This window comes from Monodelphis domestica, chromosome 7, assembly GCF_027887165.1.
Source record: "Monodelphis domestica isolate mMonDom1 chromosome 7, mMonDom1.pri, whole genome shotgun sequence".
Taxonomy (NCBI): Eukaryota; Metazoa; Chordata; class Mammalia; order Didelphimorphia; family Didelphidae; genus Monodelphis; species Monodelphis domestica.
This window is the reverse complement of record NC_077233.1, coordinates 182,750,609-182,822,697: the sequence shown is the minus strand read 5'-3', so window position 1 is coordinate 182,822,697 and position 72,089 is coordinate 182,750,609. Positions and strand designations below refer to the sequence as shown.

Sequence of the window (72,089 nt, the reverse complement as noted above, 5' to 3'; positions counted from 1 at the left end):
CACGCAGCTTTCTAACGTCAACACTTTCAGTACCTGGGCAGCACCATCGCCAATGATGGGTCCCTAGACCACGAGATCAATGCCAGGATCCAAAAGGCCAGCCAGGCACTCGGGTGGCTGTGCTACAAAGTCCTCCAACACAGCGGTGTAAGCACTGCAACGAAGCTCAAAGTGTATAACGCAGTGGTCCTCAGCTCACTCCTGTACGGTTGCGAGACATGGACACTGTACCGGAAGCACATGAAGCAGTTGGAGCAATTCCAAAATCTCTCCGGTCAATCATGAGGATCCGATGGCAGGACCAAATCACCAATAAGGAAGTCCTCGACAGAGCCAACTCCACCAGCATCGAAGTCATGGTCCTCAAAACCCAGCTACGATGGTCTGGACACGTCATCCGCATGGACCCACAGTGAATACCAAGACAGGTATTCTATGGCGAACTGTCAGCTGGACTCAGGAAACAAGGCCGACCAAAGAAAAGATTCAAGGATCAAATGAAGTCAAACTTGAAGTGGGCTGGCATCACATCAAAGCAACTGGAACTTGCTGCCTCTGTCAGAAGCAGCTGGCAAACCCACATTCACCATGCCGCCACCACCTTTGAAGATGAGCGACGTCGACGTCTTGCCGCTGCGCGTGAACGCCGACACCAGGCCACAACCGCACCTCCTGTAACAACTGGTGTCCCATGCCCCATGTGCCACAAAATGTGCTCCTCAGTCTTTGGACTTCAAAGCCACATGAGGGTATATCAATAGATAATAATGCACAAAGACAATAGTCATTCTCGGTCACCGAGAAACTACCACTACCCTGGGCAAGTCATTTAATGCCTATTGCCTAATTCTTACCACTCTTCTGCCTTAGAACCAATACCCAGCATTAATTCTTAGATGAAAGCTAAGGGTTTAAAAATGGTTGGTTCACAAATCCATCAACAGTACATTAGTTGTCCCAATTTTCCCACATCACCTTCAACATTTGTCATTATCTTTATCTATCAGACTAGCCAATCTGAAAGGTATGAGATGGTACCTCAGTTGTTTTATTTTGCATCTCTCTAATCAATAATGATAGAGCATTTTTTTTTCATGTAACTATAGATAGCCTTGATTTCTTTATCTGAAAACTGCCTGTTTATATCTTTTGGCCATTTATCAATTGGGGAATGACTCATCTATTAAATAGATTTAGTTCTCCAAATATTTGAGAGATAAGACCTTTATCAGAAGAACTTATCATAAACTTTTTCCTTTTCTAGTTTTTTGCTGTCCTTCTAAATGTGGCTGTATTGGTTTCATTTGTATGGTACTTTTAAATTTTAACATAATCAAAATTACACATCTTATACCCCATAGTTTTCTCTATCTTTTGTTAAATAATAAATTCTTCCCTTAGATAGTATAGGTAAATGATTCTGAGTTCCTCTAATTTGCTTATGGTATCATCATTTATGTCTAAATTATGTGTCCATTTTGACCTTATCTTGGTATATGGTATAGGATGTTGGTCAATGCCGAATTTCTACCTTATTGCTTTTCAGTTTTCCTAGAAATTTTTGTCAAATACTGAATCCTAATTTGCATCTTTGCATTTTTCAAACTCAAGGTTACTATGCTTGTTTCCTACTTTGGGTTGTGTACCTAATCTATTCCACTGATCCACTGCTCTATTTGTTAGCCAGTACCAGATTATTTTGATGATTGCTGCTTTGTAATACAGTTTGAGATCTAATATAGATAGATCTTCCTGCCCCCCCCCTTGATATTCTTGGTTTTTTGTTTTTCCAGATAAATTTTGCAATTCATTATCTAGCTTTATAAAATACTATTTTGGTAGTTTGATTGATATATCACTGAATAAGTGAATAAATTTAGGTAAAAACTTCATTTTTATTATAATAGCTCAATTTAACCTTAAGCAATGAATATTTTTACAATTGTTTAGATCTGACTTTGGATGAAAAGTATTTTGTAATTGTGTTCACATAGCTCCTGGATTTATCTTGGCAGGTAGACTCCCAAGTATTTTGCCCTGTTTGCAGTTATTTTAAATGGAATTTCTTTTTCTTTCTCTTGTTGCTGAACTTTTGTTAGTAGTATTTGGAAATAGTAATGGCTTGTCTGATCTTATTTTATATCCTATAACTGCTAATGTTATTAATTATTTCAACTAGTTTTTAATGGGTAGTTTTGTTTTCTCATTGCCTATTCTAATTTCTTCAATTTCTTTTTTTCCTCTTATTGCTATACCTAGCATTTCTAGAACAATGTTGAATAATACTGGTGATAATGAGCATTCACCCTTGATCTTATTGGGAAGGCTCTTAGCTTACTGATGCTACAGATAAATTTGCTGTTGATTTTAGATAAATACTACTTATCATTTTAAGGAAAGTTCACTTTATTCCTATGCTTTCTGGAGTTTTAAATAAGAATGAGTGTTATATTTTATCAAAAAGCTTTTTCTGCATCTATTGAGATAATTATATGACTTTTATTGGTTTTGTTATGGATGTGGCCAATTATGCTGATGCTTTTCCTAATATTGAACCAGTCCTGCATTCCTGGTATAAATTCCAATTGGTCAGAGTGTATAATCTTTGTAATACATTGCTGTAATCTCCTTGCTAGTATTTTATTTGAAATGATTGCATTATAAAGTAAAATAAAAATTTCACATCAATGATCTTTAGGGAAATGATGTCTATAGTTTTCTTTTTCTGTTTTTACCCTTACTGATTTAAGTACCAGCACCTTATTTGTGCTATAAAAGGAATTTGGGGAGATTCTTTGCCTATTTTTCTAAATAATTTGTATGATATTGGAATTTTTTTAAACCCTTACCTTCCATCTTAGAATTAATACTGTGTATTGGTTCCAAGGCAGAAGATTAGTAAGGGCTAGGCAATGGAAGTTAAGTGATTTGCCAGGGGTGGGGAGGTGGGGATGGGGTTGTGTCACATAGCTAGGAAGTATCTGAGATCAGATTTGAACCCAGGATCTCCCATCTCCAGGCCTGGCTCTCTATCCCCATTTTACCGGTTCTTTAAATGTTCAGTAGAATTCACCTGTGAATCCCTCTGGTCCTAGGGAATTCATAATGTTATTCTGAATTTTCATATAATAGGTTCCGGTTTCTCTGTGGATAGGAAGAGTCCAACAAGACTAGAAAGGAAGACTGAGTCATTCAATTCCAATTCAATTCACACACTCAGAAGTCACCACTTGTCTCTTCTGGCTGATGAAATAGCAGAAGGAAAGGAAGAAGAAAAAAGGATATGGAAGGAAAGAGAAATGAATAAGGAGGAAGAGAATAAAGAAGAAAAAAGGAAATAAAAAGGAAAAAAAGACTAGAATTATAAAATTTTAGGCTAGAAAGGGCCCTGGTTGCAACTCTTTCTGTTGCTTTTCCCTATTAGAATAGAAACTCCTTGAGGACAGGTATTAACTTGGTTTTATTTTTCATCCCTACTACTTAATGTGGAACCTAGTACATCATAAGAATTTAACAAATATTTTATCTATCAGCTGACCAATTGGCAGCTTTTTCTGACGTCCTCCTTTCCTAGTTATAGTTACCTATCTCCTTCCCTTCCTAAGACCACAAAAAAACAGAGACCAGAGAAGCTTAATCACCAAAGCCCAAGATGTTGCCTAGTCAGATAACCTCTCACAGTAGTAGCTCCTTTTTTCCCTTCTCTACTTGCCACTTTCCCCCACCCCAGCTCCAGGCTTTGCCATGTCTGAGGCAAGAGACCCTGTCAGTGACCCACACCTGAACCTTAGCAAGGCTCACATGGAGAAGCATCTCTTGAGAAGGAAAGAAGCTTCCAAGCTTGACTCCCAAGCCTGCCCCACTTTGACTCCTCGTCTGGAAGATTCATTTAAGATTTTTCCACCCAGACTTTTTTCCAGAATCCAGCAGCCTATCTATCCCAGGCAAGTTCTGCTGTGGTCTTCCAATGACTGAGGCCTTTCTTGTACAGGGTCCAAACCACAGGGGTGAGGATATCACTGAGGTGGATTTCTGAATTTTATGGATAGCTCCTCCCCCCATATACTTGGATTTTACTAGTTTAGCCATCCCTTTGGGCATTTGCACTGTTAATCATGTGTATTTTTATGGGCCCTGCATCCCTGCACATCTGGATGGTGACATGCCTAATTGCTTCTTTGTCCCTCCCCTTCAATGAGAACAAGGAGCTGCTCACTTTTGTCATTGTTTCCTAAGTACCTGGCAAATAGTAGGTGCTTAATAAATGCTTGATTGATTAGTGATTGTACAGTTCCCTATAAGCCCAGCTATGGTTTTTTTTTTCCCTTGCTCATCTGCAGGCATTCTTTTTTTCACCTGATCTGTGTATGATTTGAGAGGGAGCCGAGAACTAGAATGTTTAAATATGTTTAAAGCACCTGGATAGGAATCCTTGGCCCTTTTCACAAGACTGAACTGAATCATAGATTGTAAATCTAGAGCTGGAAAGGATTTCAGAGGCCATGTGTAGTGCGACTCTCCTCATCTGACAGATAAGAGGTTTAGTGAGTTGGCCACAAATCACACAGGAAATAGAGCTAGGATTTGAACCTGGATCTTCTGACTCCAGAACCAGTGATCTTTCCTTACCTTAGAAAGGAGAATAAAGAAGAGAGTCTTTTCTAGCATATCTTGGCCCATGAAAACTCCTTCATCATTCCATGTTTTGGGACACGTTCCATATTGAAGATTCATAACCTTTTTAGGAACATGAACCACTTTGGCAGTCTGGTAAAGCCTATGGATCCTTCTCAGAATGATGTTTTAAATGTATAAAACCAAATACATAGGAGTACAAAGAAAGCTAATTTTATTGAAATGTAGCTACTAAAACTTTTTTGTAAGTACATAGAAGTGGGACAGCTAGATGGGTCAATGGATAGAGTGCCAGTCCTGGAGATGGGAGGTCCTGGGTCAAAATGTAGCTATGTGACCCTAGAAAAGTCACTTAACTGCAATTACCTTGCCCTTATCATTGTTCTGTCTTAGAATTGATACTAAGATAGAAAATAAGGGTTTAAAAATTTAATAAATAAAGTACATGGATCCCAAGTTCTGTATAGGGAAGATGTGTGCTGTGTGAATAAGGTGCTTTGGCTCTAGAATATTTCCTCAGCAAAAAATAAATAAATAAATAAAGATTCTGCCATCCCTCTCATAAGCATGTTTCTTATAGGAGAGGATGACTCAGTGACCTCCATCTGTCACCAAATTAATGAATAAGAGGTCAGATATGAGAAAGAACTGACAATGTCAACGCGGTTGATGAGTGAGATGTCTCTCAGAGGGAAGAAATCCACAGGTTAGGAGCTTCATCTTCCAGATGTTGTCTCTGCAGAAAAAGGGAGGTGGAGAACTTTTCAAGTCAGTGTTGCTGCTGATCTCTATGTGCAGACCCACCTGTCTGTGCAGTCATAAGTAGATGTGTTTCCCACCAAAAAGGGGAAGAGCTGGAAGACAGCTCACATGGTATTTGTGGGTCTTTCCTGAAACTTGACAACGGGGTACGTCCTGGGCAGGACAGAGTTCACCAAAGTGTCTCCTCCCTTTCCCATTTGCTCATTGACTCATGCTCAAGGAGGGAGTATCCTGGGGTCAGAAGAAGGTGTGTATATGTATGGGGTGGGGGGGGGGCAGGAAAGCACTCTTCAGATGATCCAGGTCCTACCCTTGGGGAGATGATTGTTAAGTGGTAGAAACAAGAAAGAATAGATGCCCAAAGCCCTTAATAAGAAATACAAAAATGTGTTTAGATGAGGGTAACTAAGAGGCAGCTGAATAACTCAATGGATTGAGAACCAGGTCTAGAGAAGGAGGTTTTAGATTCAAATGTGGCCTCAGATAGTTCCCAGCTGTGTGACCCTGGGCAAGTCACTTAACCCCAATTGCCTAGTGCTTGCTTCCCTTCTGCCTTGGAACCAATACACAGTATTGATTATAAGATGGAAAGTAAGGATTAAAAAAAAAAAAGATGAGGGTGACTAAGTATTGTGAGCTTGCTACAAGAGTGAAATTGAGGAATCAGGGAAGGCTCTCTAAAGAAAAGGTTATCTTTTCTTCTCTTTTCTTTTAAAGTTTTGAAGACAGAGTGAAACTACATCTGGAAACCTCTTTTTACAGCATCTCATACCTTACCATGAACAAGTCTGGGCTTAATATTAAGACTTCTGGGAAATTATGTTGATGATGAAATAGGACACACTCTTCACTCTTTTCTACTAATCTTTAAGGGAAAATCCACATCTGGGACAGCTTTGAGACTATTTACACAATGCCAAATCTCCTGATGAAAAGTAGAAAATTCCAACATACAGATGCTTTGGATAAAAATAATAACAACCCTTTATACTCACATAGTGATTTATGGTTCACAAAACCTTTTGTATCTGTTATCTTATCTGAGCCTCATAATAGCCTGTAATGTGTAGGATTAAAGTCTATTATTCTCCTGTTCAACAGATAGGCAAGATGAAACTTTGGGCAATTAAGTGATTTGCCCAAAGACATTTGGCCAGTTATAAGTTATAAGTGGTGGTCAGGACTTGCACTCCAACTTCAAGTTCAATATTCTTTCTACCATCCCATGATGCCTCAGCATTTCAGGAGAGATCAGCTGGATATTAGACCTTTAATAATAGTAGTTTATATCTATATAGTGCCATATTATTTTTTTAATTCTTTCTTTCTTAGAACTAATACTAAGTATCATTTCCAAGATCAATAAGAGCTAGGCAGTTGGGGTTAAGTGACTTATTTGCCCAAGGTCACACAGTTAGGAAGTGTCTGAGGTCAGGTTTGAACCCAGGACCTCCCATTTCCAGGTCTGGCTTTCTATCCATAGAACCACCTAGCTGCCCCTGCTTTATTAGTTTAATTTTTTTTTCTTTTTCATTATTAATTTGGCCATCAACAAACATTTCAATATACCAAGAACAACAACAACAACAAATCACACATGAAACTGAACTTCCATTATGTATAGTTTTGTTGTTTTTTTTTAAATAGTGGTAACATTGCTCTATTTCTGACTCTTCAGGACTTCTTTTCTGTTTATTTTCATCTATATAATTTAAAAATTTTTTGATGCTTTTCTTTTTTTTTTACACATTTATCAATACCTACTAATTCATCTCCCCCCACCAAGGAAGCTCTCCCTTGTTCTTTTTTTTTAACATTATTTTATTTGGTCATTTCCAAACATTATTCATTGGAGAGAAAGATCATTTTTCTTTTCCCTTGTTCTTATTACCTTCATCCCCATGATTATAACTGGCATGACTGTGTTTAGAAAAAACTTAAATCACATTAAATATCAAGGTAGTAGTAGTATTATTATTATTATTCATGGGATTAATTCATAGAATCCAGACCATATTGCTACAAGTTGGAACCTTTGTAATCACCTTAACTTATGTTATAGTTGAGGAAACATGAGGTTGGTAAAGTCATTTGCCCAAAGTCACCCAGGTAAATGGCAGGGCTAGAATTCAAATCCAATTCCTTTGACCCCAAATCCAGTTTTTCCCACTACACATATGATCCTCATAATTGTCACCATTATTATCTGGAGACTTTCTAAATAAGCAACTATTTACTTGGTCTAAATTTTGAGGATTTACATGCATCAATATCTTGAAGAAGGCATGGGGATGGGGAAGTGCAGAGAGGAGATAATTTTCAATGGATCATTGTTGAACACTGATAAAATCTTGCAGAATATAATTATAATGATTTAAATCCCTGTGCTAAGATATTCATTATTATTATTATTATTGGTTGCAGGCCTGATGTGGCTGTGTCACCCAATCAGAACCAAGAAAGAGGAGGAAAACTTAAGCCCTAGAATCTATGTATAGTACAATGGAAAGAGTCCTAATTTGGCAAGTGTGGATTTAGAGTCAGAGGACCTGTCTTTCAAACCCAGATCTTTCACTTACTAGCTTTATGTCTGGCTAATTTCTTGGCTTCTCTGGGCCTTGGTTTCCTAATTTGTAAAAAGAGGGGGTTGTATCATGTAGAAGTCATCTATCTCTTCTCTTTCTAAATCTCAGATCCTGTAATCCTCTGAAATGATCCCTAATAGGAAGTGGTCAACTTCAGATTTTAGGCACCACACAGTCTGACATCAAACTCCATTTTCCTCCCTTGAAAATCATTCTCACTTGTCAAATTTGTGGAGGTAGGGGAAAGAGGGAAAGAACAATGTGGAAAATATCTCAAAGAGGCCGTTGGGATCTGGGTTTGCAGATTTTTCTTGGCCCCTCCACACAGGACTGGCTGGGTTTTTCCAAGTTTACACTTTTACAGCTGTGGTAGCATGCTGAGCAGTAGCTAGAAGGGATGGGAAGCAGAAGTTAAAGTGGACACTATTCCTTGAATCTTAAAAAAAAAGAAAAAACGCTATGGATGACTTGTTTTTTACATCACCTTCATTTCTGAATATACGTGTCCCCCTGACCCTCCACATGTTCCATGATTCATTCCTTGGAACAAAAAACAAAAATGAAAGAGAAAAAAAAGCAGTTCAACAAAACCAACCAAAATACAACGACTATATCTGGTAATGTATTCTGTCTCCTTTATTTAAACACAAGATTTTCTGTTTCCCTCACCTGCTTACGACACCCTGGTGATTTTCAAAAGGGGCTTGTTTTCTTAATGTGTGTGCCTGGGAACAAGTTTTACTTTTAATTTGTTTTCTGGAGAGGTTAATTAAGCCTCTAAACTCTGCCAGTGTCAGGATGACCCACAAAGTAAAGGGGGGAGGGGCAGTTTCAGAGAATTGCAGATTTAGAGCTAGAAGGAATCTTAGGAACCATCTAGTTCAAATGCATCAATATAAAGATGAGGAAACTGGCTCAGGGGGATCAAGTTACCTTCCCAGAGTAATAGGACTGATAAGTATCAAAAGCAGGATTTGAAATCAATTCTTTATACACTAGACCACGTTGTCCTTCTCTCTCTCTCTCTCTCTCTCTCTCTCTCTCTCTCTCTCTCTCTCTCTCTCTCTCTCTCTCTCTCTCTCAACATTTACCTTTTGTTTTAGAATGGATATTGGTTGCAAGGTAGAAGAGCAGTAAGGGCTAGGCAACTGGGGTTAAGTGACTTGCCCAGGGTCACACAGCTAGGAAGTGTCTGCGGTCATATTTGGATCCAGGACCTCCCATCTCTAGCCCTGGCACTCAATTTACTGAGCCACCCAGATGTCCCACATATTGCCTCTTTTTAAAAATGTCTGGAGTGGGAGAAGGGAGACACTATTTCAATTCTTTTCTTGCTGATCTTTTTTAAATGATCATCTAAAAGGGATGATGCTAGAGAAATATGTTATGAGTTGTCTGAACTAATGCAGAGTGAAGTGAACAGAACTAGAAGAACAACTTATATAGCAATACTGTAATTGTAATTTCAAAATATTAAAGAATTCTGATCAATGCAATGAGTACCATGATTCCAGAGGAACCATTATGAAGCATATTAAACAATCCCTAAAGAGAGTTAGTGTACTCAGAGTGCTGAGACATACTTTTTTGTCTTGGCTAGTGTGGAAATTTGTTTTGCCAGATTATTCATATTTGTCACAGGGGTTTTGTTTTTCTTTCTTTTTTAATACAGGAAAAAGAAGTGGATTTTCATTTATTAAAGATAATTTTTTCCTCCAAAAAAGAATCATCTAGTTTTCTTTCAGGAGAGAAGAGGAATCCTATCCTTTGAGAAACCTGAAGGGCTCTTACAGGTGAGGAAATAGAAAGAGGGAATGGAATGGGAATGGAACCCAGGGTTCCTAAGTACTGTTCTCATGCCATGTAGCCACTTTTCAACATCTGGACCCTTTGTCATAGACTGAATGAATTGGAGAAAAGTTTATCTTCAAGAGTCCCTGGAGGGGTTGATAATGCACATACCGGCACGGCAATTTCTTGCAGCTCCAATAGCCTTCCCTACCTTTCTGCATTTTCTCCCTCTGATCTCTTATCTTTCCCCACATTTCTTTTCGAAGTCTCAATTTTATCATAATTATCCATATTAAGGAATATGAATATTTTACATACAAAAAGGTATGACACTGTTCCAGCTTAAAGTTCTGTTAAGAAATGCAATATAGACCTCTCCTTACCTCCAAATGGCTAACAATAAAAGGTGGCATATCCTCTGAAGCCCAACATGTGAAGGTTGCTAAGATAGTATGTAGTAAGAGCACAGCAACAAGGGCTGCTGGAGTTCAGAGGGGAAGGAAGATATCACTGCGAAGGAGGTGGAACTGTTATTTTCATCTCCCCAAAAGTCATGGACTAGAGGCCAGAATAGGGCAGTCAGGAAAACCCAAGTGATCCTAAGCAAGTCACTTAATCCTGTTTACCTCAGTTTCCTCGTCTGTAAAATGAACAGGAGAAGTAAATGGCAAACCGCTTTTGTCAAGAAAATTCAAAATGGGGTCACAAAGCGTCAGATAGGGCTGAACAAGAGCTCGGATCACTTAAATATCTCTGGGCCTCAGTTTCCTCATCTATAAAAGATAGGAGGAAGTTGTACTAGAAAATTGCTTTTTTAGGTCTGTACAACCTGCTTCAGTTCTCAGTTGCACTCTGGGGGCTTTTCTTTTCCCTCAGGGTTTCGTCTACAGGCCGGTGGTTGAATGCAGGCACAGGGCAGTGAGAGACAGCTGCACTGGCGCCTGATGTTCGGCACATCTGGTCCTTGCTCGCAGCTGGGTTGCTTTCCCGATCTCTGTTCTCGAATATTTCCACACTCCCCTCCTCTTTGGTTTCCGGAGCTTAGTCTGTACCCATAGGCACCACCATTAGACTCCCCTTTTCAGCCTCACTTAAAAAAAAAGAGTAGAAACAAAGATGGTCAAAGTTGGAAGCGAGATATGCGGGATCCCCACCTCACATATCTCTAATGTTACAAAGGAAGAAACTGAGGCCCGACGAAATAAAGCGACTTGAGAAAACTCATATTGCAAGTCTGCAAGTGGCAGAATCTGAGGAAATTGTGCGAATTACTCCCTGTCAAATCCTTGTCTCTCATCCCCATCTACAGCCAGACGGAAGACCGAGGGCGGGGACAGGGTATGGGAGTTGGGAGAAGATGCAGATGGGGCCAGGGATCTGCTCCCAGGGTGACCCGAAATTAAAAACAACACTCTCCTTTGTTGCAGTTTTCCCTTCCTTCCTTACCTGACTTAGGCTATCGCCTTAATACTCCCCCCCCCCACCCCAGTTATCTGAAGACCCCAAATTCAGCGAAGAAGCTGGGGAGGTGACGGGATAAGAAAACCCCTTAGGATGGAGAAGGACTGTGAAACAGCCCAGGAAAGCTCGCTGGCCAGCCTCAAAGCGCTCGGGGCCTAGCCACCCCCGCTACCAATTTAGTTCCTAACTTTGACAGTCTAGGTGGGCCGAAGAGAAGGGAGGAGGGTCATCCTGTGGCGGAGTGCTCGCGGCCCCTTCCCCATCTGCTTCTGTGGGTGTTTCCTTCCCTGCTCTCTCCCACACACCCAGTCTCCCGCTCTTGACATCACCGCCCCGGGAGGCGGGATTGGGGACAGGAGGAGGGGAGGGAAGGGGTGGGGTTGGGTGGGATGGGGGAGGAGGCTCCTCACCACCCCAGGAGGAGGAGGTGGAGGAGGAGGAGGGAGGGAGGGAAGGAGGAGAGAGTCCCAACCCCAGAGCTTCAAAACAGTCCGGCGGCCTCGCCTCCAGTTCCAGCCCGTCCCGGCCCATCCCGCTGCCAGCCCCGCCGACCCCTCAGTGAGTAGTGCCCCGGGACAAGGGTGGGGAGGTGGGGCGGCGCATTGAGGATGAGGATTCTGGGGGCTGGGGGAGCCCAGAGAGAGAAAAGTGAAGAAACCGAGAGGGGATGCACGAAGCCCCCCACCCAGCAGTTAGAGGGACCAACTGAGCCTGGGGAGGGAGGTTTCTTGGATTGGGGAGTTGGGGTGGGGGCGGCATAGCAGTTTAGGTCTCAGTTCTTCTTGTAGACCCGCTTCTCTACTCGCTGCGCTCTGGAGCCATTCTGTCCCCCGCCCCTTACTCCAGCAGTGTCAGGTTTCTCCAGCTACGCTCCGGACCTCTTACACGTCGGTCCGGAACCTTTGATCCCCACCCCTAATGACCCCCTCCTTCCCCGGGCGCCGTAGTCTCCAGCGCAGATGTGGGCGGGAAAAGTTTGGGAAGGAAAGAGCCGGGACAGCTCCTGTTGCTCTGCCAGCCCGGTTGCCGGTTGCTTCCCCACCTTCCCCCTCGTCGCGGATGTGCGGGCTAGAGGATCAGGCCTTCTCCCGCTATGCCCTGTCCTAGAAGAATACCGGCCGCGAGAGGGCAACTAGGTGGGCTACACGCCCTCGACAGCCAGGCTCCCCTATACATTTAGGTCTGACAGCGCTGCCCGAGCCCACCCGGGTCAGAATTACGGCCCGGGAGCGCCCCCCAGCGGGGTGATTGGCCTGGGTGGGGGGTGAGGGCCTGGCGGCGTGCAGCCCTGCCCCTTCTGGCTTGGAGCCTAGAAGGAAGAGGGGCTGGGAAGGAACTTAAAGGGGTAGGGGGGGAATGTATCAATAGGAGTCTGGACTTGGGGTAAGGGCATTCCCTGAAATCGGCTTCTTCTCACCCATCTTGGTAGGATCTGACTTACACTTACTTGTAAGTACGTTGTACCACGGTGCTACTCAATGGACGTTTATTAAATTTAATTCTGTAGAGAATGCCAGTGCTCCGATTCAGGCGCTGCTGAGAAAGGACAGGAGAACCTAGAGCTCTAGCCTTCCCTTCCTTACACCCTGTGATCGGAGCCCTGGACATAAACCCCGTAAAGTGGGTGCAAAAAGGAGTGGGGCTAAGAAGGTAACTAAGCTCCCAAAGTCAGCACTCTACACCAAAGGCTCTGTTTTGACGGTAACTGAATTGAACACAGGTCTGTTGGCAATTGCTTTCTCCAGCAGCAGAGCAGTGGAATCTTTAAAGTGGGTGGCTAATCTGAAGCTTTGCTCTCCCTCTCTGCTGTGTGGGTTTGGGGAGGAGTCTGGGAAAGGGGGGACTCCACTTAGCACCTTCCCCCCTGGGGCTGAGGCAGCGAGCACTGTCTGTGCCCTAGCTTTTAGTTCCGAGGGAGGAATAACGCCCTGCTGCTCCCCTGACCTGTTAAGTGGGTGATCTTGTAAATGGGACTGGCAGAGAGCAAGGGATCCTAGTTGCTTCTTTATTCCTCCCAACCAACCGAGTCTGGGTAGTGAACTTTGGAGGGCCTCTTGGAAGCTCCGGCATGGTTGAGAGGTCTGGAGAAGGAGTGGAGAATATGGAATCCTGAGTGGTTAGTGGAAAAAGGAGTTAGGCTGGTCCTTTTCTCCTAGGGTTTTGGCCTCCAAGTGAGAAAACAAAATGGAGCTCAGGAAGGGACAAAACCCCGTTTTCCGGAGAGATTGGGAGGGCTGACCTGGTTGTGGAGAGTCAGGGCAAGATTGGGGGCTGATAGCGGGGTAGGGTCCTCTGAGAGTTGGGGAGCAGTATGGGTCTGTCTGGGGGACTGTGGGGCCAGACGCCCTTTGGGTTGGAGCTGGGACTGTGAAGGAAGGCGGGTGAAGTGGCAGCCAGATGAGAGTAGGAAGACTTGATGCAGTTCGCCCTATTCTGCCTTGGCTGGCTGACAGCCCCACCCCACCCCGAAGGAGGAGGGCGGGAGGAGACCTGGACCTGGTCAAGAAGATACCCTATGAAGGAAAGAAGCCTGGGGTTTGTTTGAAAACTCATGCCATGGCTATTATGCTGTAGTCATTGGAGACTTTTTCTGGGGCGGAGTAAGGGAGAGGCTAGAGGGAAAAGGGCAGGCTAAGAAATGGAAATGGAAGAGGTCAGGTTTCGGGCAAATGCTGGCTTAGTCCAGAGAGGGAGAGACCCTTCATCTGTCCAGGTAATTTGAATTTGCTACATTTCTTAAACCTGTCCTGAGTTGATCCTTCCCTGGAGGGCTACCCCATGCCCCAACACAGAGGATAATTTCTGGTTATAGAGAGCTTCTTTTAAAAAAACCTTGCCTTTTATCTTAATAACATCCCTAAGACAAATGGACAAAGGCTAGGGAAAGGGGGTTAAGTGACTTGCCCAGAGTCTGAGGGTCAAATTTGAACCTAAGTCTTCCAGACTCTGGGCCTGGCACTTTATCCTCCCTAGTTGCCCCTACAGAAAGCTTCTGCAGCACCTGCTACAAACTCAAGTTGCCTCCCTCTAGTATGTAATAATAACAGTAAATAAAAACAGTAGCCAATGAACATTTATATTGGAAGGAAATGTTTCACTTATTTATTATCTCCCTCATATAGGAATAGAATGTTAAATGTTTAGTTGGGTCTATAAAGGAAAATGAACATATTATACTTTTTTTTTTTAATAACCCTTACCTTCCACCTTAGAATCAATACTACATATTGGTTCCAAGGCAGAAGATGGGTAAGGGCTAGGCAATGGGGGTTAAGTGACTTGCCCAGGGTCACACAACTAGGAAATGTCTGAGGGCTCTCCATCCACTAAGCCACTCAGCTGACCCCTACATACTATACTTTTTTTTTTTTAAACCCTTACCTTCCATCTTGGAGTCAATGCTATGTATTGGCTCCAAGGCAGAAGAGTGGTAAGGGCTAGGCAATGGGGGTCAAGTGACTTGCCCAGGGTCACACAGCTGGGAAGTGTCTGAGGCCAGATTTGAACCCAGGACCTCCCTGGCTCTCAATCCACTGAGCTATCCAACTGCCCCCATACTATACTTTTAAAAGTTGCATTACTAACAATTTTTCCAACACTTGCTTAGGTCTGTACACTTGACAAAACAGCAATTTAAGCAATAATTTATAGCCTTTGTCAAATTCTAGTCACAGTGAAAATTTAGCAATTAGCTATCCCAAGTTAGTTTGAGCAGACGTCAGCATGTACATATATACACACATAATATACATACATGTGCATATATACATGTAAACACATGCTTGTAGATGATATAGATTACATAAGAGATAGATGGAAGGTCTATTCTACCCAGAAAAACTTGGATTCAAGGTCTGCCTCTGAAGAGTACTTTCTGTGTGAGTTTGGGCAAGTTATTTAACCTTTCACTGATCTGGGCAACTCACTAAGACTAGTTGGTTGTCGGGTTATTGACTTACACTGGTAGAGGGAGTTGTCTCACATGGAGTTCTCTATACTAGGGAATCTCAAAGTATAGTCCTGAAATCTCTGGGGGTCCTCAAGACTCTTTCAGATGTTTTACAAAGTAAAATACTCATATCAAGGCATTTTAATAAATTGTAACAATGCAAAGGGGTTTTGAAACTAAAAAAGTTTGAGAACTCCTGGCCTCGCCCAGTGAAATCACAGGTGTGGACCAAAAAGCAAGCTTACAAACCCCCTATATATGTACACTTGGATGTATGTATTCACTCCGATACAAGTAGACACCGAAATGTATATGCTTCTGACAGTGAATCCTCAATTATCTCCTGGTAGATATTTAATTTGTAGATCACTCAGAACTAGTTTTTCATCCTCGACAGGCTACCCCTTCTCCATCCTCAAAGCTATCCTGCTTGCTTCATCCTCCTTCGAGTTATGTTGCTGTAAACATAGAGAAGACTTCTCAGTTTCCCATTAAACCAAGCTAGACATGACTAAGGAGGGAAGTTGGCCAGGACAAACTACATTAAAGCCAGCTAGAAAAGACTTAGATTTCTGCTTCCTTTGGGAATCTTGTTTTGAGAGTCAATGGGACACTTTTTACTCCCTCTTCCCAGACCTCAGCAACCGAGTAATCAGTTGTATTTATGTCTATTTTCTTTCTGTGTTTGCCAGAATACAGCTTGTGGATGTGCCCTGGTTCAACCTCCCCACCTCCCAAGCAGGCTATGAAGAGACTAGCCATAGTTTTACGTTCAATTTGGGGATAGGATTTCAGAGACACATTAGCAGCCATAGAGAATAACAGGGCGGCGGCAGCAGATGATGGGGAGCCAGGGATCTGAGGTCCAGGAGCCAGCAACTAGGGTTGAGGGCATATCTATAGGGGGTGGGAGTTCAGGGCTTACAGATGGAGTTATTAAACTTTTTTGTGTCATGAATCCTCTGGCAGTCAGGTGAAACCTATGGACCCATTCTCTAAATAATGTTGTGAAATGCATAAAATAAAATACACAAGATCACAAAGGAAAGCAGTTAGGTTGAAATAAAGGTGTCATTATGCTCCCCCCCCATGTTCATGGATGCCTAAAATCTAACCACAGAATATTTAGGGGTCCATCTGCTCCCCAAGTTAAGAACACCTTTGATTTAAAGGGGGCATAGACATTGGCAGTAGCCTCTGGATTGGAGCAGCATGCATCTGGCAATGGTGATGGAGCTGGAGGCCCATTTAAGGATGTGGTTCCAGCTCCTACAAAGCAAGAGGGGAACAGGGGAGGGGAGCCCTGGGGCGGGGGGGGGGTGCAGATGTATGGGGGGGCAGCTGGCTCCCCTCAAGACTTATCTAAACACCACTCTTGAGCCCAGGCTGTGCAATTAGGCAGGACTGGGGAGGGAAATGTTAAAGGCAATGAGAAGAGGAGGAGGCATCTGGCACTCGTTAGGAGTGTGTGTGTGTGTGTGTGTGTGTGTGTGTGTGTGTGTGTGTGTGTGTGTGTGTGTGTGTTGGGGGGTGAGGGCAGTCTAAAAATATGTCAGGCTGAGTTACCACCCAGAGAGTATTATGGTTGGTAATCTGATATCTGTGGGGTGGAGGGCATGCATGTGTGTAACCAAGGTATTGTTGGTCCATTTGGGGGGCTTTCTTGATTTCTTTTGCAGCTGGAGGCCTTTCTCCTTTTCTTTGCTTTCTCAAGGAAAGCAGAGAGAATCTCTTTGCCTTTGGGGTATCCACTTCTGATGTTTCTCCCAGCCCTCCTACTCTACCTTCAACACCAGGTACTCAATGATTGGGAATATATAATTATTTCAGTATAATCGATTTTCTTTGTAACTCTGCATTTTTTGTTTCATGCATTTAAAAGCAGTATTATGATAAGGGATCTATAGGTTTCGCCAGACTTCCAATGGGGTCCATGGCATAAACAAGATTAAGAACCCTTGCTATAGAAGAGTTCTAGATTTGAAACCAGAAAAACATATATGCAAATTCTGCTTTGGACACTAGATGTGTTTACTGGCAAGTCACTTAAGATCTTTGTGCCTCTGTATCCCCATCTGTAAAATGAGGGAGTTGGACTAAATGGCTTCTAAAGTCCATTCCCACTCTAAATCTCTCATCATATCAGTATATTTGATATGTGCCTCTATGCTTACAGATTGTATTTCCCTATTAAATGTAAGTCTCTTGAAGGCAGGGGACAAATTCCTATTACTAAAGGCAGCTAGATGGTACAGTGGATAGGGTACCAGCCTGAAGTCAGGAAGACTCAATTTTATGACATCTATTCTAGCCTCAGACACTTATTAGCTGTGTAAACTTGGGCAAGTCACAACCCTATTTGCCTCAGTTCCTCATCTGTAAAATAAGTCAGAGAAGGAAATGACAAACCACTTCACCATCTCTGCCAAAGTGAACCCCAAATGGGGTCAGGAGATCTGGACATCACTGAAAAACAACTTAACAACAACATACTCATTGTCTTGCATAAGGCTTGGCATATCGTAGGTGCTATGTAAATGGTCATTTGATTGATTGATTGCTTGATTGGGACCTCATGGAATCCTTGCTGTTTCAGATGTTTTGGGGTACACTCTCTCCCTACCACAATCAAGCCTGAAGAAATTGGGGAAAAGAAAGGAGAATGGGATCCCAGACAATGGCAGTGGTTATCCTCCTAATCCTAATAGGCCGGGCAAGTCAGAGATATAGGGGCAGCAGGTGGGGGCAGAGGGAATTCCCCAATTAGGCAGTGAGGATGTGTGCCAGAGGTGGCCTAGGAGGAATGGAAAGCTGCTCTCTTTTTCCCTCTTCCAGGATGGGAGGGCAGGGAAAAACAGCAGCAGTGCACTTGGTCCTTGTATACACACTCTAGGGATGGGCCTGGTCATTTCTGAATGATGATCATAAATAACTCATATTTCTATAGCACTCAAGAGCTTCAAAACTCTTGTGGTCCACAGCACCTCTGTGAAAATTACTGGTAAAAGTATTATAATGTCCATTTTACAGATAAAAAAACTGAGGCCCAAGGGCAATTGAATGATAAAGTCACATTGGCACTATCAAAGGTAACAGTTGAACCCAGATCCTTTGAAAGAACCAATGCTCTTTCTACTATATTATATTGCCTTCCTTCTTCCTTAATTAAGGAGGCAATCTTGGCAAGGACATCGCTTCCTCCTTCTTCCATGCCAAGTCCTCCCTGGCCAGCATTCCTACAACTATCTGAGGAGGCTCTGTCTGGTTGATCTTTCAGGGAAAAGTGGGGGAGGCAGCTAATGGCAGAAAAGTTGAGATGTCAATCATTTAGAAGCCCAGATGGCTCCAGAGTTGGAAAGACCAGAAGAATGAGGAGGAACTTTTGTCTTCCTAACTTCTAGAAATATAGATTCAAGGGTCAATAACCCTAGTTATAAAGCTTCAGTCAGGGGCAGCTAGATGGTCCAATGGATAGAGCCACCCCTGGAGTTGAGAGGACCTGAGTTCACATATGACTTGAGAAGCTTCCTAGCTGTGTGACCCTGAGCAAGTCACTTAATCCCAATTTCTTAGCCCTTGACATTCTTCTTTCTTAGAACTGAAACTTTATATCACTTCTAAGACAGAAGGTAAAGGTTTAAAAGAAAACAAGGCTGAAGATAAGAACATCAAAATCTTATTGTAGTATGTGCTGGAGGGGACCTATTGCATAGCCTTGAATATATGTGTTAATATATTTGTGAGCCAAATTTCTTCTCTGGTTTTCTTGAAAATGTGTTTGAAAAGAGAAACATTTTTTTCTGTGCTCCTAAGATGAGACCGAGAGGGATCAATGTGGAGCATAAAACAAAAACAAAACCAAAAACATAAATGTTTGTCTTTAGCCTTGTACATGGTTAAAACCACCCTGGTTGGGGGACCGATAATCTTGGTCAAGTCTGGCAAATAAGCTGCATGGCATGTAGGAGAACAGATGGATGAGCAGACCCTCAGAAAGAGAAAGTGGGCCAGTATTCCCTGTTTGAGCACAAACCACAGAGGGGAGAGCCTGACCTGGTAAGGTTGCCCCTAGAGGACTCTGATGTGAGGTTTGAGGCCTTGAGAAAAAACTTAGATGAAGGGTTGGAAATAGCTTTGGATCTGGTTGCGAGTGAGTTTTGTTCAGAAATTGGCTTTTCTACTTGGAAAGCAATGAATTAAACAGGAGATGATCTGAAACTGTGACTTAAAGGACTTAGGTTAGATACAAAGAAGAACTTGGTAGAGATAAGATAGCTAAGACAAGCTATGGAATGCTTGCTAGAGGATAGGAAAAGGGAGATGTAAGAATTCGAGAGATTTGGGCAAATAAATGAATTTGCCGCTGACATGAATAATGGTGTGTTCATACCTTAAGAAAGGGAGATACATCTGAATCATATGATTTCTCAAAAGTCAGAATGGTGGGACTTGAGGACACTAAATCTTCATTCTCATGCCCCTTGGAAACATTCATTTCCAATGACTGAGGTTTGGAGGAAGTATCTTTTTCTATGATTAAAAGTAGAGGCAAGGTAAGAGATTTCTTCAGCCAATAATGGAGTGCTACCACTGTGCCCATTAAGCCTGGGCTTGATTTGACTAGCATGGAAAGGCCAACTGTGTATTATTACTCTTTCCTCAGGCTCTAACTATTATTCCAAAAAGCTTCTTGGAGAGACACCCTTTTCTTTTTTTACAATATTTTTTCCTGAGTTACACATGTACTTTCCTGCAAAACAAATTTCTGTATTATTTGTTTTTGTGAGCAATATTACAAAACCAATTTCCCAAAACATAAACCCAAATAAACAAGTGAGAAATTGTATGCTCTGATCTGCATTCCATCTCCAACAGTTCTTTCTCTGAAGGTGGATAACATTCTTTGTCATAAGTCCTTTAGAATTATCCTGGATCATTGTATTACTGAAAGTAGCTAAGTCTAACATAGCTGATCATCCTACAATATTGCTGTTACTGTGTACAATGTTCTCCTGGTTCTGATAATTTCACTCTGCATCTGTTCATGAAGGTCTTCCAGTTCTTTCTGAAATCATTCCTTACAGTACAATAGTTTTTCATCACCAACATACATTACAATTTGTTCAGCCATTCCCCAGGTATGATAGACATCCCTTCAATTTCCATTTCTTTTCCACCACAAAAAGAACTGCTGTAAATATTTTTGTACAAGTTGGTTCCCCCCCTTTAAAAAAAACTCTTTGGGATACAGATCTAGTAGTAGTATGCATTGTTTCAAAGCCCTTTGGGCATAGTTCCAATTGCCCAACAGAATGGTTGGATCAGTTCACAACTCCATCAGCAATGCATTAGTGGCACACCCTTTTAAAAATGCACCCACTGCCTTCTTCCCTGTTGGCATATGGATCTTTGGCAGGAAGAAGAAGAAGGTTCTAACCTGAGAATTCAATTAATGCCGGGGTTCTTAGCCTGAAGTCTGTGAATTTGTTTTTCATGCCATTTGATGATTGTATGGATGGTTCTCACTTTAAATAAATTCACATTAAGCAAATTTGAATAGGTGGTTCAGTGGACTGAGAGCCAAGCCTAAAAGATGGGAGGTTCTGGCCTCAGATACTTCCCAGCTGTGTGACTCTGGGCAAACCACTTGACCCCCATTGCCTAGCCCTTACCACTCTTCTGTCTTGGAACCAATACACAGTATTGATTTTAAGACGGAAAGTAACGGTTTTTTAAAGATGAACTTTATGTAAAAGAATTCGGAAGGAATCCATATTCCAAAAACATCACCTATGTTATTTTTATTGTGTAGTACTGTGTGCTCGCTCGCTCTCTCGCTCGCTCTCTTGCTCTCTCTCTCTCTCTCTCTCTCTCTCTCTCACACACACACACACACACACACACACACACACACACACACACACACACACACACACACACACACACACACACCCTCCTGCTCCTCATTACTCCTTGGCCTCCCATAAAAAAAAACAAACTCCTCCAAGTGAAAGCAGAAAAAGGAGAATGTGGAGGGATGCTATGGGGCTTGGCTTGAGACCTTCAGCTCTGAAAGAAGAGGCCTCTGCCCCACTCTGCCCACTTGCCCATGTGGAGCTCTGCTATCTTCTGTTGTCTCTGTTAGAGTACTTTGTATAATGTTCTCCAGCTAATTCCTACCCTGGAGTACTCCTCTTCCTCTCCCTTCTCAGTTCCTGACCCTCATGTACCCTTGAACTGTGTGCTGGCCTCCTCTACCCACTGGCAGGTGTCCCCCTTCCCCACGTAGGAGGGCAAATTTGCCTTAAATCCTTCTACTGTGGAACCGTCCAGTCACTCAAAGAGAGAACAATCTGATTTTCAATATGTCATTTTCATTGTAACCCCATGCATTTAGAAAACCAGATCATGAGAAGAGAGTCCAGAGGCTTCCCCAGACTGCCTAATGAGTCCATTACACAACAAGGTTAGTCTGATAGCATATATTGGGCCCCTTGACCAGGTAGGGCCAAGGAAGTTGTACAGAACAGTTCAACTCCTTTCATCCTCAAGAACAGTTAGGTGAGAAAGAAGAAGAACCACAGTGATCACTGGGAAGTTTATACTGGGCTGGGTGGGAAATAAGATTAGGAGATCCAATAGGGTGGTTGAAAGAACACTTGGGCTTATTGTGGGCAGACTTAGGTTAGGCTCTTATTTCTATTATTTCTCATAATTTTAACTTTGGGAAAATTATTTAATCTGTATTGGTTTCAGTCTTCCAATCTATGAAATGGACAAGATGATTTCCAAGGTTCCTTCCAATTCTAAATCTATGATTGAATGATAAGATTATGAAAAAAATAGTACGTGGTTAACTCATCCTAGGGTGTATTTTTATGTCTGCACATAGAACCATGGAAATTTAGAATTAGTGGATCAAAGAAACCATTTCATCCAACTTTCCAAGGATTCCATGAATTCCTAGGACACTTCCATATCAATCCAATCTGGCAAGCATTGTTTAAAAATTCTGAGCAAGTAGTATTCATCCAATTTCTAACTGAATACCTCCAGTGTTTGGGAACTCTTAAATTGTTTTTATTATAGAATATAAAATATATCTAAAACACCATGTCTTTAATTTTTTCAATTTCTCTTACCAATATATCCCTCTCTATTTCCCTACCCAGAGAGTTATCCTGTGAAATAAGTGATAAAAAAGAAAGAGGAAAAAAGTGTAGCAAAATTAATAAACATTAATAATAAACAAAATCAGACAACTCCGACAGCATCTGCTATGTTACATCTCCATGGTCCTTCACCTCTGCAAAGAAGGAAGGGAAGTGGATACTCACAGCTCTTCTTCAGGACTAAACTTGGCCATTTCAATTTTTCAGAGTTCAGTTTTAATTTTTGTCCTAGTGATGGTTTTTTCTGTTTATGTTGTTCTCTTCATATATAGGGGCAAGGTGGTGGTATGGTGGAGAGAGATCTGGGCCTGGAGCCAAGAAATCATCTTCCTAAGTCCAAATCTAGCCTTATACTCTTACTAGCTGTGCGATCCTGGGCAAGTCCCTTATCCTTGTTGGCCACAGTTTCTCAAGTATAAAATGAACTGGAGAAGGAAAAGGCAAATTCTTCCAGTATCTTTGCCAAGAAAACCTCAAAATGGGATCATAAAGAGTTAGACATGACTGAATAACAACAATTCATATATGTCTTATTTTCTTGGTTCTACTTACTTCCTTTGGTATCAGTTCATGTAACTCATTGATGAGCAATTCATAATTTGACCAAATTCCTCATTGCTTGATGAATAGCTCTAATAGGTTAGTGAAGGAAGATCAGTAGATAGAGTGCAAGGCCTAGAATCAGGAAGACCTGAGATCAAATCTGACTTTACTTATTAGCTGTGTGACTCTGGATAATTCACTTGACCTCTGCCTCAATTTCCTCAACTGTAAAATCAGCTGGAGAAGGAAAAGGCAAACTACTCCAGGATATTTGCCAAGAAAACCCTAAATGGGATCACAAAGAATTGGACACAACTGAAAAATCACTGAACAACAATGAAATAGCATTAATAAGAGCACCCAACTCCCAGGGATTTTGTGAGCTTCAAATGAGGTAATTGTGAAGTGCTTAACAGTGCCAAGCCCATAATAAGTGTGATATAAATGTTGTTTATTATTATTATATGTAGGGAGTCTTTTATTTTGAGCTAAAAACTGCCTTCCTGTAACTTCCACCCATTGGTTTCAATTCTGCTTTTTGGAACCACTCAAAAGTCTAACCACAGAGGCATAGATTATAGATTTGGAGCGGAAAAGGACCTAAGAGATGATCTAAACAAGTGCCTTCCCTTTACAGATGAGGAAACTGAGACCCAGGGAAGCTAAGCGATTTGCCTGTTTGTAAATGTAGTTAAGTGGCAGAGGCGTTCTTATACAAGCTCTTTAAATATTTACCAATTACACCTGAAATCTCTTCTAACTAAAGAGTGAACCCTGGCTACCTTTGTGCTTTAAGCAAGTGTTATGTGTCTGGGTGTTCTATGTGTAGGTTGTGTGTATCTTATGTAAGCTTCTATTGGTTCAACAAATAATGACAATAGTTCATATTTCTAGAATGTTTTAATGTTTACAAAAATTTTCCTTAGCACACTGTTCTGAGGAAAGCATGGCAAATACAATTACTCCCATTTTAAAGTTAAGGAAACTGAAGTTTAGTGAATTCTCCAAGGTCATATAAAAAGTGTCAGACTCAGAATTTGAACCCATAACTTCTTACTCCAAATCTAGTACCCTTTCCACTATACCATTAGGTTGTTCTACAACAACTCTTAAGTCTCCATTATGAAGGGCAGTTAAATAGCTCAGTGGATAGAGAGCTAGACCTAGAGATGGGAGGTCCTGGGTTCAAACTTCACCTCAGACACTTCCCAGCTGTGTGACCTTGGGTAAGTCACCTGACCCCCATTGCCTAGCCCTTACCGCTCTTCTGCCTTAGAACCAATACCCAGTATTGATTCTAAGACAAAAGATAAGGTTTTTTTTTTAATTCCCAGAAGTCCTTTTTTATATTAATAAAAATCCCTGTATAACCCTAAAGTTGACATTATTCTGTTTCTCATCTCAAAAAGTTGCTTTCATTTTGGCTAGAGCTTGAATGAATTTGTTATCTGTCTAATTAAATTTGGAAACTATCTGAAAATAAATAAATAAATGAGGGTAATAATAACATCTACCTCACAGGGAAATTGTGAAGATCGAATGAGATAATGTAGATGAAGCCCTTTGCAAACATTAAAGGTCATTTAGTCCAACCACCTCATTTGAGAGATGAGAAAACAAGCCAGATAAGGAGACTTGTCCAAGGTCAGAAAGGAAACTAATGACAGAGGTGAGATTTGAACTTGGACCCTCTTATTTCCAATCCAGTGAGCTTGCCACTACCCCACACTGCTTCTTTTTGATATATCACTTTGTGGTTTATTAAATGCTTTCCTAAAAACAATCCTATAAACCATGTAGGGAGACTATTGTTGCTATCATTTTACTAGAGAGGGAAAGGCATCTCAGGGATATTAGGTGCCTTGCTCATGGCCTCATACTTGGTTAATGTGGAGCCAGGAGACAAATCCAGGTCTTCTGGGCAGCTAGGTGGCACATTGAATAGAATACTAGAACAGGAATCAGGAAGACTTGAGTTCCAATCTGGTCTCAAATATTTATTAGCTCTGTGGTCCTGTGCAAATCACTTAATCTGCCTGCTTCGTTTTCCCCAATTGTGTAATGAGGATAATAATAGCAGTTACCTCCTAGTGTTTTGAGTTTCTGAGATTTTGTAAAGTCCTTAGCACATAGTAGGCACTTATAAATGTGTGTCTTCTTCCTTCAAATTCCAAGTCCAGGGTTCTTTATATTATAGCACTTAGTATCCTTTATACTGTTATAGTGCCAAGAGAATTTTAAAGCTAAATAAGATCAGATGTCTAGAACTCAGAGGGACTTTAGAAAACATCAGGGCTAACCCCCTCACTTTTATATTTCCAGGCCATCAAAGATAAAAAGTTCTCACATGCAACAAAATACTCATAGAAGCACTTCTTGTATTAGCAAAAAACTTCATTGACTCCAGTTGCCTCTAAAATCAAATCAAATCCCTGTCTTGGGCTTTTTAAGTGCTTTTGTATCTGATGCCAGCCTTCCTGCCCAGGCTGATTTCATATGCCTCCCTTTCATATTTTCTAAATTCTGACCAAATTGCTCACATGCTCCCTTGTACTGGACCCTCTTCCTTTTTGGCTCTGCCTTTGCATCACCTGTACGCCATGCCTTCCTCACATCTGTCTTTTAAAACAACACCTAGCTTCCCTTGAAGCTCAGCGTATGTTCCACCTTTTCAATGAGGCCTTTCTAGATTCTTACTAATGGCCTCCCTCCCAATGTTCTTTGAATTTTGTATTTATTTCTCTGGGTATCTGTTCCCATTCCTGACTGGTAGACACTTGACACAAATTCAAGCACTGAGGGTAGGAAGCATTTTTTATTTGTATTTCTAGCACCTAGCACATAGTAGGTGCCTCATAAACATTCCTTAAGTGAATGAATGAGAGCATTACTGTGGCCAATGCTCCCTTCTTTTCGGTGGAGTCCCTGGAGAACAGTTACCAAGTAAATGGAAACAGTGTGTATAAAGGAGAGAGGGCCAGAGGCAGCAGAGAGAAGGGTGGAGACTGAACTGAAAGAGATCAGAGAGTCTTGTGCTGGAGCAGCTGCCACCCATCCCTCAGATAGCTGGCTCTGTTCCAAAAAGAAGTCAAAACTTCAGAAGAATGGCCAGTGTCCCTTTTGCCTGGGGCCTCATTCCTGAAGGGCCAAGAATATTTTCTTCTGGAGCAAGGAGGAGGAATGTGGTATACACTAGGACTTGGACTTGTCCTCAGCCTTAAGTTTCTTGTCAGTGGCAGTATCACATTGTCACTTGGGACACTGGGTAGGAGAGGGGTCTAATGCCTTCCCTTCCCCAATTTTCCTTTAAAGTCAGCAAGAGAGAAGAATGTGATTCTCTTCCAACAGTACCCAGCAGCTTGGCAGAGGCCTATTGGGAGCCAATTTCATATTACTAACAGGGCACAGTTTGACAGCTCCTGGAAGGCATCCCTTCTCCCGAAAACGTTCTCCACACTGGCCTGCCATGACCTGAATTTACTAGCACTGAATTCACTCTTGGGTTAGAGAATGATGGACTAAACGTCAAGGAGCCTGGGTTCTAGCCATACTCTATCATTCCTGAGCTATGTGGCCTTGGACAGTTTCCTCAATTACAAAATAATAAGGTTGGATGAGGTGTCTGGCAGGTAAACATTCTATGGTTCTGCCTAGGGTTGAATTTCTTTTTGCATTTGTTTTCTTACTGGGTCTTCTCACCCACAGTGAAAGTGAGTGACCACTCATGAGCACTTATGAAAGTGGGTCATCACTGTGACCATTCACAAACCAATCCCCAAACTGATCTGCATGGAAGCTTTAACCTGCTCCACATTTCTAACCTGGATTAGTTTATCCCTTCTTAGGCAGCCTAGTGGTCCTCCACTCTTAGAAGCTCACCATATTCATCCTGAACTTAGTACAGTTCATCAACTTCAGCCCTACTGCAGCTAAGAACTCCAACAATCAAGCAATCCACCAGCTTCCGCCTCCCCACAGAAGGGGCTACAGTTGGGGCTTACTGTACATGACTCCAAGGCTGAATTTCAATCATTGATTCAACAAATAGGAAGCTGAGAGGCATTAATGGACTTTCTGAGTTGGACTGGTGTCAGGTATGGTGAAGGGTTACTAGGTGGTGCAGTGGATAAAGGGCCTGGAAGACTTGTCTTCTTAAATTCAAATCTGACTTCAAGACATTTACTAGTTGTATGTACACTAATTGTTTTACCCTGTTTGCCTCAGTTTTCTCATCTGCAAAATGAACTGAGGAAAGACATGAAAAACCACTCTAGTATCTTTGCCAGGGAAAGCCGCAATCAGGGTCATGAAGAGTTGGGCACGACTGAAATGACCAAACAACCACCACCACCACAACATGTATGGTGGAGTGAAATAACCTGGGTTTGAATCATGATTCTGCCCATTAGTGTCCTTTAAGTTTTGGATAAATTGCATAATTTCTTGACCTCTATTTTCTCATCTCTCAAATCAGTGGGTTGGACCAGTTCAGGAATTCTTAACCTGTTTTATTTCATGGACTCTGGCAATCTGGCAACGCCTTTGGACCTTTCCGAGTAATACTTCTAAATAATTGAAGGAAATACTAAATTTCAGTTAGAGGTTAGTGAAAATAAAGATGTCATTTCTTCCTTTCCAAGTTCCATAGACCTCCTGAAATCAACCCATGGTCCAAATTAAGATGTCAGAGATGGTACTTTAGATTAGTGGTGTCAAAATCAAGTAGAAATAAGAGTTACTAATCTTCATATAAGGATCCTTGAGAGTTACATATTGACATAATTTAAAAATGTAATATTATCTCTATTTTATTATACTTTTATTTATTTTAAGTATTTCCCAATTATATTTTAATCTGCTTCAGCTACATTGGAGGGTGTTGGGGCTCATGTGGCCTGAGGGCCACATGTTTGACACTTCTGCTTTAGATAATGATTGAGTTTCCTTCTAGCTCTTATCTTTGATTCTATGATAGTGCTGTTATGTACAACTTGCCTCTGGGCACTTCCTAGTTCTCCAAGGAGTCATTCAGACAGCTTCCTAGTGGGCAGATGTCTTATCTAAGCCTAGATCCCTCAGGCCCACTCCTGCCCCTAATTTAATAGCACCAAATTCACATTTCCTTTAGAGAATGATAAACTATCAGTTAAGGGACCTTATCATTCACATACCATATCATTCACTAGCTATGTGACCTTTGGCATTCCCAATTACATATTGGATTGGGAGATCCCCAAGTGTCTGCCAGGTATAACAGGTGTCACCCTGGGCACCTATCTTCCTACCTACCCAGTTGTTAGATCTCAAGGTTAAGATAGTTGGAGCTACACCGCTTGGGGTCTCTGTTCATCATCACAATACTCAGCATTTGGCTTCATTTTTAGTGGTTTCAAAGATATTTATTAAGTGGCTACTCTGCGAAGGCACTATGCTAGGGTCTGAAGATATAGATAGATACACACATTATTTATAGATATTCTATATACATATATATATATATATATATCTACAATGGTTCTGTTCTTAAAGAGCTAACTGGAGATGGATAATACAAATTAGAGAAAGATCCAACGTATTCTAAGATTTCAGAAGGCAGAAATCAATCAATCAATCAAAGAAAAATCCTCAACATCTGTTATGTGTACCAGTCAAAAAACCTCAAAACTTTCTATTGTGAAAATCATGTTTCCTATGTGTAAACCATATCTCCTCAACTAAATTCCAAGATTGGATATTAAAAACCATCAGACTATGCCAAGCTTTTTCTCATATATTACAATGTTATAGCTAAAGCCTAGGAATTAAGAGATGAAAGGAACTTCAGAGACCCTCTACTGCAACTGCTTATTCTACAGATGAGCAAACTGAGGACCCAGAATTTTGAGCAACTCACCCAGGAAATAAACATTATAGTTGGGATTTGAACCCAGTTCCACTGATTCTGGAGCCGCTGGTCTTTCTAGTGTAGTGTATTCTGCTCTGGCAGGTTTAGAGCAGGGATTCTTAACTTTAGAGTAAAAGGAGTTATGAATTCCTTTGGCAGTCTGATAAAGCCTATAGACCGCTTCTCATAATAATGGTTAAATGCATAAAATAAAATACATAGGATTACTAAGGAAATGAAATCATCCAATCATACCAAAATATGAAAGGAAAAAAGTGAATTCGTATATCCCTACATCTCTAGATTATGTGGCCGCTCCTTGATGAGCCACCAGGATTCTCACTACAATTTTCCAAGCAGATGATATTGACTGTCATCATTATTCAAGCTCTCCAGCTCTTTGTGGACTCTGAAGTACCAGCCCCTCATTGCCTGGAAGCATCTCAGATTCTCAGAATTCTGAATACTCCCAAGAGGGGTGGGAAAAGGATAAAGATGAGAGACGGAGATGAGTGTGTGTGTGTGTGTGTGTGTGTGTGTGTGTGTGTGTGATGGTGAGAGACAGAGAGCAAAAGAGAGAGAGAGAGAGAAGGAGGGAGGGAGGGAGGGAGGGAGAGAGAGAGAGAGAGAGAGAGAGAGAGCTCTTTTTTCTTTCCTGACATATACTTCTATGGGGTTTGCCAAAGATTGGCTGCTCCCCAGGCTGCAGGATTTTCCCAGGCTTCTCACAGCTGCAAATATTCTCCATTGCTCCAGATGCGGCAAGTACAAGGACTTTCTGGTGAGGTTCCAGAGAGGAAATATAATATCTCAGTACTGGAAGTGTCCAGTTCCTGAGAAGTCATCTGGTTCAGCCCCTGGTCTTTAGAACAAAGCAAGAACAACTCAGTCATAAGCTCCTTGAGAGCATGGTCTGCCTTACATCCTGAAGCTAGCCATGGAACTGAGGAGTTGCCTCTCAGCCTCCAGCACTGGCCTCTAAAGGTTAGTGTGAGATGGTTTCTTCCCTTCTTTGTGAGGACTGAAAGGGAATATTAGGTCCTGCCCCAAGAAGTCATTGTATGTTCAGAATGAACATCTCAGTTCCCAAGTTCACTGGGTAGCCCAAGTTTTTAGACACATAAGACCCAAGTCTCTTTGGGCTTCTTCAAGAACAGAGTCCCTGTGTGTCTGTAAGTAGAGAATCAAAGAATGTGAGACATGGTAGGAACCTTAGAGATCATCTGGTTCACATCTCTTATTTGACTGAGGGGGAGAGGGGAAATGAGGTCTAGAGAGAGGAAGCAGTATTATGGCAAAAATGTTGGGCTTGGAACCATAGGGCTTTTTAGCTTTAATTTTTAGACTTTTTAGTTTAAATTTTAGCTCTGCATATTCTTATTCTCTATGTAAGAAATATATCTTTCTCTTTCATACACTTTCTAGCTAAATAGGTCTTCTTGCTGTTCTTTGCCCATAATTCCATCTCTTTTCTCTGTCTTTGAATTCTAGCCATTGTAGCATCTAGCTGCCTCTTGAAATGCCCTCTCTTCCTATTTCCACCTCTTTTGTGAGTCATTTCACTGTTGCCCGATTCATCGTGACCCCATTTTGGGGTTTTCTTGGCATGGTTTGTCATTTCCTTCTCCAGCTCATTTGACAGTTGAAGAACTGAGGCAAACAAGGTTAAGTGACTTACCCAGGGTCACACAGTCAGTAAGTGTCTGAGACCAGATTTGAACTTGGGAAGATGAGTCTTCCCGATTCCAACCTCTATCCATTGCCCCATCTAGCTGCCCTACCTCCACCTCTCAGAAGCCTTCATTTCCTTCACAGATCAGCTCAGACATCACCCCCTCCTTGAGGACTTTGGCCTGATCCCTTCTATCTGGTAGTACCTCCCCTATCATACTTCCAGAGTACATTGTATATATTTTGTATATATCTAGCATATAGTTATGTGTATGTGTTATCCCCTCTGATAGAATATAAGTAAGCCCTTTGAGGACAAGGATTGTTTCATCTTGTATCTCCAACATGTAGCAAGCACAGCTGCTCCCACAGAGTGGATGCCTAATAAATCTTTGTTGATTGGTTGATACACTGAATCCTAGCCTCGGCCTGATAAAACATTTTCTCACTGACTCATTGTTCTTTCCTCCTGCGTGATGATTATATTCCATTCTACCAAAGCTGGTGCTTCCTCACAGTCAGGCTGATGCCAACCTTGCCCCCATGGTCTTCTTAACCAATTTCTATGAGAATTTTGGTCCTTGTTGGCAAGTCACCACCTGCTCCCAAACTTTTCTGGTGCCAGCGACTGTGAAGTAGGGCGAGGAAAGAAGGGAAGGTCTCGTGCTCCTCTGGGAGAAGTCGTGGCTAAATCCATTAGCAGATTTGTTAGGTATTGTGCTATTGTCACTTATAAGGAAAGAGAAACTGTTAACCTGGGTGTGACTAGTGTCTAAGGGATTATTTGGAAGCCGCTAAGTGGTGTTCCCAGCGTGAGAGTTATTCCAAAGTATATGAATGGGAAACACCCCGCATTTGACTCTTGCCTGACCCTTGGCAGGCAGAATCCCTCTAAACTCCTTACCTCTGCCCCTGCCACAGAGGGTGAACTTGGGCACACTACCTGGTTTCTTCTGAGACTCAAGTGATGGGCTGGGCTGTGGCTACATTAGGAAGCTTAATTACTACTGGGAGATCTTCAGATGACAGCTGCTACAACAATGGTAGAGAGTACCCTTAATTACCATGTTCAGTCTTCAAATCAGCTGGCACTCATTAACTGGTCGGCAGTGGCTTCATGGGGCTGCCAGCTGTCTGCCGGAAGGACCAGTCTGACTTTGGAAGTTATCCCTTTGGCAATTTCATTCCTGCCCAGGGGGAAGCTGAGAGGCACAAGGGGAATGGAGATAGTCTTTTTGCCTCAGTGGCTCTAAGCTCCATTTGACTACCTAGAGGCCAACCAACCAAGCCTACTTTCACTGGAGACTTCTACAGAGTAGGGAGAAAGTTCCCAGGGCAGAGAGGGGAACTCTCAAACTGAAGGGGAGAATGGGATCATACTTTTTTCATGACAGAATTTAACCATTTCATTACAGAATTTAGTAGAAGATTGGGAGGTGTAGATGGTGGAATAGCTAGCTTACTGGACCTAGGGTCAGAAGACCTGAGTGTGAATCTGGCCCCAGACACTCACTAGCTGTGTGACTCTGAGAGCTCTGAATTATTCGTTTTTGGTTTCAGTTTCATCATTTGTAAATGGGGTTAATAACCACACCTACTTCCAGAGTTGTGAGGATCAAAGAAAATAATGTACTACAGAAGTATTAGCTATTATTATTTTGTAGATGAGGATCTATTATTATATTCCTTCCAGAGAGGAGAAGTGGTTACATAAGCTGTAAACAGCCAGGCCCCGATTTGAACTTAAGTCTTTTGAGTCTAAGTAATAATAATAATATTCTGTCAGGTATGACTCTTTTCAACTCCCTTGGGAGTTTTCTTGGCAAAGATAGTGTATGGAGGGATTTGTCATTTCCTTCTCTAGTTCATTTTACAGTTGAGGAAATTGAGGCAAAAAGGGTTAAGTGACTTGCCCAGAGTCACAGAGCTAGTAAGTGTCTGAAGCCATATTTGGACTTAGGAAAATGTCTCCTTGACTTCAGGTCCAATAGCACTCCATTAGCTACCCAACTGCTTGATGATAATCATAGTAATCTAATAATTGTTATACATGTTATATTACATATAAAAACAATAGCATGTACTTATATAGTATTTTAACCTTTGTAAAGTGCTTTACAAATATCTTATTTGATTCTTAAAACAACCATGGGAAGTAAGTTCTATTATTATCCTCATTTTACAGATAAAGAAACTGATGCAGACAAAGATTAAGTGACTTATCCAAGGTCACAAAGCTAGTAAGAGTCTAATGGTAGATTTGAACTTAAAGCTGTCCTGACTCCTGCTTTAGCACTCTTACAATAGGCCTGCTCGGGTCTTTTTACCTTTATGAACATAGCTTTCCATTGTCCTACCCCCCTTTCCTATTCTGTAATGAATTTTCCCTTTTCCCTAAGTTTTTGGAATCTCTGGTTTCCTTCAAAACACAGGGAGGGAAGTAAGTTAACTCAGGCACCACCTCCTCTAAGAGGCCTTTCCTGACTCTCTTGTTTATTAATGCTCTCGCCCTTTTTTGATATTACCTTATACTGAGACAGGAGTGGTGAGGAGGAAGGTTCTGACCTGTGATTCCATGGGAAGGGAGCTCTCCAGAAAAGACTTGGGGGTGTCCTGAGGCCATCTCAAACTGGCTAGCCATTATAAATTGGGGTTTGATTTGCTGTTTTGTTGATTATCCAGGCTTTAGAAAGTATTAATAATGTAGTTACAACTTAGAAGATTTCTGAGCATTGGTTATTAAACATTTAACCACACTCCCCTAAAACTCCCCCTACTAATGAAAGTCAGTAACTACTCTGTATCTTTTAGGATTAGATGTGTGCCTTGGGTACTCAGAAATCAAATGACTTGGGGGTAGCTGGGTAGCTCAGTGGATTGAGATCCAGGCCCAGAGATGGGAGGTCCTAGGTTCAAATCTGGCCTCAGATACTTCCCAGCTGTGTGACCCTGGGCAAGTCACTTAATCCCCATTGCCTAGCCCTTATTGCTCTTCTGTCTTGGAACCAATACACAGTATTGATTCCAAGACAGAAGGCAAGGGTTTAAAAAAAAGGAAAAAGAAAAAAAAATCAAATGACTTGCCCAGAGTCATACAGCCAACATGTGTCCAAAGTGGACCTTGAACTCAGATGTTTTTAACTCTAAGACCAACTTTCTATCTATTTTCTACTTCCTCATGCTATCTCTCATTATTTTATTATAGGATATGTCCTTCCTACTTACCCTTTAGCTAAATGTAAGCATCTTAAGGGTAGGATCTCTTTAGCATTCTTGCCTTTGTAACCTTTGTGGCTGGCATATAGTAGGCACTTAGTAAATGTCTGCTTAATTGAATCAATTAGGACATGGAACAAGGCCAGGAACGTTGTGGGTTTGGGGGGGAAGTGATGGGGGTGGTGACCTTCTAGTTCTGACCAAGTCTGGAAACAGATACTACGCAGGCAGCATGTCCAAATTTTAGGGTAAAAGTTGGTGGGTGGTGATTTGGGGAAAATAATGGGTTACAGTTGGGTCTGGAACCTTGCTGAGTACACTTGGGAAAGCTTAGCTCTGTTAATTAAAAGCACAGTGTGAATGAGAGTACAATCATTAATTTAACTCCTGCAGATGCGTTCAGAGAAAGACAAGTTGGCTCAGCAGCCACCAACTGCACCCCTTATTCCACCATTGGTCATAAGGATGGTAGAGTGAGGAAGTGTGGATGCTTAGGTGTGGTCCTCCTCCATTACTGGAAACGACTCAAAGGGCTGTGCATGATCGTTGGCCATTTGCTTCTTAGAATAATAAAGTATAGCACAGGTTCCCTGTAACTGTCTACAAAGTCCTACCTCGAGTTTACCATTGAGGTGTTGGAAATTCATTTTTGGAATTTAATCCACTTGAAAAATGAAATCATATTCAGTGCTTATCCTAGGGGAGAAATCATCCCACCAGCTTTTTTGTTTTTCTCTGTCTTCTCTGTTAGATAAACCGAAATCTTGTGAACATTGCTGGGATGTTGGTTTTGGAGGGTTCTGGGTGGGCCCAGACAGGAGGTAATTAGAAAGTCGAGAGGTTTAGCCAAACATAGGGTTGTTATCCTCTTGTCTGTCCCTGGAGCTGTTGTCTCCTTCCTTTGCTGTGGCTAGGCTGTTGAGAGGCAGCCTGAGCCAGAGCCCCTGCCAGATGTCCTGCCTGCAGCCTTCAGGTTCTAACAAAGCCCTCGTTTGTGTTGTCTGGAGTGGTGAAGGGGAAAGGAGGGAGGCTAGTGCTGGGGAAAACTGTGAAGCTGCTCAGAGGAGCCAGGTCTGAAGGATGGCCAATGATGGCGACTGAGAAGGGAGAAGGCCCTCAAAAGTTTTTGAGCTTATTGGCTTTCAGCTGCAAACCACAAGGCAGGCAGAGGCATATTGGACTCTGAACATGGACCAAGAAAGTCGGCATCTTCTTCCTTTTGCTCTTATTACCTCTTTGTGAGGCAGGAAATAGAAGGAAGGCAGAGAATGGACCCAATAAGGCATATTTCCTTATTGTCTCTTTTCATCAATTTCTCCTGTTCAAGGCTAAGGATGGAATTTCTTACCACATGCCTTATTTGTTCATAAAGGAGCAGCACCCAACTGAGTTACCGGGCCCAAGAGCAACTAGAAATAGGTAGACCCTCCTTCCACAGAATTGTTTGTGCAACTAATAAAAGAAAGAGAGAGAATAGGGTTTGAGTTCATGGAGGGGGCAGGGTAGCGAAGAAGCATTCTATTCCACTTCTGAGATAAAAAATACTCTAGGTTGCCCGGCATAGATTCATGTACTCTCCCTTCCACCTTGCCTTCTGCTTTTTATCTCCTTGCTTTTATATGCTCATCTGGTGTGGATGTAGAAAAGGCACAAATAGGGATTGCCATCTCAAGCCCCATTGGAGGGGGGAGGGGGCAAGCAAGGATGCTACCAATAAAACCTAAGAAAGAGGTTTCATGTGCTCTCTTAAAAAGGAAGCACCAGGAATACTGGAACTGACCATCTTAGAGAATACAGGTCCTTAACCTTGGATCAAGAAATTATTTTTAAAATATTTGATAACTATATTTCAATGTAACTGGTTTCCTTTGAAATCTTATACGTTAGCATTATAATCCTTTCCCTTTGTAATCCTATGCATTAGAGTTGCAAATATTATTCCAAAAAGGGGTACATAGGCTTCACCAGACTGCCAAAGGTATCCATGATACACAGAAAGTTTAAGAATCCTTGCCGTAGAGGGAAGAACAAGGAAGATAGAATTTTAAAGCCCTCAGCACTAAAGAAAATGAGAGAATGCCAGAGATGAATCAAGTGACCATATGATCAACAAATTAGAGGCATACAGTCATCCCTTGTTATATCATGGTTCACTTATCACAGCTTCACTGTATCCCGGGTTTTTTAAATATATTTGTATCTAATTCTGTATAGCTGAGTTTTCACTATATCATGGGACTTTGAGGATGAATACTGTACTATACACAATGGAAATGCAGTACTCCACTATTGCTTATGCAATTTTGCCAACCTGAGTTTGTACACGGCACACTATTGGCTGATGGAATGAAAGGCGACCAGCCACAGCACTGTGTTCTGTATCCTGGACACTATAAGAGTGTGGGGAAAGTAATAAGTGTGGGAAAAGGCTTATAGGAGAGTGGGAAGTGTGTATAAAGCCTTAAAATATATATAAACAATAAAATCACTATAATACCACTACTTTGCAGATTTTTACCTATCACAGGAGTCTCTGGAACGTAACTCCTGAGATAGATGAGGGATTACTGTGTATATATGTATATACACACACAAACATATATATACATATATATGTGGTATGTGTATACCATCTAATTCTGCCCCTTCATTTTACAGGTAAGGAAAGTGAGGTTCAATATGACAGTGACTTGCCAAGAGTCAGAGGCAGAATTTGAACCCAAATCTTCCAGACTCCAGGTCTAGCACTCAATTTACTACACCTCAGGGATAAGCAATGATAAGATCTCTTTTAAATTATAAGCTCCTTGAGGTTAGCTAGCCTGCCTTCAGACACCATCAGGTTTCACAAAGTATATCCAACCATGGGAGTGTAGGTCTATTCGATACAAAGTTGGGAGTTTGTGGGTCTAAATTTGAATCCCAACTCTACCATTGTCTACCCCTTGGACATTGGGCCAGTCATGTTCTCTCCATGACCCTCCCTTTTGTCATCTTTAAAATGAAAAGGTTGGACAAAACAATCTCTAATGTTCCTTCCAGATCAAAATCCTGGGGCAGAACTCTTTGGTGATGGAAATAGTGATGTGGTTAATAGATAAGGAAGGAGATGGCTAGAAAGTAAATGGTTTTAGCATCCAAAGAAAGCCATTTCTATGAAGGTATTCTCCACTCATGGTAGGAACTGTGGGTTCCCTGTTCCTGGAGATGGAAAGAGAAATCTTTTGCCCTCCCTCCTATGTTCTCCTTCTCCTTCCCTTCATTCAGTCTTGGTAAAAGCTCAGCCTAGGAAGCCCTCTTGAGGTGAGGTTGCTTGGTTTATGCATGGCTACAACTAGCAGAAGATGAAGCACAAGGCTCCTAGGAGGTCATAAACAGAATAATAGATGGAAGCTTCTTGAGGTCAGGGGCTATTTTCTCTATTTATCTCTATCTGTTTTTAGGAGTCAGCTAGGTAAATCAATAGATAGAGTGCTGGGCCTGCAATTAGGAAGACCTGAGTTCAAATGTGACCTCAGAACTATGTGATCCTGGGCAAGTCACTTAGCCTTTGTTTGCCTTATTCCACTGGAGAAGGAAATGGCAAATCCCTCCAGTATCTTTGCCAAGGAAATTCCATGGACAGAATCATAAAAAGTCTGACACAACGGAATGACTGAATAACAAAATGTATGTGTTTATTTATTATTGTTTTCTTTGTCATTTGCTTCTTTGTGTCTTCAGCATGTAGCACAGTGCCTGGCACTTACTAGGCAACTGAATCAAATTCAGTAGTCAGAATCACTGCGGGTTTTTTCTGATCCGGGTATTTCCCCACCCTACCTCCCAGTCACAATGTCCTTTTATTGGCTTCAGGTTGGGGGGGGTGACAGAGGAGCAGAAAGAGTTGGCTTTTGTATTTTTGACTTTTAAGGGACCCCATACCCCAATTTGGCAGAAACTAGGGCTTCCTGGAGTAGGGGAGCTTCCCTTCTTCAACAGGAAACTCTGGGGGCACTGCTGACGCCTGGAGATCTGGGCAGAAGTCCAGATTCCAGACCAGGAGGCCCAGCTGACCTTCCCCCTTCCTGAATAAAAATATAGAAGCCACTGTGGGCCTTGGAGTGCTTGAGACTGTGGGAGTGGCCTAGAGCAGGGGTGGTGGGGAGGAGCAGATTCCATGAGACTCCTAGCCTGCACAGAAGTTGAATTTCCAACAGCCAGCCCAAGCTTTGCCATTCCTCTCATCTCCTCCTCTGGATGAATTTCCATTGGCTTGGCCTTCCCCTTGGTTTGGGATCCAGGGCCTTCTCACTTGTTGGTACCAGTCTGGAGCTGTGGACTGACTGTGCCTGGCTTCTAGACAACCAAACATTCAAGGTCTGTATGCAAGGGTTCTGGCTCCATTGTTCTCTGCTGTAATCAGCTCTGTCCCATATTCCCTCTGAGCTTAAATTGTAGGAAGAGCTGCTGAGGGTGGGGATGGAAGTTGGCTGGACAGAATGATCAAACTAACAGCATGTGCTTTTCAGGCGGGGAAGCTGGTGTGGCTTTGGAGTTCACGCTGCAAGCATCATTGGGGGAAGGGGGAGAGCTTAACTGTCCGGCTTCCTTTGGGGAATAGCAGGAGAAATGTGAGAAACCAGAAAGCAGTCATGAAATGGGCAGGAAGGCCAATGGAGGGAGAAGAAGCCAGGTGAAAGGTCTTATTCATTCACAAGGGACCAAGAATAAACCAGAAGTAGGTGGGTCCCCCCCCATAGCTCCCCACCAGTTTCTGAGGGTGGGTCAGTGAGTCAGATCCAGGATTGTTTGTGCATTTCCCCACTCCCACAACCTGGAATGGCTGTCTCCATGTAGAGAGAGATAGAGGATTCGGGAAACCCAAACAAACAAACAAAAGAAGCTGTTCCGAGCATGTCATTAGACCAAGGTCTATCGGGGCGTTTAAGGGAGCATCTGGCCTATATCAGGTCTCCCTGTTGACAGACATTCCCAGAAGACCTGCCTGGCTGGGCTCTTTCAGGCAGGCCATTCCTCTGGCTGGTGAGTTGATGGAGTTCCAAACGTCACTCGACCACAGACATTCCGTAGAGTTCTCAGGCTTTCCACAGGCCTGCCCACACTTCCCAACAACCACTCCCCCCACCCTCAGTCCTCCTTTGTCATTGTCACCTCCTTAGATTCTGATGTGGAGGGAATGCCAGCAACTGCCTGCTGCAAATCCATTCACTTCCTCTCCCTGGCCTCCTCAGCCTCTCTCAGGGGACCTTAGCTTCCTCATCTGTAAAAGGGAATGAGTCCGATTGGATGATTTTGAAGCTCCAATTTTCTGGGGTTTTAGAAATGCTCTATGAAATTTAGGGCTGGAAGCTAGGGCAGTGAGGCTGGAACAGCAATCCAACGCAGCTTTATTCCATTTCTTCTCATCAGAACAAAGCTGAGGATTAGAAGAGCTAGATCTAGTCTTCTCATTTCTGGAGGTCATTTCAAAGGGTTATGAATTAGAAACAATCATTCGTGTTTGTGGTTTACAGAGGCAATGGATGTGTCCTGGTAGATAGAGCCAAGAAGACCTGGGTTCGAGGTCTGCCTCTAACACCAGCTTTCTGTAGGACACTGGACACAACTTCTCGGGCTATAGGCAATTCTCTAAGAGAAGGTCTAAGGTGCCTTGGTTGAAGGAGCTTCCTTTTGGAGGCATTTTCTCTGTCAATGAATTCACAGGTCCAGTTTCTATATCTACATTATACCCAGAAATATATAGTGACAGTGTTATCATTATTTTGTAGATTAAGAAAATAAGATTCCTTCAATGACTCCCCAATTCCCAGAGCAGCAATCTCCAAACTTTTTTAAACCTGTTATCCCCGTCAGCAAAAAATATGTGTGTGTATTCATGCCTTTGTGTAGAGACACACAGATAGTATATATGCAAATATATGTAAGTATACATATGTGTATTGTTAGATTTAAATGAAAAACTCCAGGTTCTTATTTCCATAGAGTTTATTAACAATCGCTTGAAATAGAGAAAGCAGACAGGCATAGATTTAAAGTCTCTTTTCTCTCTAAGTCTGAGCACGTTTAATCATCCCACATAATTCTTCGTCTGTCAGTCTTCCCTGTAGCGTTCAGGGAAGTAGAGCGAGGTCCGGTCACACTAGGTGTGACCCTTTTATTCACGTTCAGAGATGGAGCGCCAGCTCTCAAAATGGATAAACCGAGGCAATCCAGGAGAGGGAGGGATGAAATTCCCTCTACACAGGATATCTATCCATCTATCTATCTATCTATCTATCTATCTATCTATCTATCTATCTATCTATCTATATCTATATCTATATATACATATATATATACATATATGAATTTTTTAAATTATTTGCTTGTTTAATTATTTATTTATATTCCATTACATGGTGGCACAGTGGAGTCTGGAGTCAGGAAGACTCATCTTCTTCAGTTCAAATACATCCTCAGACACTTACTAGCTATGTGACCCTGGGCAAGTTATTTAACCCTGTTTGCCTCAATTACTCACCTGTAAAATGGACTGGAGAAGGAAATGACAAAACCATTCCAGTATCTTTACCAAGGAACCCCAAATGGGCACATGAAGAGTCTGGCATGACTGAGATAATTAAATAACAAACTCTATATCTATATATTTCTGTATGCCCAATAGGAACATGATATGTAACATTATATCATGTTCCTGTTCAGCATTCTGGAATAGAAGGGGTGGGAGAAGCTTCTTAATGATAATAATGGTCTAGTATTTATATAGAACCTACTACATGCCAGGCACTGTGCTAAGTGCTTTACAAATATTTACAAATATTTGATCATCACAACAACCCTAGAAGTTAGGTGCTATTATTATCCCCATTTTGTAATTGAGGAAATTGAGGCAAATAGAGGTTAAATGATTTGCCAAGGGCTAGTAATGTCTGAGATAAGATTTGAACTCAGATCTTCTTGATTCTAGACCTAGCACTGTATCCACTGTGCCAACCAACTGCCAGTGCTACTTTAGTAGCCACTACAGTGAATGACAAGGTCAAGATTAAATTATAACTGCCCTAAGAAATCAAAGCCCATCTTAGAAAGAGCTTGGAGATGGAGTATATTGGGTGAAATGTAATTATAATTGTATTGGAGACAAGGAACATGATTGACTATCATAGAGGAGGGTGAGATGCTATCCATCTTCCCATCCTCTAATTAGCTGATCAAAAACTCTTGGGAATGAAATCACAGATCCCTTCCAGAGGGTCTCAGCCCTTACTTTGGAGATCAATGACCTGTAGGATAAAATATAAGCTTCTTAAGCAGGTATTTAATGCCCTCCACAATCTGGCACTGATCTATTTTAGCTTTACTGAAAAATTATTACTATTACTATGATCTAGCCAGATTGAAGGATTATCTGGTTTCTATGACACTCCATTTTCCACCTCTGTGGAATGGCTTTAAAGCCTTCCCTTCTCATTTCCACTCTTTTTCCAAGGCTCAGTTCAGGTACTGCCTCCTTCATAAAACCTTGCCTGATCCCTTCCTCACTTTCCCCACATTTGTCCCTCTATTCCTCTACATTTTTCTCTGTACTGTATTTGAGTGCTCATTGTAAATGCTCAGTAAAATATAAGCTCCCTGTGGGCAGACAGTGCTCCAGTTTGGGCCACATCTCAGCCCCTTGGCACACCTAGCACAGTGCTTTGTCAATAGTGTAGTATGTGCTTATGAGACATCTCTCGTTCTAAAGCAACTTGTCCCAGGTCCCACAACTAATAAATAAGTGTTGGTGCTGGGATTTGAATCTAAGTGCCTTGGATTGTCTGCTCTTGGCAGACCTTCATCTCTCCTCAGTGCCGAAGAATACTGTTTCCAAAATCAAAACCACTTTCAAAAGTTGGCCAATAAAGAAAGAACATTAGAACTTCAACAACAGATAAACTGGATTTGAAACTATATCGAACATTTTATAACACTTTACAGCTTATCTAGTACACAATATCTCACTGGATTCTTACAAAATCCCCTTTTTGTGAGGTGAAGGAAAAGATATTATACCCATTCAACACATAAGGACCATTTCCAAAAGGCAATAAGTGGTGGGATCAGGACTAATTGGAACCCAGATTTTCTGACTCCTAATTCGTTATTCCATATGGCCTTGCAGTATGAACAAGAAAATTTAGATCTTCATCAGATTCTATTTTAATCAAGTCATACCCCAGCTACATCACTATGGTGACTGATGTCTGTGAGCCAGCATGGGTTCATCATGAAGAAATCAAGCCAGCTTCATTTCTTAAATAGACCAAAAGGTCAGCAGCATGCTTTAGACACACTTCATGTGGGTTTCAGCAGAGTATTTGAGCAATGGAGGGACATGAGCATAAAGTGGTTTATGAATGAGAGTGGAAGAAAAACTGGATGAGAAGTGGAAGAAGGATTGTCTTTGTCGATTTTGCCTCACTGTCATCCCTTTTCTGTCCCTTCTTCTCTATTGCTGCTGACCCTTTCAGCTCTAATTTTACGATTCTATGATCCACAGTTCTATAAATGGTTTGCATGCTGAATTTATAGATGGCATGAAACCGGGAGGAAGAGCTAACACATTAGATGACAGAATTTTAAGGTCTTTATTTATAAGTCCCTGGACTATAAGTAGCCTCTCTAACATGTTTTGTCACTTCTGTGCTTTCTTTCATTCTGAATGATAAGCTATTTTATGCTTATATTCTTCTTTTGCTTAAAAATCTTGTTGCCTCCTAAGCAAAATTCTGATGCCATTGTCCCTTCAGCCTTTTCTTTTTTCATATTACTATCATCCATGCATTCTATCCTCTAACTGTTCCTACTGTGCTGTTGATCACACTGTCCCCTGGGTTTTCATGCCCTATGTCTCTCTCTATAGACTGCAGTCCTGTGACACCAGTCTCCTTGCTGTCTCTCCCACAAAACACTCCATCCCTTGACTCTTGAGTATTGTTGTTGATTATCCCCAAACCTAGAAGTCTCTTCTCTGCCTCCTGGCTTCTCTGGCTTCCTTCATGTCTCAGCTTCCACCACTCCCACCCACCTCCCCACCCCCCGCCCAAGTTTCACCATTGTTTTTTTCAGTAAAATATGCTCATCAGCAATAACATTTAGTTAAACACTTTTTTTGGATTTCCTTTATAGATATGTTAACAATTAATTTAAAAACTTCTGCCAGTATGCTTTGAACAGAGGCAAGGTTCAGGACCCCCAGAGGAATATTCTCATACTGAGTGTTCTGGTCAGTTTAGCTATCTAGTCCTTGCTAAATGCCTACCTACAGGGGCAGCTAGTTGTATAGTGGATAGAGCCCCAGGCCTGGGGTTGGGAGGACCTGGGTTCAAATTTGGCCTTAGATACGTTCTAGTTGTATGGCCCTGGGAAAGTCACTTAACTCCAAATACATAGCCGTTGCCACTCTTCCATCTTAGAACTGATCCTAAAACAGAAGGCAAAAAGTTAAAGCAAATCAAGTTCCACTTTCTACAAGAAGCCTTTTCTAATCCTCTTTAATCTTAGTGCCTTCCCTCTGAGATAATCTCCAATTTATCCTATATGCATCTTATTTCTAATATAATTGTTTGCTTCTTGTTTTTACCTTCACCCTCCACACTAGACTGAGCTATCTGAGGGCACGCACTATTCTTTGCCTCTCTTTGTATCTCCAGCAGTTAGTACAGTGCCTGACACTGTGGGCACTCTCTCTAAGTCTGTTGACTTCATAACCATATATGAAAGCTAACTCAAATGTTACCTTCTTCTTGATGCCATACTTGATTCTCCATTCCAAATGATTATGTTCCTTAGATCTCACATAGCATTTTGTCTCACATGTCTCTGATTCTCTCACTGTGTAATAGTCAATTGTTAGAACTCTGTTACTTACAAAACTATAAGCTCCCTGAGGGCAGGAACTTGAATTTAATTTTTGTATTTTCTTCAGCTCATAACACAGGGCTCCCTCCATAGTAGGCACTTAAATGTTTCTTCAGTGAATGAATTAAGATTAGATGATAATAGAATTAGGTGGATTCAGAATTGGTTGAAAACTTCAACCCAAAGATGAATGATTAATGGATTGTTGTCAAGGTGGAAGAAAGTCTCTGTAGAGTGCCATAGGGTATACCATGGGTGGCCTTCTGTTCCACATTTTTTTCATTGACTTGGATGAGCACATATGGGAAGCAACATGGTGCAGTGGGTTGAGAGTTGGATTTTTAGTCAGGAACACTGAGGTTTGAATCCCTCCTCAGACATTTGTGAGCTATGTGGCTCTAGGAAAGTCACTCAGTCTCTCTGAGTCTAGATAAGGAAGTTGGACTTCATGACCTCTAAGGACCCTTTAAGGTCTAATTTTATGATTCTATGATCCATGGTTCTATAAATGACTTACATGCTGAATTTGTAGATGGCATGAAACTGGGAGGAAGAGCTAGATGACAGAATCAGTATTCATAATGACCTTAAGAGGCTACAAGGATGGACTGAATTTAATGAGATGAAATTTAATAGGGATATATGTAAAGGCCTAAACTTAGGTTAAAAAAAAATAAACTTCCCAAGAATAGAATCGAAGAGGTGTGGTTGGACAACACATCATATGAAGAAAAAACAACAACTTGAATGTTATTGGTGGACTGCAGACTCATGATGAGTCACCAGAATGACATGGAAGCCAAAAAAAGTCATTAGCATCTTAGACTGTATTGACAGAAATACATTGTTGAGTAGGAGAAAGTCAAAATCTTCCTGTACTGTCTTAATATTGTCTTCAGATTAGGCTGATACATTAGCAAGAATGCAGCCAATCAGAAGAAGGCATCTAGGACTGGGAAAGTGACAGAGCATGAAACCAGGGAATACAAGGATTGATTGAAGGAACTGAAGATGTTTAGCTAGAAGATGAAAAAAACTTTGGGGGATATATAGTAATTGTCTAGTAGTAGTGATGTCAACTCAAATAGAATCAGATCATGCAGGCAGCATATTGACTTTAAAAGCTACATATTAACATTATCTATGCTGTATTGTATTTTTATTTTGTTAAATATTTCCCAATTATTTTAATTAGGTTCCTTCTCTGCATCACTTTCAAATGTAACTATCTTCACTTAAAGAGTCCTCCCTCATAACAAGAACTTGTTGGTCAATACCATCCAATTCTTTATGGTCCTTTTTAAGGTTTTCTTGTCAAAGATACTGGCGTTATTTGCCATTTCCTCCCCTAGCTTGTTTTACAAATGAGGAAACTGAAGCTAATAGAATTAAGTGATTTGCCAGGTTAGTAAGTGTTCGAGGCAAGATTTGAACTCAGGAAGATGAGTCTTCTTGACTCCAGATCTAACACCCTATACACTGTGCTACCTAGCTGCCTTATCAAAGAAGTATAACTAAGCAAAACAGTTCAACATATTGGCCATGTCTAATAATGTATTCCATACCTATAAGCTACTGCCTCTTTTATTTCTTTCTTCCTTCCTGTTTCTTTCTTCTTTACCTTCTGTCCTAGAACCGATACTAGGTATTGATTCCAAAGCAGAAAAGCAGTAAAGGCTAGAAAATTGCTGGCCCAGGGTCATACAACTAGGAAGTGTCTGAGGTCAGATTTGAACCTAGGACCTCCCATCTCCAAGCCTGCTGTTCTATCTACTGAGCCACCTATCTGTCTGCCCCATCCCATTAACTGATTCAGATCAGGAGTCCTTAACCTGGAGCCACAGATTCCCAAAAAATATATGGATAGATTTGTGAAAGCAGGGGAACCCTGTGAACTTAGATGAGGAAAAGATGACATCTTTATTTTATATAACTAGTTTCCTTTGTAATCCTATGTATTTTATTTTACTCATTTAAAAACATTCTGAAAAGGGCACCAAACTCCCACAAGGCTCTATGTCATAAAAATTAACAAGAACCCCTGTTTTCAATCTAGGAGTTTTAGGATATATACAACTTGAGTCTTCCCTTAAGCAGACAAAGGAGTATACGTTGGTCCAGTGAAATATCTAAATCGTCTACAAACAAGGATAAATTATTTCATTGATTTAGGAAAGTCTTGGGACATTTCCTATTCCATTACAATTACACCTTCTCTATAACTTATGGTTTGGAGCTTTTTCTAGAACACTAAAAAAATAAGTGACTTTCCCAGGGTCACACAGCCAGTGTGTATGTGAGAAGTAAAACTTGAAATCTTGGTCTTCCTGACTCCCAAGTCAGGTCTGTATACTTTTACCTATGACAAAAATGAGACAATATATGTAAAGTAGTTTCACAAGCTTTAGAGCAGTACATAGATTCTTCTTCTGCTGCTGATCCTTCTCCTCCTTTTCCTCCTCCTCCTTCTTCTTCTTTTCTTCTTCTTCTTCTTCTTCTTCCTCCTCCTCCTCCTCCTCATTAGGCCTCAGTTTACTTACTGATCATAAAGTGGGACTAGGTCAGGGTTCCCAACTACATGTTGGGTAAATTTGTATTGATCTGAATTTTTTTTACTACAAATGTTTTTTCCTTCTTAAAGTCTGTGCTTAGAAGTTATTCTTTCTTAAATCTTTTAACCCCACTGCATCCTGCTTTCCCCAATCCTATGTCTATCTTCTTAGCTTTAGAATCTTCCTCTGTTCTGATACTGAGTCTGTGGAATAATGATAATGACAGTTTCAAATTCTTTTATCATCCTGGTTTCCTGCCTTTGTCAGGATCAGTCTTAAAACCTGGCACCTGGCATTTGACACAATGCCTCAGATTTGGCCAGATAAGCAGTCTGGGTTCTAAACTTCCAATTAAGTAGCCCAAGATTGTGTTGATATTTAGGGAGCGGGGTAGAGAATAACCCCAATACACTTGTTTTTGAGGTCCAGACAATATCATAAATTTAGAATGGACAGGACTTCTGAAGACAATTCTAATGGTTTTCTTTATCATACACATTGCAATCCTGAAGTTCATAAGATTTAAAACTGAACAAAATCTAAGAAAGCATCTAGTCTGATCTCTTCTTTTTCCATATGAGGAAACAGAGATGAACTGATTCACTCCATGTCATATATTTAGTAAGAAAAATCAGAATTCAAACTCAGATCTTCTAATCCCAAATTATATATTCTTTGTTTATTTTATTTTTACTAAATCCCCAAGGACAATTTCAAATGAAATTCTACCTACCCCCAAAAAGAAGGGTCCAAATACATCACAATCTTTATAGCAGCTCTTTTCCTGGCAGCAAAAAAAAAAAAAAACCCTGAAAATAAGGTAGATGCACATCGATGGATGAATTTGGTACGTTATGGTGTTATAACCATCAGCCCCTGGGATCTCTGGACCTCTCACCTTCTCTGACCAACAGTTTCTAACTGCCTCCAAGAAGACCCTCACATACCCCATCAGTTTCTAACTACCTCTGCTCCTGGGAAGAGAGAGTTCCTAGGGCATTTCTTCAACCCGATTCTGGTAATCCCTCAGTACCTTTAATGCTCCCTCTCTACAGTTTATCTACTCTATGTATTCTGACTATACACTATCTGCCAGTTTCCCATGACTATAAATTCATCCTGTCAGAATCCCTTTTCTACCCTTCCCTCCCCAAGCATCCCTGACTGAATAACACAAGCATATTGTACCTCCACTGTAAATAAATGTCTCACTTTGCTTACTGATCACCTAGGCGGTCTGAGTTTTTCCAGGTTGATGTGAGACATGATGAATTCAAGAAAGCTGAGGAAGATGTATATGAACTGATACAATCAATCAGTCAGTCAATAAGCACCTACTATTGCCAGGCACCATGCTCTTGAGGAGCTTATATTATAAGATAATATAAGAAATAAGAGATAATATGAGGAGATAATTGGAGCATAAATCAATGAATATAAGATAAATATAGAATAGATGAAAGGTAGTCTAATAGGAGAAAATACTAGCAGCAAAGGCCTTCTGTAGAAGAAAGTGTTTGAACTATCTTAAAGGAAGCTGGGACGGGCAGCTAAGGTGACATAGTTGATACAGAGCCAGGCCTGGAGTTGGGAGGATGTAGGCTTAAATCTGGCCTCAGACGTTTCCTAACTGTGTGACCCTGGGCAAGTTACTTAACCCTGTTTACCTAGCCCTTGCCCTTCTGCCTTAAAGGGCCATTACGAAGACAAAAAGTAAGGGCTTAAAAAAGAAGAAGCCATGAATTCTTAGAGGCGTATGGAGAGAGAGAGAGAGGGAGGGAGGGAGAGAGAGAGAGAGAGAGAGAGAGAGAGAGAGAGAGAGAGAGAGAGAGAGAGAGAGAGAGAGAGAGAGAGAGAGAGAGAGAGAGAGAGAGAGAGAGAGAGAGCATTTCAGATATAGGAGAGAGCTAGTGCCAAGGGTATGGAGAGGAGAGGTGAACATTAGGCATAAGGAAGAACAAGTAGGAAAAGAGAAGGAGCATTTACATAGAGCCTCTTTACCCAACCTACTGTGTGTCAGACATTGTACTAAGTGCTTTGATAATGATCTCATTTGATCCTCACAAGTCCTGGTAGTCAGATAGCCTTAAATGTTAGGGTAGAGACTTTTAAAATATTTTAAAGTTCCTTAAACCTGAGGCTAAAATATTGAATTCTTTAATATTCCTCATAACAATCCTGCGAGGTAGTTGCTATTATCTCTACATTACAGTGGGGGAAACTACAGCTGAGAGAGATTAAATTGCCCAGGGACTCACAGCTGGTAAGTATCTTAAGCTGGATTTGAACTCAAGTCTTCCTGGCTATAGGCATACTACTCTATCCACTGGGCCAGGAGCTACATCAATATGGTCAGTATGGCTGGACTGTATGAATGTGTATAAGGCATAAGAAGCCTGGAAGGATGCAAAATGATGTGAACAGAACCAGGAAAAAGTAGACAAATGACTACTACATTGTCAGCAGAAAGACAACAATCAAAAGATGAAACTAAATGCATTTTAATGAAAATGACCAAGTCTGGTCCTGGAGAAAGGTTGAGTAAATGCACTCACTATTGCAAAGATGGAGAGCTAAGTGTAGAGAACATTTGTGCTGTCAGCTATAGTTGATTAGTTTGTTGTCATTGTTGTTCAGTCATTTCAGACACTTCATGACCTTATTTGGGGTTTTCTTGGCAAAGATCCTGGAGTGGTTTGTTATTTCCTTCTCTAGCTCATTTGACATATGAGGAAACTGAGGCAAGCAAGGTTAAGTAATATGCCCAGGGTCAGATAGCCTGAGGCTAGATCTGAACTCAGATCTTCCTGATTATAGGCCCATTGAGCTACCCACTTCATCACCTGGACTGCCTGTGAACTCAGAGAAACTGAGTTCACATCCTATCATAGATGCTTATTACAATTATAGCCTTGGACAAATTACCTAACCTCCATGGTTTCTATTTCTTTATCAACAAAATGAGAGTAAGATATGGACTGGATTATATCTGAGATTCTTTCCAGCTAGGTCTAAGGTCTTATGATCCTATGGTCTTTGGAAAGGCTGTGTGGTATGGTAGATAGAGTATTGGCAGGACAACTATGTAACGTGGTGGATAGAATGCCAAGCTTGAAGTGAGAAGGACCTGGGTTCAAATCTGACCTCAAATACTTCCTAGATTTTTTACCTTGGACAAGTCACTTAACCTCACCTGGTCCTTACCTCTCTTCTGTCTTAGATTCTGTCTTAGTATTGATATTGACAGAAAATAAGGGTTTTAAGAAATGAAAGAAAGAGGGAAAGGAACGAATGAAGAGGAAGGAAGGAAGGAAGGAAGGAAGGAAGGAAGGAAGGAAGGAAGGAAGGAAGGAAGGAAGGAAGGAAGGAAGGAAGGAAGGAAGGAAGGAAGGAAGGAAGGAAGGAAGGAAGAGAAAAAGAAAGAAATAGGGAAAGGAAAATGGGAAGAAAGAAAGAAAGAAAGAAAGAAAGAAAGAAAGAAAGAAAGAAGAAAGAAAGAAAGAAAGAAAGAAAGAAAGAAAGAAAGAAAGAAAGAAAGAAAGAAAGAGAGAAAGAGAGAAAGAAAGAAAGAAAGAGAGAAAGAGAGAAAGAAAGAAAGAAAGAAAGAGAGAAAGAGAGAAAGAGAGAAGAGAGAAGAAAGAAAGAAAGAGAGAAAGAGAGAAAGAAAGAAAGAAAGAAAGAAAGAGAGAAAGAGAGAAAGAAAGAAAGAAAGAAGAAAGAAAGAGAGAAAGAAAGAAAGAAAGAGAGAGAAAGAAAGAAAGAAGGAAAGAAGGAAGAGAAAGAAAGAAAGAAAGAAAGAAGGAAAGAAGGAAGAGAAAGAAAGAAAGAAAGAAGGAAAGAAGGAAGAGAAAGAAAGAAAGAAAGAAGGAAAGAAGAAGAGAAAGAAAGAAAGAAAGAAGGAAGAGAAAGAAAGAAAGAAGGAAAGAAGGAAAGAAGGAAGAGAAAGAAAGAAAGAAGGAAGAGAAAGAAAGAAAGAAGGAAAGAAGGAAGAGAAAGAAAGAAAGAAGGAAAGAAGGAAGAGAAAGAAAGCAAGAAAGAAAGAAAGAAGGAAAGAAGGAAAGAAGGAAGAGAAAGAAGGAAAGAAGGAAAGAAGGAAGAGAAAGAAGGAAAGAAGGAAAGAAGGAAGAGAAAGAAAGAAAGAAGGAAAGAAGGAAGAGAAAGAAAGAAAGAAGGAAAGAAGGAAGAGAAAGAAAGAAAGAAGGAAAGAAAGAAAGAAAGAAAGAAAGAAAGAAAGAAGAAAGAAAGAAAGAAAGAAAGAAAGAAAGAAAGAAAGAAAGAAAGAAAGAAAGAAAGAAAGAAAGAAAGAAAGAAAGAAAGAAAGAAAGAAAGAGAGAAAGAGACGAGAGAAAGAAAGAAAGAAAGAGAGAAAGAGAGAGAGAAAGAGAGAAAGAAAGAAAGAAAGAAGGAAAGAAAGAAAGAAAGAAAGAAAGAAAGAAAGAAAGAAAGAAAGAAAGAAAGAAAGAAAGAAAGAAAGAAAGAAGGAAAGAAGAAGGAGAAAAAGAAGAGGGAAAGGAAAAGAAGGAAGGAAAAGAAGGAAAAATGGGAAAGTCGGAGGAAAGGGAGGGAGGAAGGAAAGAAAGAATATTGAGCTTTCTATTAACTAGCCTTGTGAACTTGGGCAAAAACTTTTCCCTTCTCTGTAAAATGACGAGGTTGGAGTAGCTGATCTCCAAAATCTCTTCAGATCCAATGTTCCACAAAAGGCTTGAATTTATATTTCAGTCTAGAAATACACCCAAGTGGTCTAGCCAACCAACTCCCTTTCAATCCTGACATGTCCTATGTTCATTCTTTCAGGAGCTGGTTTCTATCATGGCTACCTGAGAAATTCAATTTTTTTCTTTAAGTTTTGATATTGTTTCTTTTTGTATCACTGTTCATTTCTGAATGTATTCTTTTCTCTTTATGTTAAATTTAAGTGGTGGGTTGAACTCTGAATATTTATATAGGTGGTTGCCAGGGATTTAATTTCTAAATCCCAAAATGAATTACTAAAATAAATGTAATTTATGGTAGTTTATTTACAATAGAGGGAAGACATTAAAGAATGAGAGAGATAGAGGGAGCTCCGGCTTCCTCTGAGCCAGGTAGAAATAAAATACTAAGGCCCTACTCAGGGGAAAACAGTCTCAAGACAGTGGGCCTTTCTCGGGTCTGGTGACTGTCTAAAATGGAAAGAAGTCTGGGTGTCTGTCTTCTGGTTGCTCCTCAAGTGTCTGTCTTTCAGTCTCTCCTCTGAGTCATAGTGTTCTTCAATCTCCTTGAATTGAATATCGAATCAAAATCTCTTCTTCTGGCCCCTTTTTCAAGATCTTTTTCTCTTGTGTCACCTCCCCTAAATTTCATGTCTACCAATCACAGCAGACGCTTTTCTCCAGAACTTCCCACTCTTTAGTTCACACCTTCTTTTGTTAGATTATATCTTTTGGGTTACTTAACACCTTTTTGGTTACTTCATCTTTTGTAGTTAATTAATATTTTGTAGTCAAAATGGGTAGATCTACTTAAAATACTGAGTTATCACCTTTTGGGGAATTAAAATCTAAAAATAGATTGTGGATTACAATTAAATCTTCCCAATAAAGGAAGGGCTAAGTATCTTCATTGTTACAATCAGGAGATAGCTAAATCCAATCTTCCCATCTACCATTGGCATTTGTTAGGAGGGGAAAAGACAGTTGAACAAAACCAGAACATCATCGAAGGGAATTCTCCTTCTCCTGATTCTTTTCTGCTTTCCAAGTTCTCCTCTCTTGATATCGTGTTGTATCTGAGGAGGGCTTTTGCATTAAACTTTTCATTGCCATACCACCAGCAATAGACATTTACTAAATGTCTTTTGTGCAAAGCATTGTGGGACAGTAAAGTATAACCAAGTCCACTAGGCTTCTGCAGTTTATTTGGCAAACCAAACAATGCTTTAAATATTTCAAGACTTGATCAATGACACATGTAAAACCTAGTGGAATTGCACATTGGCTACGGGAGGGGGCTGGGAGAAGGGGGTGGAGGGGAGAACATGAATCTTGTAACCATGGAAAAATATTCTAAATTAACTAACTAAATAAAGTTTTCCAAAATTTTGGGGGGAAATACAATAAATAAATAAATTTTTCAAGACTTACAATTTCCTTTGTTTAAAAAGTCCCTTTACCAGTTAAGTAATATATCAACAAACATTTATTAGGCACCTAAGATCTGCTAGGCACTCTGCCAGGTCTGGGGATATAAAACACAGAAATAAACACAAAAGCTTAGACTTTGGGACTTGTTATGACATATGATATGATATGATATATCATATCACATGACAGCATATATAGATATATCATCCTATCAGCTAGGTGGCACAGTGATAGAGTGCCAGGCTTGCATCTTCCAAAGTTCAAATCCAGCTTCAACACTTAGTAGCTTGGGTGATCCTGGGAAAGCCAATTAATCCTGTTTGTCTGAGTTTCTTCATCTGTAAAGTGAGGCGGAAAAGGAAACGTCAAACCACTCCAGTATCTTTGCCAGAGAAACCCAAATGGGGTCAGAACGAGTCAGATATAATTTAAACAAGTGAAGAGCAAAAGTATAGTATACTGTACATGGCGAAAACAACACATATACAAGTAAGTAGATACAAAAGAAATATATACAAAATGTATCAGCAGCAGCTGGGGGCGGGGGCCAATATAACTCAAATGGGTCTTTGAAGGAACCAGAACTTTTAAGAGATGGACATGAAGAGGGATGGCATTCTGGGCAGGGAGTAGCCTGGGAAATGACATGGACACGAGGGATAGATTTTTGGGTGAGGAATAACAAGGGCAGTTTGCTACATGGATGAGTGAGTATATGAATGGGATTAGTGTGTAATGAGGTTCTATGGGTGGATTGAAACCAGATTGTAAAGAACTTTATATGCTAAATTGAAGAGTCCATATTGCTTCTTGGAGACAATAGGGAGCCAATACAGATTTTGACTCCTCCCAGAACTGACCCTTAGGTGGCTGGCATATAGACAATGGGAGGGCACTCAACGCTTCTCTAGTTTATGAGGATCTCCTGAGAGTTTGGGATTTGTTAACGTAGGCTTTAACAACCCGGCATCACCTCCACAATTGAATGAACCACTGAGGTATTGCTACATGGGGTTAAGTTCCAAATGAGAAGTACTTTGGTGGCCTCAGAAATCAAAAATCAGTGGCCCAAGAAGTCAGAGGTAGGAAATAATACAGAGAAGGTGCGGCTTGCTCTTGGCTTTGAAGGATGTATAAGATTTGGACCAAGAAAGAGAAGCAAATGGGTGTTCCAGGCAGGGGGAAGAGTGGGAAGAATAGCAGGGATGTTGGAAATTGTATGTGGTATATTTGAGGGTGTTGAGGAAACCACTGTATAACTCAATTGGGAAGCTTTCCCCCCTTCCTCCCATGTGGTTTTATTTGTAAAAGAATTAGCATGCTCTCTAAAGAGGCTTGGAAGGTAATATGAAGCTGATTAAAGACTTTTAGTCATTTTAAAAGCCATTCTGTGTAAAAAAAAAAAAAAACCTGGCCTACAAAGGGTGAGTTTCAGTGGAAGGAGAGTGAATAACTAGAAATTTGGCTACCAAGAAAATTCTCTCCTGACTGGAAAAAAGACAGTAATGCGGTATATAAAAATGCAATATGTAATCCCATGATTTTTTCCCTCTTCTCTGTTGGCCACAAAGAACAGAGAGCATTCAGGGTCTTGGCACAGAGAGTAACGATGGCATGACATAGTGGAAAGATGACTGGATTAGGAATCAAAAGACCTGAGTTCTAGTCCTGATTTTGCCACTCATAAACTGTGTAACCCTGGGGAAATTAATTAATATTTCTGGGCCCCATTTTCTTAATTTGTAAAATGAGGGGATTGGATTTAAGTGGGCTTTAGGAGCCTTTCCAACCCTAACTTTCCATAATTCTATGAATCTTCCTCAAGCCAGAAGGGAGTTCTCCCTCTTCTAAATCTCCCTCTTTAAAAAAGAAGGTGTGAGGAGTTCAGTTTCCTCTGGAAGGGAGATGCAGACACAGGTAAGATTCTAGTTAAGGAAGATAATGAAAAGCTTTGATGCCAAGCCAAATCAAAATTCAAGGCAGTGTGTGGGGACGACTACTATAAGGAATATAGGGATACCTTGGAAGGTTTTCAATTTTAAGCAAAGATTCAAGATGAGTGAGTTCTACTTGGTCTTAAAGGGATCAGAATGAAATAATACCAGATAACATCTGGAGTTAAGCAGAGAAAATATTTAACTTGAACTCAGAATATTCAAATGGCCCTCTGAACTCATTCATTTAAATGCAGATTGCAACCCCTTCCATAGTTGCCCATCCTCTGGGACTGCTGCCTAGTTGTATAATTAGAATCTGCTCCCCAGGACTCTAAATCCCAGCATCCCACTTTCGTTCTCACATTACATCCTTCTGTTTTGGAGATAAAGTTTGTGTGTGACCCTGTCCCTCTCTTTTTCCTCTGATCTTGGCTTGTGAAGGCGGAGTGAGCTGAGAGGCAGGAGAGTTTTACTCAGGTTTTACTTCTTTTTCTTTTTTCTTCTGCTTCAAGTGATTATTAATAAGTCTTATAAAATATAATACTTGGAATTATTGGATATTAATTTAAATCTTACATCGTCTTCCATCAATTTGCTGAGGGTCCACCCGATGTGTTGGGCACTTTCAGACAATAATCAGTTGACAAACATTTGCTAAATACCCACTTTCTACTAGTCACTGAAGTTACAAATAGAAAGAAAGAAAGAAAGAAAGAAAGAAAGAAAGAAAGAAAGAAAGAAAGAAAGAAAGAAAGAAAGAAAGAAAGAAAGAAAGAAAGAAAGAAAGAAAGAAAGAAAGAAAGAAAGGAAGGAAGGAAGGAAGGAAGGAAGGAAGGAAGAAAGAAAGAAAGAAAGAAAGAAAGAGGGGGATTCTTAGTAAATATAGATTTTATCCCACTGCAATAGTATAAAAGTGGTAGTATGGGGGGGGGGGGGGGCAGGGAGGGAACAACAATTAGAGAGAGAGCAGCTTTAATGGGCTTTATTGTTACTGTTTAATCGTTCAGTTGTGTTCGATTCTTCATGGTCCCATGCATAGCACACCAGGTCTTTCCAATCCTCCGTTATCTCTTAAAGGCTGTCCAAGTTCATGCTCACTGTTTCCATGATAGTATCTATCCGTCTCCACCTCTGCCTTTCCCTTCTCTTTTTGCCTTCAATCCTTCCCCAAATCAGAGTATTTTCCAGTCAATCCTGTCTTATCATTATGTGGCCAAAGTGTTTCACCTTCAGCTTCAGCATTTGACTTTCCAGTGAATAGTTGGAATTATTTGATCTCCTTGCAGTCCAAGGCACTCTCAAAAGTCCCAGCACCCAGTTCAAGAGCATGGATTCTACCACACTCAGCTTCTTTCTTTCTTTGTTTAATTATCATGCAATACACACTTCCATATTGATCATTGTTGTAAGAGCAAAGTCATACATAAACAAGACCCAAAATAAAACCATAAATACACTGATGTGAAAGACAGTTCCAACAGTTCTTTCTCTGGAGATGGCTAGCATTCCCTATCATAAGTCTTTCAGGATTTGTATCTCTCTCTTTTTTTTAATTGAAAGGTATTTTCTTTTCCCAGTTATACACATAATAATTTTCAACATATATTTTCTAAAATTATGAGATCCAGGGGGCATCTGGGTGGCTCAGTGGATTAAGAGCCAGGCCTAGAGATGGGAGGTCCTGGGTTCAAATCTGACCTCAGACACTTCCCAGCCGTGTGACCCTGTGCAAGTCACTTAATCCCCATTGCCTAGCCTCTTCTGCCTTAGAATCAATACACAGTATCACATAGTATTGATTCTAAGATGGAAGGTAAAGGTTTTTTTAAAAAAATAAAATAAAATTATGAGATCGAAACCATCTTCTTCCCTTCCTTCCCTCCCCCGAATTGGAGATGGTTAGCGATTTGATCTGGGCCATACATGTATTATCCTGCAAAACACACTTCCACATTGGTCATTGTTGGAAGAGCACACTCATACAAAGCCCCCAAATAAAACCAGAAATACACGGATGTGAAAGAGAGTATAATTTGATCCACATCCATCCATCTTTCTTTATACTCCAATTTTCACAGCTGTACATTGCTACTGGAAAAACCATCGCTTTGACTATATGGACATTTGTCAGCAAGGTGATGTCTCTGCCCTTCACTCTGCCGTCCAGATTTGCTATAGTTTTCCTTCGGGGACTGTCCCTTTTTTTTTCTATGTGTATTCTCATAGCTTAGCATGGTGTTTGGCATATAGTAAACATTTAACAATTTTTTCATTCATGCTACTAAAAATGTTATGTACCAAATAAAGTTTTCTTCATGGAAAATGTATTTATTTTATTTACTATGTGCAGAGGTATGACAAACCATGGAATGTATTTCATGGTGAACAGAGAGTTATGGAAAGTCTGCTGCAAGCTCAGGGAAAAGTAGGTGAGAAAAGTGTGATAACCCTGACCTTAAAGTAACGGCAAAGGGAAGAGGATAGTCACAGTAGTAGAGGCTACAGTAGACAGTTTGTAAAGGGGGAGGGAAGGGAATGGAATAAATATTTATTAAGTATCTGCTATGTGCTAAGCACTGAATCTCATTTGATCCTCACAACAACCCTAAGAGGTGGATGCTATTATTATCCCTATTTCACAGTTTAAGAAACTGAGGCAGACAGAAGGTAAACAACTCACCCAGGGTCACATGGCTAGTAAGTATCTCAAATCTTCCTGCCTTCAGGCCCAGAACTCTTTATCTACTGTGCCTCTTTGGGTCTTAAAAGCCCTGGTGAGGCCAGATTGTACTGGGCTTTGAATGCTAGGCTAAGAAATTTGGACATTAACTTCCTCTAGTCAGTAGGGTTGCCACTGAGGATTTTTTCTTTTTCTTTTAGGATTTTCTTTTATTTTTTAAACCTCTACCTTCTGTTTTGGAATCAATATTGTATATTGGCTCCAAGGCAAGAGTGGTAAGTGCTAGGCTGTGGTGATTAAGTGACTTGTCCAGGGTCACACAGCTGGGAAGATTTCTGATCAAGGAATAATTGGATAGAGATGGTGCTTGGGTGGGGAGGCTGCACCAACAGTAGTACATGGGGTGGAGATAGTCACTTAACTGATTTTCTTGCCTTCGGTTTCCCCTTTGCATTGGTATTCACGTCTTGCCAGGCAGACTGCCAGAAATGTAACACAATGACAGACAGATGAAAATTCAATAATATCTTCTGACATTTGGCACTCTGTCAAGTGTTTTATTGACGGGATTTTAACCACTGTTATCTCTAACTGTTTAGATCTGGCATCCACACATCCAGTTTTATGGAGAGATGCTGACTTTTTCATTTCCATATTGAATAGTTTGGGAGAAGGAGAAAAGATCTCTTCCCTTGAAATTTAATCAACTGGCTTTGTGTAGGGTGTTCAAGTTACTCTAGTCTCCTTAAGCTGGCAGTTTTCCTCAACAAGTTCCTCATTTAGGATATTGGCATTCAATGTGGTGGCCGTCAACCTATTGGGGCTAGTCCTGCATCTCACTGGATGTGCTGCACGATAGTTTGTTCTGAAGCCTTTTCTCAGGAAAGGACTGTCATTCTGAAAGATGAGAGCATCTATTAGCCAGATCACTATGTTCTCCGAAGGAGAAATGCCCAGTAGGTTAAATCCTATCCATTCTCTGCCCTTGGTACTTAGCAAACTGATGGTTAGGATAAAGAGCTCTTGGGGAAGGGGGAGTAGGAGGGCATCCTTGTTCTTCTTGGTGACCTGACCAAGGACAGTCCTTAACTCTGAACTTCTGTATGTGGAGGGAGATGTATCACAGATCACGAGTGGAGCTGAGTTGAGAAGGCTTAGGTGGATTGATACAGACCACATCTCTAAGCCTAGAAAAGCAAACCAAGGCATATGTCCACCAAAATAGGCATTCAGGAGGTAGGGCAGCAGCAGCCTCATCCCCCTCTGGAAGGTAACCCATTGTTTTTGTGGCGCTTTTGAATCTGGAGTTAAGTATGACACATTTCTAAGTCTAAATATTTGAATGACCCTTGTACTTTGCCACCCATGAGAAATCATTGGGGAATGGAGTTAATTATACATATCTTTCTTTCTATTGTTTTCCATCCTTCATCCCTCCTTTCCTTCCTTTCTTCCTTCCCTCCTTCCCTGCCCCTAAATGCATCTAACTTGTGGAGGATCTCACCTGTGGAATTTCTAGTTTAAGAAATACCCAGAAACACTGGTTGCCCAAAATCCTACTTAAAGAATTTTAATAGTCTAATTTTTAAAAAGTTTTCTTGGGGGCAGCTGGGTAGCTCAGTGAATTGAGAGCCAGGCCTAGAGATGGGAGTTCCTGGGTTCAAATCTAGCCTCAGATACTTCCCAGCTGTGTGACCCTGGGCAAGTCACTTGACTCCCATTGCCTGGCCCTTACCACTCTTCTGCCTTGGAACCAATACAGAGTATCGATTCCAAGACAGAAGGTAACAGTTTAAAAAAATAAAATAAAGTTTTCTTGCTGTCCTTTGTTTTTAAAATACAATTCTCTCCTGTTGAATCCACCCTGTATTACAATTAACCATCCCTTGTAGTAAACTAAAACAGTTACAGACTAAGAAAATGATTGGAGGTAGCTAAGTAGCTCAGTGATTCTGAGACAGTAAGGGTTTAAAAAAGAATATGATTGCATCTAATAGCATCTCTAGCATCCTCGTCCCCACCTCTCTGAAGAGGAATGTATGTGAAAGAATCTCATTTTTAAAAGAGTATGTTTATGGACTTGGATCTGTTTTCTTTGTTTGAACAGTTTTGACTTGATTTTGAAGGGGATCCCCTTCCCCACCCTCACTGTGAGAATGTTGGTGCTTCTGGCTTTCATCATTGTGTTTCACATCACCTCGGCAGCATTGCTGTTCATCGCCACCATTGACAATGTAAGTTCCTTTCCCTTCTGCTCCAACCTCACAACTAGTCATAGAATCACAGATTTATAGAATTTAGACTTGAAAAGGATCTTAGCAATCATTTCATTCAGTCTCCCATCGAGGAAGAAATCCCTTATATGTACATTCACCACAAGTCCCTCCTATTTTCTGGATGATTTGGCAAATCTTGGGGAGAGATGTGGGCAGAATGACAAGGTGGCAAGAATTTGTTTTGGGAACCTGCCTCCTTGCTCCAGAGGTGCCCCAACGTCCATATTGCTTCCTCTTGGCCAAGGCTTTTCACTAGGGAACTCTACGTCAGTCTGCCTTCCCCAATGATGCCTTTTCCTGCAATTTTGGTCCAAATCAAAACCTGCCCAACTTGAGATGCAAGTACAGTGGCCAATGTTGCGTTGTTTCCAGTGTCTGACTCTTTTTGACCCCCTTTGGGGTTTTCTTGGCAAAGATTCTGGAGTGGTTTGCCAATTCCTTCTTCAGCTCATTTTGCAGATTAGGAACTAAGACAAACAGGGTTAAATGACTCATTCTAGATCACACAGCTAGCAAGTGTCTGAAGCTGTATTGAACTCAGGAAGATGAGTCTTCCTGACTCCAAGCCCAGTACTCTGCCCATTATGCCTCCTTGCTGCCCGATAATGATATACAATCCATTAATAAATACCCACAAAAAGGGGGTTATAAAATAGGTGTGCTCTCTGTCTCCTTGACATTCCCTCTTTGGCCTGGTGCAATGAAAACCAGACACAAAAGGAGTAGGTAAATCCCAGGAAATCAAGTCACCCAAGTAGCTGAGTGGTTTTTTTATGGTCTACAGCTGTTGGGAGACTATGACTGAGATAGATGAAGAAGCCAGAGGCTTTCTCTCTCTTCATGTTCCTCTTTCCCTGGGCAAAAGAGGCCTAATTTGGCTGTCTGTTTCTCCATCCCATTTCCCATTCCTTAGGACAGGACCCCAATTACCCTGTGAGATGAATTTACATAAATGTATTGCCCACGTGGTGAGAATTTTCAGAAATTTCAAGACTGGGCTGGGGGGAATGGGGACTACAATAGCTCACATTTATATATGACTGCATAGCACCTTCCTCAAAACAACTCTGTTAGGTGGGATAGGGCAGCTATTTTTATTCTCCCCATTTTACAGATGAGGAAACGAAGGCTCTGAGGTAAATAGAACTTTCAGAGCTTCAAACCGTACCAGATAGGTAATGTTTCCTCCACATAGATATAGATAGTGGGTTGGGGTATGAAGACTATGGAACTCAGAACAAAAATGATAAGTTCAAGTCCTGTTTCTGTCATTTACTGATTATGTGACTTTGTGCAAGTTATTTAACCTCTAAGAGACTCTTATTCTCTACAGTATCAGGAATTTCCATGGTTCAAGCCCTTTTCTCTTGACTCCCAGAAGGACCAGGGAGAGCTCTTCTTTTGGGTTTGCTTCTATAGGCAAGCATTTTATCCTGACAGAATTAGCTCTCTAGAGGGATAAATGCCCCAAGGACCCAGGAGCTGTGAAAGACTTCGTGTACTGAGTTCTTATCTGGACTTGCCTTTTCCATGGACACTTCCATGTTGCCTCTAGAAGAGCTAGTTGTTCAGTCATTTCAGTCATGTTTAATTTTTTGCAACCCCATCTGGGGTTTTCTTGGCAAAGTTACTAGAATGGTTTGCCATTTCCTTCCTCAGCTCATTTTGCATATGAGGAAACTGAGGCAAACAAGGTTATGTGACTTGCCCAGGGTCACCCAGCTTGCAAGTATCTACAGTCAGATCTGAACTCAGATATACAAGTTTATGTGACTTGCCCAGGGTCACCCAGCTTGGCAGTATCTAAAGCCAGATCTGAACTCAGAAAAAGGAGAACTTTCTGATCTTAAAATAATCCAGTGGAGCTCCTGAGTTCCATCTTTGGGAGCTGGGATGGTTGTTGTTTCAGGAAAGGAAAACCTTTGAACAAAATACAGAGGTGGGCTACAGTACCAGCAAAGGACAAAATCCTTGGGCTTGAATCAAGACGGCAGCTTGTAGGTGGCGTCACCCAAGTTGCCTTTTCCTCTGTGGACCTTCTCTGTATTTCATTCTGTGTTACAGGCCTGGTGGGTAGGAGAAGAATTCTTCACAGACATCTGGAGAGTGTGTCACAACAACACTAATTGTACAGAAATCGATGACTCCTTTACTGGTGAGTACCAGACTGTTTCTTGGAATTTTAATAACTGACACTTAATAGTGATTGAAAGCTTATGAAGTACCTTAGAGACATTATCTTGTGTGAGACTCACATAAGTTTTCAGGTTTCAGTATACCCATTTTGAAGATGAAAAAACTGAGGTTTATTGAGGTTTATTGATTTAACTCTTATTTCTGTACCTTGGCCCTGGCCATCGCCTAAACCTGGAATGTATTCCTTCCTCACCTCCTCCATCTCAGAGAATCTCTTTCTTCCTTTAAGTCACAGCTCAGTGCCATTATCCGGATGGATACAGACTTTCCTGAATCTCCCAATTACTTTGTATTTAACCACTTTGGATCTACTCTTTTTTTTTTCTTTTTAAAAAATCTTTACCTTTGTGTCAGTTCTAAGACAGCAGAGCAGCAGTGGCTAGGTCTTTGGGGTTCAGTGACTTTCCCAGGGTCACACAGCTAAGAAGTATTTGAGACCAGATTTGAACCCAGGTTCTCCTGAGACCCACAACTGTGCTCCCTCCTACCCTATCTATTCTTATACTTTATTCTACACACCTGTACATGTCCCTGCCATCTCCTTTGTTAAAATGCAGACTCCTTGCAGATAGAGATTACTTCATTCATTGTCTTTGCATCCCCGGCCCCTGGCACAGTGTCTGGCATGGGGTATCTGCTTAATACACACTTGTTAGTCACCCTGTCCATGGGCATATAGCTTGTGTGGCAGGTCTGTGACAGGGAGATACTGCAGATAATTTATCCAGTTTTACAGATGGATTTGTTTTTGGTGGGGTTTTTTTTTTACTGGGACTTGGGAAGGTTAAGTGACTTTTCCAGTGACTAGCACAGCTAGTGTCAGAGGTAGGACTTGAACCCAAGGCTTCCTGGTTCCAGGTCCAACACTCTTTACACTCTTTCCTACTGTCTTGGGGAACTTGTGCATAGGTGGTGGGACAATCGTGGGACAATCGTATCCTGCGAGGACCTTGTTCATTTTGTCTGTGGTCAAATTCCACACTGTGGAAGCACGCCGAGCCCCTTCTTTTCCTCTTTCGTGTTCCAAAACGACATTAGATACGTCTGTTAGTCTGAAGTCCTTGGCTTAATCAGAACGAGAAACCTTAGCTGTCACTCTTCAGCCATTCATTTCAAAGCAATGCCAATGACAGAGCCCTGTTAGAAGAATTTGAGCTTCCTTATTCCATGGCCAGAGCTCCATCTGCGATGCCCTCTCGCTGTTCCAGGACAATTAGCCTGGCTTCGTCTAATTCTTCATTTTGCAGCTGAAGAAATGGAAGCCCAGAAAAATGAAATAACGTGCCCACAGCCTGAAAGCAGGCACTTAGTCAATGTTCACTTGTCCCTCAGGTGGAGCTGAAACTCGATCCCAGGCTTTCTCACTCAAAGGCCAGGAAATAATCACATGCTTCCTCCCTATTCCTCTCCCTTTGTGCATTACTTTATGTCTCTCTGTTAAGATCTCCCCCTTCCTTCAGTGTTTCCTGCTCTGTGAGCCCTTCTATATAACCATGGGTGAGTCACAACCTCTTTCCACCTCAGTTTCCACATCTAAAAAATGGGGATAATAATAGCACCTACCTCACAGGGTTGTTAAGAATCAAAGGGAAGAAACAGTGTATGTAAAATGTTTTAGAAACCTTTAAAGCACTATATTAATGATACCTATTATTGTTGTTGTTATTTTTTAAAAACCCTTACCTTCCATCTTAGAATCAATACTATGTGTTGGTTCCAAGGTAGAAGAGCAGTAAGGGCTAGGCAATTGGGGTTAAGTGACTTGCCCAGGGTCACACAGCTAGGAAGTGTCTGAGGCCAGATTTGAACTCAAGACCCTCCTTCTCTATGCCTGGCTCTCAATCAACTGAGCCACTTACCTGACCTCTATCATATATATTTTTAAACCTTTACCTTCCATCTTAGAATCAATACTTTGTATTGGTTCCAAGGCAGAAGAGTGGTAAGGGCTAGGCAGTGGGGGTTAAGTGACTTGCCCAGGGTCACACAGCTAGACAATATCTGAGGCCAGATTTAAATGCAGAACCTGGCTCTCAAACCACTGAGCCACACAGCTATCTCCTTGTATAATTGAAATCTGTTACCCTAAAAAAGAACTACATTTCCTAGGAGCCCACTGACTTCCTGTCATTACATACTTCCTGTAGACAGGGGATATTAGCAGGGATGTGGAGGGTCCCACCTCTTTACTTCCCGTGCCGAGCTTGGAGGTGGTAAGGCAGGCATTTGAACTGGCTGATCAGCCACGGGCATATGATCTTTATTTGTATCTTCTTTATTCCTTGATTTCTAATGATCATTAATAAATCCCTTAAAATATAATATTTTTATTATTGAGATTTAATTTTAACTTTTACTATAAACTATTATTGTAATTATGACTATATCAAGGGTTCTTATTGTTATTATGATTATATATGTAGGGTTCCTAACCTGAGGTCCATGAATATTTTTTTTAATTTGATTAACTATATTTCTTCAGCAATGTTTTTACCTTTTCCCAATTGCACATGGAAATAATTTTAGCATTCATTTTTTAACATTCTGAGTTTCAAATTCTTTCCCTCCCTTTCTTTCCTTCCCCCTCCCTGAGACAGATGGTAAGCAATCTGATGTTGGTTATACATATGTTATCATATAAAACACATAACTGTATTTTGTTTCCTTTGTAATCCCCCAAATTCCATTTTATGCATCTAAAGACATTATTCTGAGAAAGGCACCAGCCTGCCAAGAGGGTCCGTGCAATAGTATGCTGGAATCTGCTAAAAAACACCTTGTGAGTTGATTGTTAAATTTTCAGTGTGAGCATTTACACCTTGGAGATGGTAGTCATTCTAAATCATGGCTTTGTTGATGGTCTCACTTATGGAAATGATGGAGAAAATGTCAGTAGTGCAGATTAAACTTAAAAGTGTATCCTAAGATATGTTTTTCTCCCCCCCAGCGAGCTGGTTGTTGAACACAACCAGCACACCCCTAGATCCATGATGCACAAAAAGACTAAGAACCTTTGGACTTCAAAGTCACCTCCACCTCTAATATTCTGGGATTCCTCATGAACAAAGGCAGGGAGAATGGAGAGGGTGTAGCAAAAAACGAATGAGGTGGTTGTGAGCAATCCAGCCGAGGGACTGTGTTTCTAGGTAATTGGTGGTGGCTTAATGTATTACCCTCTCCAAGAACATTTTCTTTTTAATCTGAGGGCGATCCTCATTTTGCATTTAAGCCTTATCAAGGCAGGACTGCAGCCAGCTGAAGGAAATCAAGTTATAGATAGCCTCTGTCTTCTTCCCAGGTTATGCAACAGTCCAAGCTGTTCAAGCCACCATGATCCTCTCCACCATCCTTTGCTGCATAGCCCTCTTTGTCTTTGTGCTCCAACTCTTCCGCCTGAAGCAAGGAGAGAGATTTGTTCTAACTTCAATTATCCAGCTGCTGTCATGTAAGTAAAATGATGGGCCATGAGGGAAGCACAGTCAATATTTCCAGTCAAACACTTCTATGAGTCACAAGGATGGGAAGTTGAAATTTACACAACTACGAAATCAATCTCCAGTTGGGTACCATGGGTTCCAATGAGCAATGGCCACCGGGAGCCTCACAGAATGGACTGAACCTTCTGAGCCTTGACTCATTCCAAAAAATTCCATTTCTTCTGACTTGTTTTTATTGGATTTTTTTTAAACCCTTACCTTCCGTCTTGTAATCAATACTATGCATTAGCTCCAAAGCAGAAGAGTGGTAAGGGCTAGGAAATGGGGGTCAAGTGACTTGCCCAGGGTCACACAGCTGGGAAGTGTCTGAGGTCAAATTTGAACCCAGAACCTCCCATCTCTAGGCCTGACTCTCAATCCACTGAGCTACCCAGCTGCCCCCTGGATTTTTTTTTTTAATGCAACAAATTTCTAGTAATTATCTATTATGTAAAAGGCATTTTACTAGGCTTTAGGAACAGACAGATGAAAATTAGCACATTCTCTGGGCTCAAGTAGACTTGTAGTCTTAAAAGGAGAATAAGTGCATAGATAAATATGATGCAAAGAAGAATGCAAAGAAATATGATGCAAAGAAAGATAGGAGTAAAGAAGGGTTTTAAAATTGAGGGATAATTCTTAGCTAGAGAGACCACGAGTTAGGTTTCTTGATGAAGGTGGCACCCAAGTTGAGTACGGAAGAAAGAAAAAGATTTCAATATTGGGATATGAAGGGCCTTTATTTCTGATCTGGTCTGTCCCATTTCTGGAGTTTAATTTAATTAGCACAACTAACTAGACCCTTTACTAGAGGTAAACTTATACTCTGGGGTTCATGGATCTCCCAGGGATCCATGGATATGTTTCAGGGATATATGAACTTGGTTAGGAAAAAAATCTTTGTTTTCATTAACCTCTACCTAAAATTTAGCATTTTCTTAATTTATTAATTTCTAAATTAGCATTAATCTGAGAAGGAATAGCCTTCCAAGACTGACAAAAGGGTTAGTGATACCCCCCAAAAAAGGGGGGGTAAGAACCCCATATACCCTATAGCAACTTTTTGCTCCAAGGCAGAAACTGGTCACATCTCTGCCTGAAATCAGCAGGTTGTATTTAGTACAGATCACTTTTCCAAATTAGGAATCTTCTTAAAATGAAATAGAATGAAGAAGTTTTATGTTCCCTCCTGGTGATGTTCTCCTGTCATTCTTTATAGACTTTTATTAAACCTTCACCATATGAAGGGCATTTATTGTTGTTCAGTCATGGCCAATTCTTTCATTTTGGGGTTTTCTTAGCAAAGATATTGGAGTGGTTTGCCATTTTCTTCTCCAGTTCATTTAACAGATGAGGAAACTGAGGCGAGCAGGGTAAGTGACTTCTGCAAAGTCATACAGCTAGTAAGCATCTGTGGCCAGATCTGAACTCACAAAAATGAGTCTCCCTGACTCCAGGCCCAACATGCTATCCACTGTGCCACCTTGATGCCCTGAAAAACTTAAATCTATTTAGGTCTCTCTTCTTGTCCATAGTGCAGTGTTTGGTGGTAACCCTTTTCACTTGATCTCCTCAAATGTACTTTCAAATTCTGAATTAGCTGGCCTCCTGGTTGTGCTGAGCAAGACTAGTTTCCTTAGACCCAAGTGCCCTAACCATCATGTAAAATATTCCTCATCACCCAAACCTTCCCAGGGACCTAGCCTGTGGTCAAATCCGCATTTGTTATATTCTCCATATAGCCCAAATGAATCTGTCATACTCTTCTGAGAATAAAGTTATTGGACTTTTTTCTCCACTAAGGCAAAAAATAGCATCAGTGTGAAGTGGAGAACCTTACTTGAGGTCTACTGCCCTAAAGGGATAGATTCTCGAGATTCGCCAAATATTTATTAAGTGCCTACTACAATGTGTGCAAATGGAAAAAAACAAAACAGCATAAAAGAAAAGGAGTTGGCCTTAGAATAAAACAAATTTTGGTTCAAATCCTGCCTCCGACATATACCCATGTGTGACTGGGAGTTCCTCATAGCAATAAAGTGCTGGACCTGGATTTAATAGATATATATGTACATATATATAATTTTTTTATTTATATAAAATATTTATATTAAAATATATTATTTTATTATATATTATATGTTATATCATATATTATATATTACTTATACATATTCTATATTATTATGACATATAGATATTTCTTAAATCATATTTTATTATATTATTATATAAATATGTATTATATATATATAAGATATACCTGATTCTAGGTGCTGATACAGAAAACATGTAAAACAGAATCTCTGCCCACAAGTTCCTAAATTTTAATAGGGAATATGACATCTGGGAAGATATATACAATATAAAGTAAGAGTGTGAGGGGGCAAAGGAGAGATTATAGTATAGTCTGCATCATAAATTCGAATTAAGGTGCTGACTAAGTAATAGGGAAATATGAACATAGAGAGAGCAGTTTAAGCTGGGAGGATCAGGGAAATCTCCAGTAGCAGAAGTCATATCTCAATTCAATCCTGAAGGTAGAAAATTATTTTGAAAGGCAGAGGTGAAGAGGGAGTATATTAGAGGTATCGGGAGCGAGGGAGGACCAAGGGATGGTCTTCGTGAATGTGCAAAGGCAAGAGATGATGGATGGCATTTTGGTTATGGGGAAAAGCTGGTAGTCCAGTTTGGCTAAAATTCAGAGTGTGTGGAGGGGAGTGAAATAAAGTAAATAACTATTTCTTTGTATAAGAGAAGGTTCAAGTGGGCAGGAGGGAGTTGTTGATAAGTGATATTGATGTAAAATTAAAAAAAGAGCACCACTTCCATTTAGAGAAGAGAAAATGAGAGGAAAAGAGGAATGTGGATGGACCCAGATTGTGAAGAGCCTTATATTTTACCTTGGAGTGGGAGGGAGCCATTGAAATACATTTATGTCTGTGATTCTAACATTGGGATTTCTTTTGAGAAGTCTGGAAAGCAAGCGCCCATGACATTCCTCCACTGGTCATTGGTCACCACAATAAAGCCATTCACAGATAGGGCTGGGGATTAGGGTGGATCCTTCTTTTGGTTGTAGAGCATAAATTGGTTTTCCAGCAATTTATTTCCATCTTTCTTTTCCCCGACAGGTCTGTGTGTCATGATTGCTGCATCCGTTTACACAAACCAGCGTGAGGAAATTCATAATAATAACATGTTTTACCAAGGAACTTCCAACGGGAATTATGGCTATTCCTTTATCTTGGCCTGGATCGCTTTTGCCTTTACTCTGATCAGCGGCATAATGTACCTAATACTGAGAAAGCGCAAATAAACCCCCCGGAGCTAACTTTCCATCACTATAGTAGAGAACCCAAATTCCAATAACCAATTTGTATATAATCTTTTTTTTTTTTTGGTTTTGTAGCAAAAGTATTGTTTCTTTGAAAAGTGGAAGAAAAAAAAAGGTTCTGCATCCTTGATATATGATAGAAAGACTCTGAAAAGGAACAGGCAGTATTCTGGAACACTTGGCCACCCAAGAGGTTGAACAAGACAAGCTAACAATCTGATTTCCTCAGCATAATGTTTCTTAACCTGAGGGTGCCTGTGATTGGATGCAACCAGATACTAACAAGCCCCTCCCCTTCCTCATCCCGCAGGGCTCATGTGACAGCACATCTGACCAGTCAACACCCTCTCCCGAGGTTCTTATTCCTCCATGGCTTGGTATGGGCCATAGAGGAAGAAGGTGGAATCCGAGGGGTAGGGGAAAAGCAACAGTGAGAAAACAAAACCAAAGACTGTAGGTCAGCTGACACCATTAGCCCCGCTAGTCCCAGGAGAAGTTTGCAAAGGCCAGAGTTGGTTGGATTGTCTGGTGTGTGTGTCCGCGTGTGCTAACCACAAGATGCTAGTCAGTCCTGTGGTGGCTTGTGAATGTGTACAGTTAAATGCGGTGGCTCTTGCTGGGAAAACCACTTGCCTTGACAAAAAAATCAGCCTTGATTTCTGCAGTGATCATTCTCCCTTTCCCCTGCTCTTTGTGCAGAGCAGCTTCGGGAAGTTACCAACAATGGCGTCGTCACCTTAGCGAGAGGGACTGGGGGTGCAGAACAGACCTCAGGTGAGAACTAGGGGACCCCATTGGCCAAAGCTTGGCCGCCTCTCAGCCTTGGTAGTGCTAGCTCCAAATGACGTCTCAGTATCTCAGTAGGAGTTTGCTAACCTTCTTGATCTATTCAGTTTGGGGCTCAAAGCGTTGCCTTTGGAATCTTTCAGGGTTTGTTTCTCTCTCCTATCCCCGGCCCCCCAAAGCAAACAGGCCAGGTTACTGTGGTTGAATGGGCCTCTTAAAAGGCGATGGGTAGATGAAGTGCAGGAGGTAACGCTCTCTCTGCCCGTCCTCTGTGACAAAGCAAGCGCCTCCCCTCAGACACAGCGGAAAGGAATTCCAAAGCCTTCCCCAAAGGTCAGCCATGTTCCGTGAGCCCAAACCTCCACAGAGCCTAGAGTTGGAAGCTTCTCTCCCTTCCCCATCTAGCCCCACTCCTAGGTGGCTGATTGAGAAAGTAGCTAAAAGGACAAGATTCGAATATCCCTTTGGATCCCCGCCTGGCTCGCCCTACCGCAAACATCTCCAATAACGGCGGGTTGCCCAAGTCCAGTAGCTGGATGGACATCCTTCCCTAAATAACACACGACCAGCTGTCCTTCCGTCTCCTCAGTGGATAAATCTAGAGAGTGTGTGTATCTTTAAATTCTATTGCACTTATGTAGATGAGCCTAAATATAGTTGCCTTTGACTCACTCCAGTGGCATTCAGTAAGCCTCGTACTGTATGGGTTACACACATATAATACTTTGCATAATCTTCCATTGAAGATTTAACAGATGAGTAGGTTAGTGGGGAGGGGGAGGTTTTGTTTTGGGTTTTTTTTAAATATTTATATAGATAAATAATGTTAGGTTTGTGGTGTGACTTAAAGACACCAGGAAATCCCCAATGAGCCCAGGCCTCCACCAGTGTGGCAATTTCCCTTTTTTTTAAAAGAAGGTATGTCGGGGTGTCCCCATGTACACCTATGTGTATATGGATGTATGTGTGTATTTGTGTGAGTGCATTTCTCTCTCACCCGGGCCTTGAGAGGAAGTGTTGTTCTAACCTCACCCCTTTCTGTCATTGGTCTGTCTTGTCACACCATGGGTGTTATTTAAATGTAGCTTTTTGTATTTTCCATTTTGCTCAATGTAATGGCGATCTCTACACTGTCAGATCAACCCAGGAGGTGGGAAGAGAGTAGCTTGTCTGAACAGGTTGGTCCACCTCAGATTGGAGCACCAGTGGGGCTCTGTCTCACCTACAAGTGAAGACCACATGGGAATCCTTGGGTAGCCAACAGTCATGGCAGCCTTACCACCTGCCTACTAGCCTAATAGCGGGAGAATCACAGCTTCCCTGGTTGGAAGAATGTTATTTGTGGATGGATCTCTTATCGAATTATTGGAAGGATTCATGCAGGAAAATCAGGCTACAGGGCCCATGAAGCTTTCTATGTTAGGGTTACAGTCAGGGGGGTGGAATAGCCTTTTTAGTGGCCTATTAAATACAATCTGGAAATGATTGGGTGTATCCAGCAGTGTCTCAGGACTGCATAGATGCCTCTATCTATCTAGGCTGGCAAGTTCCTGGAAAGAGTAAACAAACTTTTTTTCCCCAAAGTGCAATGAATGACATTTGTGAGGGTTAGAGAAAAGCCAGCATATGAAAGGTGAAGAAATTAATTCGTTTCTGATGTAAAGATAAAAAGAAAGAAAAAAATGAGAAAATAAAATGTCCCACCAGGCAAGATCGGTGGTTATTTCTTGATACTAGTTACCAAAGTATTTTATCAACTCGAAGAGAAAATCGGTGCCAACCCTGAAGGGTCTGCGGTCAGGGTTTGTCAGCTGTCCCAGCGTGAGAACTTTCTCACCAATGCAGGTCACCATCTGCCTAGGACTTACTAGAAAACCAGTAAGGAGCTGGTTAAGTGGCTTTCCCAGCAACATAGTGTTACAGGCAGAATTTGATTTCAGGCCCACTGTTCTAACCACAATGCCAGGCTGTCTTTATGAAGTGAATATTAGGACCAAATTTTTTTAACTTCTATTATAAAAATCAAGTTTGTGCGTTGTGTAATCTTTTTATGCAATTCTGTTTTCTAGAGGTGACCTGGTAGAGACCGACAGCTGATTTTGTTCACTTGCATTAAAAACCACTGCAGGTCTTTTTCCTCCCCTCCTTTTAAATTAGCTCAATAAATTTCTAAATGATTGCCCAGAGTAGATAGATGGACACAGGTATTCCATGGTGTGTTATAACAAAAATCAATCTTGGAGACTTTATACCAAATTTGTAAGTATTTATTACTAAAGAGAAAGAAAGAGAGAAGTAAGGTTTCCAGCCTTGCTAACTTAAAGTAAGATCAGGTCTCGGAGACCCAGACGCATGACTCTGGGCCTCTTATGGCCACCCACCCACTATGGTGAGCCTTCCGGGACGGCCTGGGTTGGAGGTCCCCCAGATATTTAATTCATAGAATTGGAAAGATCCAAGATGCCTTGTGAACACCAACTCCCGTGCTACACAATCGCTGCTCCGTATAGGCACACACGCCCTGGTGGACATGCCCAACTCCCCCATGTGGGATAATGACTCCCACTATTAGCTGAATGAAGAGATTTTTGATACCCAAGTTCCTGTTTGCTTGTGCACTTACACTAAACACACAGTGCTCTAGATTGAAGCTGCATAGTGATTAAAACTGCCTGGATGGGGATCACTAAACTAATTCACAGTAACAGTTCCTTAAAAAGAGCAAGTTGTACAATTTTGTATATTGGGGGTGATGGTGGTGATGGGGAAATGCTGGGGGTGGGGAAAAGCCTAGAAACTGAATTAGATGATTAGTGTTAAAACAAATGTGATTTTAGAATAGCTAGGTTCTTTCTACTTAATGTGCCTTTAAAATATTCCATTTTCTATGTTTTATATAATCTGAAGCTGTACATGAAAATAAAGTTTAAACAAAGTGGTCAAGAGCAAATGACTGATATCTATGATTGGCAAGAAAACTTTAGGGGGAGGAGGGACTCTTAAATAGGTGATAGTAGCTGTTGTTCCTTTGTGTACAACTCTTTTTGTGATCCCATTTGGGGTTTACTTATCAAAGATACTGAAGTGGTTTGACATTTCCTTCTCCAGCTCATTTTATGGATAAGGAAACTAAGGCAAGCAAGGTCAAGTGA

General features: G+C 41.1%; 1 protein-coding gene across 4 annotated transcripts; it reads left to right on the top strand.

Moving 5' to 3' along the window:
* Positions 1-11,585: 11,585 nt before the first annotated feature.
* Positions 11,586-71,887, top strand: EMP2 (epithelial membrane protein 2). Of its 4 annotated transcripts, XM_056806143.1 has the most exons (6): positions 11,668-11,792; positions 16,863-16,979; positions 58,974-59,100; positions 61,207-61,297; positions 64,637-64,783; positions 67,949-71,887. In XM_056806143.1, the coding sequence occupies exons 3-6, from the start codon at positions 59,023-59,025 to the stop codon at positions 68,131-68,133; spliced, it is 501 nt and encodes a 166-aa protein (XP_056662121.1). In that variant the 5' UTR covers positions 11,668-11,792; positions 16,863-16,979; positions 58,974-59,022; the 3' UTR covers positions 68,134-71,887. The 4 variants fall into 4 exon arrangements, with proteins under 4 accessions (XP_007498713.1, XP_056662121.1, XP_056662120.1 ...); XM_007498651.3 differs by lacking the exon at positions 16,863-16,979 and having other exon boundaries at positions 11,586-11,792; XM_056806142.1 differs by lacking the exons at positions 11,668-11,792; positions 16,863-16,979 and adding an exon at positions 12,579-12,683.
* Positions 71,888-72,089: the final 202 nt, after the last annotated feature.

Excerpts from the sequence above, each read along its gene's own strand:
- EMP2 (XM_007498651.3), top strand. The coding sequence starts at position 59,023 with ATGTTGGTGCTTCTGGCTTTCATCATTGTGTTTCACATCACCTCGGCA. Across the intron at positions 59,101-61,206 it reads TCATCGCCACCATTGACAAT|GCCTGGTGGGTAGGAGAAGA; the intron begins GTAAGTTCCTTT and ends TCTGTGTTACAG. Across the intron at positions 61,298-64,636 it reads AATCGATGACTCCTTTACTG|GTTATGCAACAGTCCAAGCT; the intron begins GTGAGTACCAGA and ends TCTTCTTCCCAG.